Source organism: Melanotaenia boesemani, chromosome 1, assembly GCF_017639745.1.
Source record: "Melanotaenia boesemani isolate fMelBoe1 chromosome 1, fMelBoe1.pri, whole genome shotgun sequence".
Lineage (NCBI taxonomy): Eukaryota > Metazoa > Chordata > Actinopteri > Atheriniformes > Melanotaeniidae > Melanotaenia > Melanotaenia boesemani.
This window is the reverse complement of record NC_055682.1, coordinates 24,284,595-24,355,054: the sequence shown is the minus strand read 5'-3', so window position 1 is coordinate 24,355,054 and position 70,460 is coordinate 24,284,595. Positions and strand designations below refer to the sequence as shown.

General features: G+C 38.7%; 5 protein-coding genes across 10 annotated transcripts in view; 4 read left to right on the top strand and 1 right to left on the bottom strand.

The window, feature by feature from the left end:
• Positions 1-2,547: 2,547 nt before the first annotated feature.
• rcn1 (reticulocalbin 1, EF-hand calcium binding domain) lies at positions 2,548-11,827 on the top strand. The gene is made up of 7 exons (XM_041992546.1): positions 2,548-2,664; positions 2,793-3,074; positions 3,839-4,032; positions 4,126-4,304; positions 6,830-6,890; positions 8,090-8,289; positions 10,548-11,827. The coding sequence occupies exons 2-7, from the start codon at positions 2,851-2,853 to the stop codon at positions 10,653-10,655; spliced, it is 966 nt and encodes a 321-aa protein (XP_041848480.1). The 5' UTR covers positions 2,548-2,664; positions 2,793-2,850; the 3' UTR covers positions 10,656-11,827.
• An 8,238-nt stretch (positions 11,828-20,065) lies between these two features.
• Positions 20,066-51,375, bottom strand: wt1b (WT1 transcription factor b). Of its 5 annotated transcripts, XM_041985472.1 has the most exons (11): positions 51,364-51,375; positions 48,894-48,903; positions 27,316-28,069; positions 25,823-25,945; positions 24,905-25,004; positions 23,595-23,675; positions 22,781-22,886; positions 22,534-22,681; positions 22,358-22,447; positions 21,040-21,132; positions 20,067-20,890 (listed from the first exon to the last, which is right to left on the bottom strand). In XM_041985472.1, exons 3-11 carry the CDS (start codon positions 27,731-27,733, stop codon positions 20,769-20,771), a joined length of 1,281 nt encoding a protein of 426 aa, XP_041841406.1. In that variant the 5' UTR covers positions 27,734-28,069; positions 48,894-48,903; positions 51,364-51,375; the 3' UTR covers positions 20,067-20,768. The 5 variants fall into 5 exon arrangements, with proteins under 5 accessions (XP_041841414.1, XP_041841406.1, XP_041841397.1 ...); XM_041985480.1 differs by lacking the exons at positions 48,894-48,903; positions 51,364-51,375 and having other exon boundaries at positions 20,066-20,890; positions 21,049-21,132; positions 27,316-28,105; XM_041985463.1 differs by lacking the exons at positions 48,894-48,903; positions 51,364-51,375 and having other exon boundaries at positions 27,316-28,104.
• Positions 42,106-47,191, top strand: eif3m (eukaryotic translation initiation factor 3, subunit M). The gene is made up of 11 exons (XM_041985507.1): positions 42,106-42,240; positions 42,857-42,989; positions 43,254-43,392; positions 43,486-43,609; positions 43,777-43,871; positions 44,096-44,179; positions 44,270-44,369; positions 44,740-44,821; positions 45,229-45,372; positions 45,914-45,974; positions 46,956-47,191. The coding sequence occupies exons 1-11, from the start codon at positions 42,199-42,201 to the stop codon at positions 47,077-47,079; spliced, it is 1,128 nt and encodes a 375-aa protein (XP_041841441.1). The 5' UTR covers positions 42,106-42,198; the 3' UTR covers positions 47,080-47,191.
• A 646-nt stretch (positions 51,376-52,021) lies between the features above and the next one.
• prrg4 (proline rich Gla (G-carboxyglutamic acid) 4 (transmembrane)) lies at positions 52,022-57,539 on the top strand. Its single transcript, XM_041994595.1, has 6 exons — positions 52,022-52,504; positions 52,586-52,749; positions 52,838-52,865; positions 54,136-54,277; positions 55,296-55,466; positions 55,568-57,539. The coding sequence occupies exons 1-6, from the start codon at positions 52,387-52,389 to the stop codon at positions 55,593-55,595; spliced, it is 651 nt and encodes a 216-aa protein (XP_041850529.1). The 5' UTR covers positions 52,022-52,386; the 3' UTR covers positions 55,596-57,539.
• A 3,352-nt stretch (positions 57,540-60,891) lies between these two features.
• qser1 (glutamine and serine rich 1) overlaps positions 60,892-70,460 on the top strand; it is an 11,104-nt gene continuing 1,535 nt past the window's right edge. The window contains exons 1-11 of one of the 2 annotated variants that reach the window (XM_041994542.1): positions 60,892-61,355; positions 63,551-63,660; positions 63,793-63,930; positions 64,074-67,382; positions 67,954-68,258; positions 68,696-68,812; positions 68,900-69,033; positions 69,129-69,316; positions 69,421-69,552; positions 69,656-69,753; positions 69,905-70,051. In XM_041994542.1, the coding sequence (XP_041850476.1) occupies positions 61,246-61,355; positions 63,551-63,660; positions 63,793-63,930; positions 64,074-67,382; positions 67,954-68,258; positions 68,696-68,812; positions 68,900-69,033; positions 69,129-69,316; positions 69,421-69,552; positions 69,656-69,753; positions 69,905-70,051 (4,788 nt within the window). In that variant the 5' untranslated portion in view covers positions 60,892-61,245. The remainder of the gene's footprint in view (positions 61,356-63,550; positions 63,661-63,792; positions 63,931-64,073; positions 67,383-67,953; positions 68,259-68,695; positions 68,813-68,899; positions 69,034-69,128; positions 69,317-69,420; positions 69,553-69,655; positions 69,754-69,904; positions 70,052-70,460) is intronic. The other variant, XM_041994551.1, reaches the window with a different exon arrangement.

The window sequence follows — 70,460 nt, the reverse complement described above, 5'->3', positions numbered from 1 at the left end:
CCCCTCACATATGGAATATGGTGACAGCATAGGCTAGTTTTAAACTATCCTTGAGAGTGCACATTTCTGCAATGAAAGCATGCAGCTTATTTGAAAGGAAAACCATGCTTGCCTGCATAAACACACTGCTCAATACTCAATACTTCATGTACTTTTGGAGGTTAAACCAGCGACTGATGTCACTTATCTTTTTAGAGACCATTGCCACTTCATTCGGAGACTTGTCAGTGTTATGACTGCTGTGTCTGAGACTGCTTGACTTATTCAAATTGTAGTGTGCAGGTGTGATTGGGCAATTGGTCAGCAGCTCCAAGCAGAGTAGTTTGTGAAGCGAAACTTAAGTAAAGACCTGAAATGATGGCAGAAGAGTCACTCCTCTTCTTCTCCTAACAAACTACAAACTTTTCTTTTTATAAGATGCTTGATGTACCTTATTTATTGGTGACTTGGAGTTTTCAGTAGTGGGCTGCCAATTTTTTTTCATTCCCTTTTTGGTTAGACCAGGGAGTAAAATTTTTATATTTTCTTGTATTTTGTTTGGTATAGGTTATTTATTTCCTTGCTTAGAGTTTAGTTTTGTTTGTGATGTTAGCCCCAGGCCATCCTGAAGCTATCTAACTCAATGTAGACCTTGTGATCACTTTTTTTCTTGTAACTGCCAGTGGAGATTAAACTTTCACCAAATGTAGACATTTTTAAATCCAGGTTAAAAACATTTCTTTTCTCATGCGCCTATGCATGAAATCTGCACGGAAACTTTTTAACTTATCTTGCTTTTAATCATTTTAATGTAATTTATTATTTTATTGTCTTTCCCCACACTGAAATTTTATTTCTTGCATTTTATCTGTTTTATTTCATTAATTGCATTTCTTTTAATCTTTTAAATTTTTTTTTTTTTTTTTTTTATTATTATTATTATTGCTTTCTGCACCCTGCTGAAATGTTTTATGTAAAGCACTTTGAATTGTCTTGTACATGAAATGTGCTATACAAATAAATTTGCCTTGCCTTGCCTTGTAAATAAACTTTGATATTGTGTAATCTTAGCATCTCTGTGGCTGTTTGACACCTGGGGAAGATTAGTCCCTTTCATGTTGTGCCTTGGTCACCCCCAGGCAGGGCATAACACGCAGAATTAAACTAAAGAGAGACAACTAAATAGGCTGTTATTTATATGACAAAAAAATCTACTGAAATCATTATGACAGACCAAAATGCTAATACAGGTATTTGTATCATTTTATTTGATACTACTATTAGCAGTTACTACCAAAGCTTCTACTACTATTGCTATTGAGATCTGTGACAACTACGGTAGAAAATATTACAAGTTAAACTATGATTACTAAAACCTATATTACATCTTGTGGTACAACTAATATTCAATGATATCTAGGAAATATGATTAGAACAACTTGTTCAACAGCATGATTTACCTCAACCACTTCTCATGCTGTGGTCTGCATTTGGACCTGCAGTATTTTGTGTATCTTGTTTATCTTTGTATTTTCTATATCTATGACCAAGTTTAACTTTGCACTTGTGCATGCTGTGAAAAATTGTTGTCAACAATAATTCCTCAGAAATATTTCAGAGATTACGCTGAGTTTTTTATTACTGAGTTCTGCTTGCTTTCATTGCAGTGATCCCTGAGGACCTGTAGATCACAGCCATTCAATATTAGTTTTTGACTTTTCCCAACTGTGTGAAGAAATGTATGTGGATTTAAAAAAAATATTAATAAATTAAGCTGAGTCTCATACATAATGAAATCCTCATATTTCTTTGAACTGCACTGACACATACTGTTGAATCTCTTTAAGTCTTTATTCCTCACACCCAACATATTTCCAGATTTGTGTTGCTCCTGCACAGTCAAATCTTTTTTTTTTTTTCAAATAAAGTTTTGCTGCAAGCAAATTGAAAGTAGCCATAGAATTTATGTAAAAAACTACAATCCAACTTTGTTATAAATTAGAATGTGCATCAATAAAACAGCTGTTTGTTAGCAACCCAACATTATATTTCTCTGGTGCAAAGTGCTAGCTGTAGGATGCTGCTTCTCAATTGAAAGGAAACGGCAACTACACACATATGCAGCATTACTTAATTTTGTCTAAAATAATTCGTAGTTCATTACAAAATACCAGCCTCAAATATGATGCACTGGACATCTGCACAGACGTGGGGTTTAAGTGTGTCCTTATTTGGGGTCCAAGTTTGAACACAGTGTTCCACAGAATTTGGGGATTAGTGGGAAAGGGTGCATGGATCTTATATGGCCTATTTATTACAGGCTGCTTTGATTTACGTATCTTGATATCACGTATCACAGACGAGCGCATGTAGTTAAGACAGTGATTTTGAAAAATTCCCAATCAAATCATATTACTGTCTCTCTCTTCACTGTAATCCTTTTATAAGTCATCAGCTTGCAACGTGGCGCCTGATCCACTCTCCTGTAATGAACATCCTGCAGACAAATTGTACAAATTCAGTCATTGGACGAGGCTGCGCCCACCATGAAACGGACCCTGTGATTGGCTGTACGTAAGGCGACAGGAAATCCCGGCTCGGTCGCATCCCTTCCCTCAGGAAAGAGGGACAGGATTGCTTCAAACTGTGAATGTGAGGGTTTGAGGTTCTTCGGTGGACCTGTCGGTAAGAACAGGTGCTCTTTAAAGGTTTGGTTACTGGACACTGCTGTCAAACAGAAAGAGAGTTGTCGGTGTGTAGCGGGTTAAGTAATTAAAGTGGCTACACAGCCGCTTATCTGTTGTGCATTGTAGTGTAACAGGCCTGTTCAGGAACTGCTGTTTGGCCTCAGGAGTCATCCCTAGCCCAGAGATGTTGGCCGGATTCACCTTGGTGTGTGCTGTGGTTCTGTGCGCCGCAGTAGCCAATGCTAAACCCACGTTAAGAAAGGAGAGGGTTCTTCATGACCCAGAACTGAGCAGGCAAGCCCACGAAGACAATAAGAGCTTCCAGTACGACCACGAGGCCTTTCTGGGCAAAGAGGAGGCTAAAACGTTTGACCAGCTCACCCCTGAGGAAAGCAAGGACAAGCTTAGGTAAGAATAACACACCTCCTCTGGTCTGACAAGTGATATCTGTAAATACAGCCACTGATATTGTTGTTGCCGCGGGCTGTGTTGAGCTTTTGTGTTTGTAAATCACTTACTCTCCTGCTGGAGTGCGTGTTTCTGTCCAGGCTGAGGACATTAAAATGTAATAACATGAGCACATGTGCCTGAGAGAGATGTGCATGCCAGCAAATCTGTGAGGGTACATTAAACTGCATTAGACAGACTCCTGCAGGGTTAATTGCTTTGCATAATGATAAATGGTCGTTAAAAATGTTAAAAGTTGTATAAGTCTGTCACAATTTGCAGTGACACCCGATGTGCCACGTGGTTCTGTAAGTGGTCCACGTCTTTTACTGGGTTGTGTGTCTTTTTTTTCTTCTTCTTCTTCTTCTTCTTCTTCTTTGCTCTACTGCTTTGGTGACAAGTTGGCACCTTGTGGCACACGTTTAAGAAATCTTCCTGTGGTGTTGAGAGTGGGAGGATCCCTGTAACATCACAACGTGGCAGCCCAAGTCTAAGAATACACTTCAGTTGCACTACAGTTTTTGCTAAACTGGGTTTGCCAGCTCCTCCTACTAGAGTACTCTCACTAAAGCCACTTTCATTGCAGTAAAAGTACCAGAACACACATGGTTTTATTTTGAGTTTCTTTGTGGTCAGAGTTGAAACAGCCCATTTCCAGTTCTATATTAAATAGAATATTGTGTTTATATCTAATATGTTTATCTTTTTCTTTTTTTGCCTTCCAGTAAAATTGTGGACCGAATAGACAGCAATGCAGATGGCTACATTACCACAGCTGAACTCAAAGCTTGGATAAAACGAGTCCAGAAGCGTTACGTCTATGAGAATGTAGCAAAAGTATGGACAGATTATGATCTGAACAAAGACAACAAGATCTCATGGGATGAGTACAAGCAGGCCACTTATGGATACTATCTGGGTATGGATCTCATGTTGTGCACTGTCTTTTCTTTTTTTTTCCTTCTTCTTTGTTTAAGCCTGACAGTAACCTGATTTGAATTCACCTTTGCAGCCAACCCAGAGGAGTTTGAGGATTCTACAGACCAGTTCAGCTTCAAGAAGATGCTTCCTCGAGATGAGAGGAGGTTTAAAGCTGCTGATCTGAACGACGACCTTGCAGCCGACAGAGAAGAGTTCACAGCCTTCCTCCACCCTGAAGAATTTGAACATATGAAAGATACTGTGGTTCTGGTAAGCCCTCTGCAACCACCTGGTAATAAAGCATGATTAGGCATTAAGGGCAAAGTCTGTTTTCTTATTGAGATTTTAAAGAGGATGCATTAAAGATATAGTTAGGCTTGTAGTGAGTAATGTCCCCGAAGTTGCACTAATATAACACCTTATTTAGATACAGAAACAGATGAGTTTAATAGTTCCACTTAAATAATCTTGATACATTTGAATAGATCCCTGTTGAAATTTTAACTATTCTCGAAATGATTGAGTGTCTTTATTTTTTTGGAACAAGTCCGGTGGGATGAACGGGCTGTCCCATTTAGGATTCAATCTTTAAATATAAATTTGGCTTCGTGGAACTTTGGCATGGCATATGCTAGCAGTGATGCACTATGCTGCTGTGTTCATAAAAGTTGTACCACCCATTTGACAAAGTTAATTATTAATCTCTCATTTTTATGATGTCACCGAATGTTACCAAAGAACAGCTCAGCTAGTGGTGGTGTCTTCACTGATTGTGTCTTAAGCTAACACAATAGATGCATCAAATCTCACAGACACACACACACACACACATATATATATATATATATATATATATGTGTGTGTGTGTATATATATATAATTTTATTATTTTTTTTTTTTTCCTCAGTGAGGGATTTGAAGTTATAGGTATATGTATATATGTATAGAAAGGGGCTGGGCTATATATGGGGATTTTCAAAAAAAAAAAAAAATCAATTATCTAATTTTGAGTTAAACTGATCTTTTCTTGATGATCTTTTTTTTTTGCACAACTGTTTTTTATGGTAATTGATAATTATTTTTCATTCATTTTGTTTTAATATATTTTAATTTAATATACAGTTACTTTAATATTAGTCAGATGCTTTAATGCACATGTGGTGCTGAGCCTTAATAAAATGTATTTAGCACTCAAGGCTGTAAATTAGAACTGTCTCGTTGGTTCTTTGACCCAAAAAAAACATAGCTTCGTTAATGTGAAGTAGTTAAGTGTGTCTATGCTGTTGATCACTTTTCATTTTAGTAAATTTATATTTTACTTAAATTTGCATTCATTGCATATACTGATCATTTGTTGCAGGGATCACTAACTCCAGACGTCTTAGGTCACTGTCCTGCAGGTTTACCTACTGTAACACACCTCATTCAATCATGACATTGTTCTTTGCCAAGTTCTGCACAAGGCTCTTAATAATCCTTAATTTAAGTCAGGTGTGCTGCAGCAAGGAAACATCTAAAATCTACAGGACCCTCGCCCAAGAGATTCAGAGTTGGTGATCCATGATCTATGGTGTAGTGTTCCTTGTGCTATCAAAGCTCAGACCCATCGAGGCATGACTGATGGACCTTTGAGGGAGTCCTGTGTTGTCTAGCAGCATTGTTATTGGCTAAAGATCCTTTTGGTTACAGGGTTGGGCTTCTGTGGATCAGGTTTGTTTTGTGCATCTCAAGGTTTACTGAGTTGTATTAGAAGCTAAAGACTTATGAGGCTGTAGCCCTCCTGGATATTACTCGGCTGTTCCTCAGTAGTTTTTCTGGTGTGATGCAGTGTCCTCCTGAAAGAAACCACAGTAGCCCCTGTCAAGTTCTGCAGCCATGGGGAAGTGTTTGTTTTATGACACTTCTAAACATATTATGCATAGTTATTAATAAGTATATATATCCCTATGAAAAGTAGGAGCATGTTTTGACGCTGAACAGTGGACGCCATCATGCTCTCAGCCTTATACTACAAGTTTGGTACCCTGTGATAAATAGGTAGTGATGCTAAATGTTTACTTCTGGACCAGTAAGCAAAGCAGAAAAAGGGATTTTTTTTAATTAATTAATTTATTTTTTATTCATGTAAACTGTACAGTGAGATTGTAGGATTTAGAATTTTAAACATTGTCTCAGTTGTCACTTGTTGTCTTTGCTATGCATTAGTCAGTTATTTGTTCCACACAGCAATACGTTTAAGTTGGTTAGAAACTGAAATTATTAGTCCATTAATAAGTTGATCAACAAACGAAATGGACGCAGAAAATGGATGGATGGGTTTCCTTGGTTAATTATTGGTGAGTTATTAAGCTGCAGAAGTGTTATATCCATTAAAAAAAATCAGTAAGGTTGAGAATGAGTACTTCACCTGGAGAAAAAGATGATTACAGTAATGAGCATGAGCTATCCCAAATCACAATCAAGTTTGTGTCTAATTCTTAATGGCAACCTTGCACTTCAAACCAAATCAAATCCAGGATGCAAAACTGTCTCATATAATTTAAAAATGAGTATTTTACCAATTGTTTGGTAAAAAGTGTGAATCATGTCATAACCCAGAAAGCTAAGCTCTTATCGGTAACCCTGGAATTGTTGTGTCAGTCTGCCAGCTCGGCTGTAAGCTGACCCTCACACATTCATTCACTTGCACAGCTTGAGGCAACATGTTTCTCTTTCATTACTCACAAAGGAAGTTATACTGCACTTGATCCTTACAACTGTTTTTTAATGATTTCATTAACTTGTTGTGAATACAGGAAACGCTGGAGGACATTGACAAGAATGACGATGGATATGTGGATGAGGACGAGTACATTGGTGAGTTCAAGAATGAAAAGAAATTAAATCAAATTAATTTAAGTAAACAAGTAATGAAGAAGACAACAGTGCCACAGAAGGCATGTCCTTGCCTAGCAACTCACTGTTTCAAGAAATTAAACAGAAAAAACAGTAAGGAAACAACACCAAGGGGAAGAGTTGCAGATTACAAAGGTTTTAGGCTTGGAAATGGAGATTTTATCCATTTATAACAAAAATATGTACATGTTGATGTATTATGTAAAGTATGTCTATATGTATACATGTAAAGAATTTATAAAATATGGTTTTAATCATCAAAAGCTTATAAAAACAAAGACCTCTAAATTTTAATCAGTTATTTTAGGTCTAGTCAGGAAAGAATGATCAATCAAAACATTTATAGGCAAAAATATCTTCCCCCGGTATGTTTTAAATTAGCTTGACTTCTTGTAGTGGGATTGGCTCCTTTGGATTCAGGTGATTTTTACAGCTTCTCCCAAACAGAAAAAAAGCAGTATATAAAAATGTCAATTCAGGATAGATATAAAGAATTATATCTTGGAACAAAGACAGTAGTGCACCATTCTCTTTTAAGCATGTAGGTCTGAAGATGGGTTTGGAGAAGACCAAAAACAGTGTTATAAATTATGTTTTGAGTCTTGGGGAGGTTAAAGCAGACCTTCCACTCTCAGTGTGCAATGTCCCATGATATATTATACCCTAGTTATCCATGGTAATCTGTATGAAGGAAAAAATCAAATAACATCTCAGCTTCTGCACCAGCTGTTGAAAGCAAGTATCAAAGGAGAAAGAATCATTACTTCGATTTCTTAATTGTTTGTCAAGAGAAGATACAGAGGCTTTAGTTTAGCATTGGAGAACATCATGAGTTTTAAGTTTTAAATCATACAAGTGCTCTGGACAATATTAAAGTCATAACTAGCAGGGACAGTTTAGATGTAAACACAGAGCAATACATTAGTTTCATCAGCATAAAAGGGTAATGTGAATAGTGTTGATCCCAGGATTGAGCCTTGAGGAGTACCATTTTTTACACTTTAGTAGCTAAAAGTTATACATTCTACCTACACACATAGACCATTTTTATAAACCATCCCACACTGCGTTCAGTTGTCTGTTTTCTTCGGATTTCATCACAAGCATAATGAAACTGTGAAAATGTACAAGTTTTCATTTGAATGCTTTTTTTGTTGCAGCCGACATGTTTGCGCATGAGGATGGGGGTCCTGAACCGGACTGGGTGAAAACTGAGAGGGAACAATTCTCAGACTTCCGAGACTTGAACAAAGATGGAAAGATGGACCAGGATGAAATCCGTCACTGGATTATGCCACAAGACTATGACCATGCCCAGGCTGAGGCCAGGCATCTGGTGTATGAGTCCGACCAGGACAAGGTACGCTGTTTCAGCTTCAGTAACATGCTTTGGACCAGCAGTGGCTCAGGTGGTAGAGCAGGTTGTCCAATGACCGGAAGACTGGAGGGCTGAATACCGCTCCCCACGTCAATCTGTTGTTGTGTCCTTGTGTAAGACACTTCATCCCTCCTTTCCCCAGTGTCACTATTGCAGGTGTATGAATGTTTGGCAGGGTCAGGAGAGCCCATTGGTGTGTAATGGCTGCCACATTTCTGTCAGTGTGATCCAGGATAGCTGTGGCTACACATGTAGCTTACCTCCACCAAGGACGAATGTGGAGCAAATGAATAATGGATTCAGTGTAAAGTGCTTTGGGTGCTTTGAAAAGGGCTATATGAATCTAATTTCATATTATCCATCCATTGTCTGCCATTTATCCGAAGTCTGGACCCCTCCCAGATCACCGTGCTTCTCACCCTATCCCTAAGGGAGAGCCTGGCCACCCTGCGGAGAAAACCCATTTCGGCCGCTTGTATTCGTGATCTTGTTCTTTCGGTCACTACCCACAGCTCGTGACCATAGGTGAGGGTAAGTACGTAGATCGACTGGTAAATCGAGAGCTTTGCCTTTTGGTTCAGTTCCCTCTTCGCCACGGCAGACCGATTCAGAGTCCACATCACCGCAAATGCCGCACCGATCCACCTGTCGATCTCCTGCTCCGTCCTTCTCTCACTTGTGAACAAGACCCAGAGATATGTGAACTCCTCCACTTGGGGCAGGACCTCATTGCGGATCCGGAGAAAGCACTCCACCCTTTTCCGGCAGAGCACCATGGTCTCGGACTTGGAGGTGCTGATTCTCATCCCAGCCGCTTCACACTCGGCTGCGAATCGCTCCAGTGAGAGCTGAAGATCATGGCCCGATGAAGCCAACAGAACCACATCATCCGCAAAGAGCAGAGACCCAATCCTGAGGCCACCAAACCGGGTCCCCTCAACACCTCGATTGCGCCTAGAAATTCTGCCCATAAAAGTTATAAACAGAATCAGTGGCAAAGGGCAGCCTTGGCAGAGTCCAACTCTCACCGGAAACGATTCTGATTTACTGCCGGCAATGCAGACCAAGCTCTGACACCGGTCGTACAGGGACCAGACATCTCGTACAATGGGGTCCGGCACTCCATACTCCCGGAGTACCCCCCACAGGAGTCCCTGGGGGACACGGTCCAACTCCTTCTCCAAGTCCACAAAGCACATGTAGACTAGTTTAGTGAACTCCCATGCCCCCTCCAAGATCCTGATAAGAGTGTAGAGCTGGTCCACTGTTCCACGACCGGGACAAAAACCACACTGCTCCTCCTCGATCCGAGGTTCGACTATCCAACGGACCCTTCTCTCCAGCACCCCTGAATAGACCTTACCGGGGAGGCTGAGGAGTGTGATCCCCCTGTAATTGGAGCACACCCTCTGGTCCCCCTTTTTGAAGAGGGGGACCACCACCCCAGTCTGCCAGTCCAGGGGAACTGCACCAACAACCTTGCTGCCACAGCTGCAGCTCTCTGCCTCAACAATAGAGGTACGTAACACAGCCCACTTGGATTCAATGTCCCCCGCCTCACCCGGTGCATGGTTGAAGCTCTGCCAGAGATAGGAGTTGAAGCTCTTTCTGACAGGGGACTTCGCCAGACATTCCCAGCAGACCCTCACAAACGCTTGGGTCGGCCAGGCCTGACCGGCGTCCACCCACACCATCTGAGCCAACCCACCTCCAGGCGGTGATCAGTTTACAGCTCCGCCCATCTCTTCACTGAGTGTCCAAAACATGCGGCCGCAAGTCTGACGATATGACTACAAAATCGACCATCGAACTGTGGCCTAGAGTGTCCTGGTGCCAAATGCACATGTGGACACTCTTATCCCTGAACAAGGTGTTCGTTATAGACAATCCATGACGAGCACAGAAGTCCAACAACAAAACACCACTCGGACAGGGGAGCCATTCCTCCCAATCATGCCCCTCCAGGTCTCACTGTCATTGCCCACATGCTCCAACACCCCCTCCAATTTCTTCTTCTTCTCATTCTTCTTCTTTTTCTACTTCTACTTCTTCTTCTTCTACTTTTTATTATTATTACTATTGTTATCATTATTTTTACACTGCACATAATATTATAGAAAATAATTCAGATGGTTATTATTATTTGATTACTTTTACTATTTGTCACCATCTTTCATATGTTTTAAAATGTCTCAATATTAGACTTACTTATGTTGCCATTCTCTTGACGTGTTTTTCAGGATCAGATGCTGACTAAAGAGGAGATTCTCGAGAATTGGAACATGTTTGTTGGAAGTCAGGCCACCAACTACGGAGAGGACCTCACCAGGAACCATGACGAGCTTTGAGCTCTTCAGATATCTCTCTGTGTGTGTGCGCGTGTGTGTGTGTGTGTGTGTGTGTGCGTGTGTATTAGGAGGGTTGTTGAACATGTTTGTCTTCAAAGACAAAATTGCAAACATTGTCCTACCATCGCTGCCACCACTCCATCTTTTTCATGGAATAGTGGGACAGACTTCAGCATGTGGTATTTCAAACACTATAAATAAAAGGACATATGAGGTTCAGTCCTACCACTACCTCCAGGGGTCTGCTTAATACTTCATATTGATGGCTTTTGTTTCTGATATTCAGGAGCAGAGCCAGGCCCAGTGGACTTCCTCTCCATCAATTGGTGCCTTCCAGCCTTGCCACAGCAGTCTTCACTGCCTCAGAGATTTGTATAGAGAGTCTTGGAGAAAAAAACAGTCTTGTCAGATTTGGGAGCAGTTTGTGATAACAGTAGTAATGTGAAACCGCAGCTCAGAACATTTATTATGAATTTATTTATTTATCAAATTTCTTTGAAACTTAAAGATTGAGAGGAAAACTGTGTTTAATAAGATCATGTTTTTTTTTATATTCTTAGTGAAAACACAAATTTTCTTTGTTTACAATCTTCCTAGCCTGATTAGTAATGTAATGTTTTGTTTTTAATTAAGAGCTTTCATAAGTAAGTGATGTTAAGTGGCATGTTTTTTGCACGCATTTGGTTTTAGACTAGCCTGTGAACAACTTTTCTTTTCTACATTTTTAGTTTTAATTGTATTTATTGGTAAAGTTACACTAACACTTTGCTACAAGTTAACATTTTGACTTCAGCGATGTTACATTTCAGCTTTACCAGTTTACAATTTACAAAGTTTTTTGCTCTCTGTCAACACTGACTTGAATACACAAGAGCTAAATTCCTTGCTTTCTGTTACATCACTCCATTCTCTGTATTAACATGTACTGAATTTTTTCAGCCACACTGCACAATTTATGTTTTGCAAACTGATTAACTCATTTAATTTCCACATATTCTGTTTGAGCAATGCACCGAACAACACAGCAAAAGAACAAACACCAAGTTGCAGGATTTTGTCATTTTAATTAAAACATTGTCAGCTAAAACCCCTTTTTCTGTTGCATACAGCCTAAATATGTATGTCAAACTGCACAAACTGTCAAAAATGAAAAAATAAAAAATATCAAGTTTCCTTCCAAAGTCCAAAGATTTGCATGTGTAATGAATTGATTTTTCTTTCCAGTTTTTCCTTTGATTGTCTAGAATTGTAACTTATATGCATCAGAATCAGACTATATTTTATGGGTTATCATTAATGAACACTGATGACTCCACAGGACTTGCAAAGGTCATCATCATCAGTAATGGCTATAGTTAGGCAGTTGTGGCTCAGTGGGTAAAGTGTTCATCCTCAAACTGGAAATTTGAGGTCTCATTCTTCAGCTACTTGGCGTGTCAAAGTATCCTTGTGTAAGATACTGATACACATGCCCTGAGTGCATATATGTGTATTAAGAAGTGGCATATGAGTTATTGAATGGTAGTATGAAAAGTAAACTGTAAACTGTGTACATCAACAGCATTGCTTTCAATGTATCATAACTTCTGAATTCAAACTATCATTGTTTACAAAGTGCAAAACTACCAGGATTATCATATTATCTATGTTATTTCAGAAACCAGCTAAAACATTCCTCTGGTTGTGTGGTTCCTTTTTGTCTTAGTTTTCCTGTGCATGGCACAAATACTAGTTTTCAGTGACTGGATTCCAGCCTGCAGCTTGTAACCTTTTAAACACACTTTCAATCTTTCAAGTATCCTTATTGTCCACTATTTTGATTTATGTGTGTGATCCTAATATGTATATGCACTTGCAGTTTCACATGGGCATGCCTCAGACAACTAATATGGGCCTTTCAAACAGCAGTTTCCTCTTGCTTTTGAGTCATTGAACATAAGGAACAAGTGCATGCTGTGAACACTTCTCAAGACTAATTTCAGTTTACACACACTGCAGAGAGAGAGTTAAGCTGACTTGCTGTTGCTGCTGGCTGTTGCAGTAAAACTCTCGGCTGTAACTGAGAAAGCTGCTCTGCCACCCAGCCTGTCCCCTCTGCTTGCTCATGTGGAACATATGGATATATGTGTGCCAGTTAGCAAGACAAGTCAAGCGGGACCAATACGATAAAGCTCATTAGGGACAAGGGACAGGGCAATGTATGTATGTGTGGGCTGTGCTATTCTGTTCTAAAGTAGGACTGTCTTTAAATATAAACCCAGGCCAGAAGCCAAAAAGCCCTGAAAAGCTATACTATTTAAAATATATTTAAGTCAGGTTTGATGTTTTTTACCCTTATTTGAATTTCTTGACATTTCCATGTTTAGATGCTTTTGCAAAAGAGAGGCGTAACAATAGCTATGATTATTTAATACAACTTTCAGAAATGGGAGACCAAAGATGACACTTTTATAGTGTCATCCAAGAAAAATAAAATTTATTTTCAGATAAAGTCATTCTTTTTCCATCTGACAAAATGCGTTAGGTCTGAGGATCATACAGAGTGAAGGTGTTGCCTGTAGTGACACTAGTTATTTTTGGTCTTCATAAGATAATAGCTGCTTCATTGCATCTCATAAGCGTGCAGGGTCAGTCTTGTTTCATATATTTGAATAATTGGGAGGTCTAAAACAGTAAGTTGTTTAATGCACTTCCTCCCGACAGTATATGAGTTTTGTCATGTGTCATGGTGCATCTGTGTGTTGGACTCTGTGTGAGTGAAGGTGGATGACTATTAGTGGTGCACAGCAATGTAAACTAAGCAAAAGTGTGTTTGCCTTAAGAAGACGGGGGTACATGGACTAGCTGCCTCATGGCCATGTTTAACAGACTGCCCCTCCTGTTTATGCTGGAGTCCTAATCATTCACACTGGAGGAGTGAGGACACAGTAATACCTTCAGACGGCTCTCATATGAGTGTCTTTGTAGATCAACCCCCACTCCTCTGATAATAATGAGCCTCCCGGGTAAGGACTGACTAAAGTGGGAGAGAAGAGTCATAAAGTGCAGCACACAACAACCATCCAAAATCATTTTCGCTTTGTCTTGTCCACCAACAATCTCCTTTTCATTGTGCACTTCTATTTCCTTATCAGTAATTAACAGCAGCAAAGCCTAAATGTCTGCTACAATTAAACAGCATGCATTAAAAACTATACAGTCTACCCAATGCCCCCCTCAGTTCCTCTGCTTCCTCTCTGACTCCTACAATCATGATGCCCCATTATTCAACTGAATGTTTTTATATTCCCTCATCTTTGTCTTTTTATCTCTTCTATTTGTTCCTTCCACCCTGGGGATTTTTGCCACGGTGTTATTTATTTATTATCTTCAGGACATCTAGCCTACTCTGTACTTAGATTTTCATAATAAGCTTTCTGTCCATCATATAATAAAACCCAGAATGACAAAAAATATTTTTTATTAATTATTGAGCTACTTAGACTCATACTGTGCTTTAGCATGACAGCTCAAAGGGACAAACAATGGCTTTTCCTTATTTTTTGGAGGACAAAATAGTGAAATATTGCCATACTATAGTAAATAGTTTGAAAGAAATTTTGCTGCATATGGTAATCACTCATATATACTCATATAATAATCACATGTATATTCAGTTTTCTTTATTCATGTATTATTGTTAATCCATTCACTATTACGTGTTCATATTGTGTGTTCTCATTTTACAGAATACTGAAGTTACAGTTTTCATTGTGTATGCGTGTGTGAGGTCAGACTGACCACTTTCATCCCAGAGCTCTGATATGGCAGAGTTGAGACTGGTTTTCGCACCTGCTAGATAGCAATAGTTGTTTGGGATATCAGCTTGTTGTGGTGTGTGGGCTTTGTCTGAAAACTAAAAGAAAGTGGCGCCACTCAGTCTTCTATTCCTCATTTATTATTTTGCTGTTTGACCTTCAGCTGGGAACCAGCTGAATAAAACAGTTTTTCTCTGATGAATCCCCAGAGTCTCTCCCGACTTCACGCAAGTCGGGACGACCACTCTCATAACTTGCAAGTAATTCTTTATTCAATACTTCTCCTGTAAATAAACCTTATATACTTTTACTCATTCCAGACTCTTTGTAATTTTTCTACAACAATAGGCCAAAAATTGTAAGATAACATACTTTATCATTTTTTTCTTCACACTGCCTAGCATTCAAAGTAGTAACACCATCACTGTCATTATTATATTGCAATAGTCTGGCAATCACCTTTATTTCTCACCTACACAGAAGTTGTATATTCAACAAGGACAATGCAAACAGTCCCTAATACAAAGGACTTTGCAGTCGTATCTTGAAGGGAATATATAATATGCCATATTGTACTGTCACAAAATGCTCATGGTGGGTATCTTTTGGGCTTCTTGTGATAGGATTTATCTCATCATACACATACAAGTTCCCTAAGCCCACCTAGAGACCAAAAATATTGCTTTAGTGTTAACATATCCGTCAGATGGGAATCAAACCTTTAAATTCAAATTGCAATCAAAGATCTTTGTGTTTAATGGATGAATTTTCCAGTGTTTTCATGTGATCATCCATCTAGAAAAACTTATTAGAAGAGTGTGAAGTGTATCCATTCTCATTGCATAATGAGCACCTGAATGTCAAATCATTTCCAGTCTAGGTTGAATCACATAATTATCTCTTATATTTCACACTTGATTGTATATATTTTTGGCAAGTTAATAAAAACTTATTTGGGATCACTCCAGCTGACTTTTTTAAAAGAAGTGTGTTGTAAAATTTAAGTGGAGGAAGTGGAGTTCATTAAAAATACTGTTTGACAGTTAGGTGGGTAAATAAATGTGAGAAACTTTTCTACTGGTTATAAGCTATTTGAGGGCTTCATTTGGATGAAATTATCTTCTTTAATTCTAATATGCATCCTTAATACCAAAACCACCTTCTGTCTTCATGCTGGCCACGCGGTTGTAAATGTATGTCATGTGAATGTAGGCTAATTCAGTGCCTTGCATGTTTCTACTTCTGTACAATGAAGCTTGAAGCAATGCATCAATCTTTCATATAATGTCAGATAAAATGGTTTTCCTTCTTCTTTCTCATCAAAGGACTTTACACCTCCTAGTGGTGGAGATACAGAAGAGGACTCAACCTTGTACCCCCTTTTTTTATAAAAGAACTCCACTTTCTGCACATCTTTCATCATGAGTTTTTATGCGCCATCAACACTGTGTAGATAAGGAATCGTCCATTAATGACTACACAATTAGAGAGAAGACTTTAAAGAGCAGTAGATTTCAATTTAGGAACCATAAACCTAGTGAGTTGGTAACTAATTGTAACTGCCTCTTGAGAAATAGGAGCCCGAAGGCTGAGGTCAGGATGACTCAAAATCAATTTCAAACAGCTTTTATATGGCTGCATCAGTCACACACTCATTCTGACAGGCTGCTGCATATTTTATGTGATTTTCACAGCGAGAAACTTTTCAAGTTTTAATTAAGAGATGAGTTGCCCACAGTTAAGTTGTTTTGGAGTCCATGACACTTAGGGTGGAGACAGCGTTATCCCAGGGAGACATGATATCTTTGGACAAAACGGCTCTCTCGCTCCATTTGTCAGCGTTTGCCTCCATCTTTCCCGGGTTCTCTCTCCCCATATTTCAGCATCTGGACACCTTTGGGATAGCGGGGAGGAGTGGGGAGATGAGACCTTTCCCATCCCACTATTCCCCAGGGAGCTTGAGTTGGTTTGTGATCTTGTATCTCACATGATAGAGACACATCTAATCCTGTTAGGGATTAAAATCTTCTTGTGGAATTGAGGAGACAACAGGAATGGGAAAAGAGAAAAAGATTAAAGGCGCAATGTTTGAGAAGGGAGGGGAATATCGGTCCCTATTTGCAGGCCCACATATTGCTTTTGGGTTAGCGTATACATGTATGTGCGTTTGTATTTCTGTGCCTGTGTGTACTCTCATGGGATCATTCCGGCTGTTGCCTCCATATCTGACAGCCTCCTTTCAAGGTGTTTTCCCCTTGCTGTCTTTCTGTATCGGCTCCATCTCTGCTCCCTGAGTGAGAAAGTTTACCCTCTAGGCCCCATCTGAGCTCCAGGCCCCCAAGGCCTCTGCATTCCCAAAGTCCCTACACACTGGAGCCCCTCAGGCTCCCTGCTATACCATAGGGAATACCCCCAAGAACGCTAAGGCCCCTCAGACTGCAAAGCAGCAGCTCTGCACAAGAGAGCTAGCCCGAGGGAAGGGTGAATGCTGTCTGGGAATACAACTAAAACATGCTTCACCTAATACACGAACATTCCCTGATAGCGCCTCCTGTTGGTACAGCGTTGTTTTTACATCAGACCTCCTTGCAATTTTGTTAATTTTCCTCTCTGGGGCCTTGACCTTGTTAATAGGTCCCTGGGGTTCATAGAGGCCTGTGTACTACATGTGCACTGACCTTTTCAGTTCCTGGGGTCAAAGAATGTCTCCTTGGCCTAAAGAATCACCACAGGAGCTGGATACTGGATACACATGAGACTTAAACAAATGGCATAGGTAAGCAAAATGATTCCTTGTAAATATCACATGATAGAAAACGTTCATTATCAAACGTAACACAAAAAAACTGTTAAGTGTCAATGCTGATGCTGATATGAAATACACTAAGCTTGTTTTTTTTGTTTTTTTTTTTACCATGAATGTATATCACTCTTGTATTCAAAAAGAAATCTTTATGGGGCTGTGGCTTTGGAGGATGTGAAGCTAGCAGGCCTGCTGTCCTACAGATGTCTTGGGTAGTGCGTTACCAGGTGTACGTCACCTGAGATTACCCACGCTGACACCCCTTTAAGGCAAACAGCCAGCAGTACAGCTGAGGGGGCATCTGGTGGCGTGTGTGCATGCGAGAGTATGTGTGTTCATGCATTCAGATAGGCGATAAGATTTGATAGGATGGGATATTCTGTACAACACATTGATAGTGTTAGTGGATAATAACACATCTTCCTGCAATGTTCTCTTGGAAATGTTCTTATTCATAAGTAATTTAGTCAATCGAGGATCTCAATAGAGGCTTGAGGTCAGTCTCTTTTTTACATGTGCGTGATAATGATGGTAGTAATGACTGAGGACATTTAAAGCATCAGTTCTTCATACTCTTCACAGCCTTTGCAGTCTCTTATTAAGAGTGAACTGAAGTGAGTAAAATGTTCAACTCTGCTGTCCCTCTGATCTTCCTCTGCTTCCAATGCCCCTGCAGAGAGAGAACAAAGAGAAGCCTTTCCTAATCAAAGTGCATTGGATTAAGAAGCAGGAAAAAAAAACCTGAACATCACAGAGATAGTACCTCACAGCCATTATGTGAATTGGAAAACAACCTGAATCACTGCTTCCAATGAGCTGTCTGTGACCCTGAAATAGGAGAAAGGCATTTTAATCTTTGTTAGCTCGGCAAGTGTAAAGGAAAAGAAGTAGAGCAGGTGCAAATATGAGCACGTGTTGTACTGTAAGTGTGCTTCTCTTTACTGTCCAACAGCTACAGTGCTGTCAGAAGGTTTGACAGCCTTATAACCTTCATTTTCTGAATTTCTGTGTAAAACTGACACGAAACCTCACCAGCTTTAAATGGAAATCCTAAAAGTAGATGGCTACTTGGTCATTCTCTTAATTAGTAAAAGGATTTTAAACTATACATTGTGAGGGGCAAAAGTGTGTAAACCTTTAAGGACTGCTCTCCTTTAGCATCCACTAACTTGGAGAAATTTTAGATCAGAACTTTGACTTTGACTTTCTGGCCATTTCTAAACATTAATGGTACTGTTTAATCTTTCTGCTGCAGGACATCTTGTGTGTTTTGGGTCATTCTCTTACTGCATTATTCATTCTCAGGTCAGATTCATAGAAAGGTGCGGTATATTTTTCCTTTAGAATTCCTGCTATAATTCAGAATTGACTGTCCCAGTAATGTCAGCTAACTACCCTGGTCCAGATGTTGCAAAACAGGCCCAAAACACAGCACAAGTTTCACAAAACAAGATAACGCTGAAGTGCAATTATTTCCTTTCTCCAGAGATTGCACTTATCAACATGAAAATTCAGTTTTCGTTCTAATCTATTTTGTCCACAAGATGTTTTTCCAAAAGTCTTTTGGCCAATCCAGACAGTTTTTAATTATCTGCAGACTGATGTTCTTTTTGGAGAGCTTTGGCTTTTTACATTACCCGTTATGTTTTGTGTTCTTCTGATGCTGGACTCATGAACATTTCCCAATATGAAAGAGATCGTTAGTTATGTAGAAGTTATCATGGATTCTTTTGTTGGTCAGATAATCCTAGAAAGTGTAATAATTGTCTTATAATGTATTATATTCATATAGAGTGAGCCTGCTTGTTTAGAGATGGTTGTTCCATTTTTAATGTTTTATGATGCTTAGACTGATTGCCATCCTGTTATCTAAAAACACCTGACTCTTATTAAACCTCCAAATTTCATTATCATCCCATAGGTTAAATACATTTACAAATATTAAAAGCAGATGTTTTTATCAATAAATGGATTATCAAGTCCAGTATTTTTGCTTCATTTGTTTGATTTGGTTCTAGTTTTCTTTTTTTTAAGACTTGTGATGAAAATACAATGATATTTGAAGTAATATTTATTCATAAATGTTACAGTTCATGAACTTGAAAACACCACTATAGAGCTCCTAAGCTTGTATGTGCAGCTTTACATTGCTCTTCCAAATACATGATAAATTAGCCCACAGAGCTGTACAACAGCTCTTTCAGCCCACACTGAGTCATATTTTATTAACATACCTGCAGCAGCTGAATCATCTCATCTTTTATAGTCTTGTACACGAGTCAACACACAACTCCATCCACATCATGTATATTTGATGGACCCAGGTATAGTCTGAACATGCCCTCTTGTTTCTCACTTTCATATACATTACCATATATATTGTGGATGCTCAGTACCACTAAGGGCATGAGTAAAGTGAACATGAACTCTGAGGTGGTAAATCATGAGCAGCGTGAGTCACAGTCCAGCACACACCACAGCTCCAGTCTCGTGTGCTGATCCGAACAGGCTAACACTGCCACCATGTGGCTCAAACATGTAAAGTGCCATTCAAACTGGAGGCTTTGATTTATAATAGGAACGTGCGTGTGTGCATGTGTGAATTTTGGGCCCCACCCTTTGCAAAAAGGGGCAGCCAGTGGAGTACAGCCTGCTGACACTGAGGTATGTGTATTTTTTTAATAAGATTTATTAGGCTCCAGATGTTCCTGGTTATGAAGATGTGTGTTCAAGATTTAGAAAGGTGAGACCTGCACCCTGTCACAGTTACAGAGGGGTGCTGTTTTACTGTCTGTCATCCCCCTCATACACCACCACATCTTATAGGTGGCCTCTTAACCTGACAACACCCACACCTCTTTTGTCTCTCAGCCACAAAAGTACAAACTTTCACCATTTTTTAATTGTATGAATTAACATGAAAATAACATAAAATAGCAAAGGAATGTCTTTAATGGGAAGCAAACAGACCACATATATACAAAGCAGTTTGATGAGTATTGTGTACTTTGAGAATATAGAAATGTTGACATTCCTCAAAACAAAATAAATTCTCAACTTAGTGGGAAAAAGCTACATATTGTCAATTTCCTTAATCCAGTTGGCAAAGTCCAGCACATTTTCATAGTGAGGCAATGTTAACAATCAAAAAAGAAGCCAGTGCACGTGTACAAAAATATCTAAAATAGTGAATCAACGCTTTCTTCTTCTTGCATAAAAAATCTATTCTTGGCTCAGAATCGCTGTGGTATTCTACCCTCTAAAAGTCTGAGGTCTAATGTCACAAAACCATGTCAAGTAATGGTTGAAGTGCATCTTAAAAATCTCGTGGGTCCTCAGTGAGTCTCTTTTCCTGACATCATCTGTCTGACTGAGGCAGGCATCAGCTGTGTTCACCACTTCAGCGAGTCTGGCAAGGCACCATAACTGCTGACCAGGCTCCAGGCGTCTTTCGCTACTAGCTGGCACAACATATTGTCACCTTCCTCTTCATCCTCCTCCTCCTCTCTCTGCTCAGATGGCAGGCTGCAGCTTTGTCAGGTTCCTTTGGTGCATGCTGTGGTGGCGTACCAGCTCGTCAGAGCGGGCAAACTTCTTTTGACAGTTGGACCAGTGGCAGGTAAAAGGCTTCTCACCTGACAAAGAGGGGAGAAACAAAGAAAAACAAGGGGAAACATTGCTTTAGAAGAACAGCTTATGTCATGCTATGAAAAAACTAAAGTCAATTTTAAAACAATCCCCTGGGGAAAAAGATGGAAAGGAAGAAAATAAAAGGTATACGCACTTGTTTTACCTGTATGAGTCCGGGTGTGTGTCTTCAGATGATCTGACCGTGAGAACTTTCTCTGGCAGGTCTCACACTGAAAGGGCTTCACTCCTACACGTAGATGACCGTGGTTGTTGGAGACATGGATGAAAAAAAGTGAGCAGAGAGGATAAACTTTTTAAATGTATGATTATAAAGACTGGCGCTTTAAAAACTTAAATATTTTTACAGCTTCATAACATGGATATGTCTAATTAGACAGTACAGTCATATACACTATTGTTTTAGTTTTGTGATTTAAATTTTTTTAAAGATATGTTCTTTCAGATTAGTTGAAAGTGTACAAAAATGACATTTTAATGTGAAAATTACACAACATATTTTAAAGGTGCGTAGATTCTGGGGCCTGCTAGTGCAGCTTGCAGCTGACTGAATATCCTCTTCCTCATTTTCTATACAGTTTTAAAGAACAGTAGAATAATGTGAAAAGCTTGCAATCAGATGTAGTAGTGTGTTAGTTCCAAGCTACTTTAGAAACACAGCATCAAAATTCCCATTAAAAAAAAAACTATTAGAGGCATATATTATTCAGTCTGCATGATTGTCACGTTCATGGGCGTCATTTAGCTGGTGACCTTGGTTACATGTAAACACATCATGTTATGCAAAATGTTGTCCTTTCCTGGTTGAGTTTATACAATAAAAACCATTGGTTAGGGTTAGAAATCTAAAGCACTTATTCACTGTCGGGAAAACAAACATGGTCAGGCCTAAAACATACAACACATAAAACACATACTGTATTTTCCGGGCTATAAGTCGCACTTTCCTTCATAGTCTGGCTGGCCCTGCTACTTATAGTCAGGTGCTACTAGTAATTTAGCAGAATTTGGTGGAGTTGTTCAGAAATTGACACCGGATACCTTTTCAGCCTGTTGTAGTTTATTCACTTGCCCTTTCAGAATAAATGTTTGTTCTTGGTCATAGATTTTGTGAAATACATTTTCTGAATAAGTGTGACTTATATGTATGTTTTTTCCTCTTCATGATGCATTTTATGACTGATGCTCAGAATCACTGTGGTCTTCTACAGTTTAAAGTCTGATGTCTAATGTCACAAAACCATACCAAGTAAGGTTGTAACTATTACAATGTCAATGTCACCCTTGTGAAAAGCATTTATATTCACATTTTAAAGGCAGGTCTTCTCACAACCGCTAGAGGCTGCATATTTTTCAAAGATAATAATAGATGGTTTCTTTCTACATGAACTATGACCAATGGACGCATTTCAGAAAAGACTGGCTCCCTACGCAAATACAATTACTAAGTGTACCTGTGTGCCTCCGCTGGTGTCGCTTTAACTGGTCTGAGCGAGAGAATCTGCGTCCACATTCTGTGACATCACACTGGTAAGGCTTCTCTCCTGCAAAATAATACCCCATACCATGTCTTCATCATTACAATTAGGTCTGAAAAGAAGAAAGTAGGAAATCTTCTTATTTTTCTCACCTGTGTGTTTCCGACCATGCATCTGCAGATGTGACAGTTTAAAGTATCTCTTGCTGCAGCCGGGATACATACACATGAAAGGACGCTTCTCGCCAGGCTCTGAGGACCTTGCAACTGGAGGAGCTACAGTAGGTACCCGTCTGACATCCTTTGGTAAAGACAAGAACAGAGCAGAGCATAGTCAAAATTTTCATTTACATACTAATTTATTACACATGCATTACTGATTTTGAATTATCTGACTGACCTGAAGTCCTCTGAAGACACCGTGAGTGTGTATGTGGTACTGAGCGCTGACAAGCATAGGTGTGGTAGTGGCTGCAGGGTCACTGTCATAACTGGTTGCATGGCCACTAGTGAAATAATTACATGATAATAAAAACACAGGTTAAGTGAATCTGTACCACAGGCAAAAAAGGTGCACGTTTTCAAGCGGATTTGATCTATTATATAAAACTAAAGCAGTATTTCTGACTTAAATTCAACATAACCTCAAATAAAACATGTTCCTCACTCAGCTTCCCATTTGCAGTTATGGCCTACATGAGCGGTCTTTGCTAAAAACATAACTGTTGTTATTTTATGTAAGAGATTCTCCCACTCATGCAGAAAGGACTAAGAAACAGGAGTAAGGAAAAGGCCATGTTACATGTGATAGCTGCCAAACAGAATTTAAGCACATCTGAGACAGAAAATGATGATTGTTCATGTGTTGCTTGGTCAGTATTAAAAGATGTTACCAAACCACGGCAACAATTCTGCATCCAGTAAAAAAAAAAAAAAAAGAACTTGTTATTGTTATGAAAAATCTCAAAGAAGCAATACTTCTTCAAGAGGTGAGCCTAAAACCTTATAGCATACAGTGGAAGTACAAAACATGATTGAGCTGTTCTTCTTGCCCTGTTTTCCCTAGGCAGTAGGCCAACAGCCATCTGGTCTAATCCTCCTCCTTTTCCTCCTCCCCATGCTCAGCACAACCACACAAACACTTGTCAAAACTGAAAAATACAGCATGTTATTTAAAAAAACTGAAAATTAAATAGAGGGAAAAAAAGGTTCACCTCTTCACAGAAGACGCCAGGGTATTCATTTGGTTCCATGTGACGCATTCCAGCTGAGATGCCATTTGGTACAGGTTATCGCTGAGTAAAACATAAAATAAGATGTTTTTCTGTTTCAGTTGGATTGTGACTTTTTAAGGGGGAAAAACATAATGAACTAATGTAAAGAAGGTTCATGAACCTGATCAATTTTTTTTGGTTTTATTATTTGGGAATCTTACAATCAAAAAATGAGAGGTAACATTTAGGTTCCTCTTCCCATTTCTCTTCCCTTGTAGGGAAAATGAAGATGTTGCATTTAGGGGAAATCCACATGGTTGGCTTATTAACACATCCTATCCACCCACCAGTCTCCTCTCTGGCCTCATTAAAAACACAGGCACTGAGCCAGTCTTTACCTTGGCACACTTACACACAAACACAGAAACGCATACACTTAAGGATGTGGTTCTGTGATCTGTGGGGGTGAGTGTCTCCGTGCCTAGTACACCCTGGAGCAGAGCATGACATCACTCTGTCCTCGGCATCATTAATGGCGGGAAACAGTTTTGGGGGAATTCTGGACGGCATTCCTTGAGAAGTCCTTGAGGGAAGGCTCGTGATGGTTCGCTAATCAGCTCTGAACAATGTTAAACTGTGGAAAGGCTCACTGATATCTGACATATATACACTGTGTGTATCAGCATGTACGTGCGTGTGCATGTTTCTGTTTGTTTGAGTGTTTCCAGTTCATGCCATGAGCTCCAACACCAGCACAGTCTTCCCTCCGCTTATCAGCTGCTGTCCCAGTATTTGGGTTGCACATGTTCCTTTTCTCCAACAACATCTCAAGCCGGCATTTAAAGAATTTCATCCTAATTTACTGTTTGAGATGTTTTACATCAAAATGAAAACAAGTTGAAGGCACATTTGGATGTTCAAATAAGCAGATTTCCAGCTTCCTCTCCCATCGCACAGTCCTCACTTTCACTGAACATGTCTCTTTTACTTGTCTCCTCATTTTTCCTCGGGGTGGACTCAGATACATCAGCAGTACATCACTCTGTGTTTGTTTTGGCCTGCTGAGCACCAGTGGGCAGCACTTAACCTCAGAACAAACGAGTATTCACAAACCAGACAGTGTCGATGAGAATGCAAAGCTAAACGTGGGATCAGAGAGAGTTCACACTTCTAAGAATTACCAGCAAGTGGTGTAAGTGGAAAGCATCTGACAAACTTTGAGGCAGAGTGGAATTGTGTGGAAGGGGGATTCAAGGTGGAGTGTGTCAAATATAGGAGAATTAAATGCATGCAAGGAGAAGTGATTATACCTGTTGTAGTTTCTCAGCAGCAGAGCTTGGCTGCTTGGACAAGATTCTGAAGGATTGTGACAACCAAACATGGGATTAGGCGCTGGGTATTGCTGGTCAACTAAGCAGAAGAAAATATAAAAATTGTCAAAATAAGGCCACAATTGTTAGTTATTTACATAATCAGCTTGTATGTAAGCATTTTCTCTTAATCAAAACAGAAAGATGGGAAAGCTGACACATTCACAATGCCTTATTTGTCTACCTTATTGTATGAAACATTGATTCTCAGTTAGTTTATGTAAACACAAAAAATACAAGAAGTAGTTCATCTAAAGCACTTTTGGTTAGAGAGACTGCTTCTGCAAAAACTCAGTTATAAAATCATTGCTCATTGATTTTCTGTGCTGCACATTATCCCACAACAGCTTAATAACTAAATTTTTTTATTTATTAAAAATAAGACCATCTTTTTGGGCATATAATAGATTTAAAAAATATTCATTTATATTTTAGGTTTGCTTTTCTTGGGACACACATATACAGTGAAATATTTATGTACAATGAATGAATTAATTAGTTAATTTCAGTGGCACACATAGCTCCTCTTCGCATGGAGGTCAATGAGAAATACTGGTGCTTTTCTGGTTCATATAGTTTACTGGTCCCTAGACAGTTTTTGACATTCCAACAGAGTCACATAAAGCTATTTCCTCAAGTTGTAATTTCCAAAGTCATTAAGGAAGACTTTGTTTATGTGTGCCTGCGGATATGAATGTGTGTGCAGACAGATATGAAGAGAAATGAAGGAAAATGGATGTTAGCGATAGTGTTTTGATATGAAAAATGATGGGTTACTTATATAACCTTGCTAAGACACAACAGTTTTCCAGTCTGTGAATCAATTTAGTGAAAACACGTCAGGGTGCAGACAGTTACCTATGTTGTTTGGCGGTGACAGCGTGTCCTCGTGCCTGAAGGACAGACTGGAGAGCTGAGGGGTGTGGTGAGATGGTGTGTGACCATAACTGGGATTGCTGTCTAAACCCACTGCTCCATAACCTGAGAGAAAAACACCAGACATAAAGTTATGTTATTTTACCTTATTCACCCTCTTATGACTGTATTATCACAGTTAAAGTTTTTTTGCAGCTGATCAGTAATCAATTTCCCCCCAGTAGTTGCTCTTAGTGCCATGTGGAGACATTCATCACAACATAAAATATTCTTCCCTTGTAACATGTTCCTTTTCCCCTATCTATCCTTGGCCTTGCGGTTGCAATATTTATGGCAGGTGGAAAAAGAAATTTGGCAAACTGACGGCAGACAGACTGAAAATGAGCTACTGCAGAATATGTTTAGTTAAAAAAACAAAGAAGATTTAGGGGTTATGATTTACATTTAACAAAACTAAAATACGGTTGTTGCTAAACTAATTCCAATTATTTCTGAGCAGTCTATAGCAACACACATGACAGGTTTGAAAAGAAGCTGTTTATTTTATATGCACACAAATAGTGTGCCATATCCAGAGTCAGGCCCAAGTGGTATGTTACAAAGTTTCTTAGAAAAATTACTCATCAACTCAAATTCCTGCAGCTTGCAGAACGCTATATTTTCTATTTTATCACTTCACCAGAAACAACTTTCCACTGAGCAAACAGATCACTTCTGCACACGCTGGCAGTCACATTAGTAGACCCACAGGCTTAAACCCAAGCAATGGAGGTAGCAGTAAGGCAGACACTTCATCTTAATGAAGAAAATGTCATGCCAAAGTCTGGGACTTTACATAATAACAGCTGAAGTACACTTTATAAATTTAGATTACATTAAGTCTTGTTGCTTTTCGAATAAAGAAAAAAAATGTTTTTCCCTTCTCATTTTAACAGAGAAAGTTGTTTTGTAGCTTAACTCAGGAGTTGAGGTGAAAAGGTTCTTTTTGACTCACACTCAATGAGTGAGAGGCTTTTTTAAGTTACTTGTAAAATATAAAACAACACTAACCTCAAAACTAAGAAATTTTAACATTGTAGATCATTTAATGATGGCTGCTTTTAGCTGGTTACTTTTAATTCATCCGTTAAATTAAAATATGTTCCCAGCTTTTCATGCAGTAATAATATACTTCATATGTGCATTTTCTAAGTCATTTTTTTGTAATATGACTACAGTGTAAATTGAACCCCGGAATAGATGCTGTGACATTTGTTGTAATCCAGAATGACCTAGTTCAGCACATAACATCCTGCTCAGACACAGTATTGACAGCATGGAGCTACAACAAGAAAACTTTCAACAGGAAGTGTAGAAATCTTGGCTTGATATTATTGGTGAATGATAATAGCTGTTCACAAAAGCTTTCATGTTTAACAACTCCAGCATGAAGCTTATGAGAGAAGACAGAGGTGGGACTGGTAATACATGCTTACCCTGGTTCCTGGGAGCAGGGGGGCTGTCCACACAGGAGGGCAGGTAGGCTCCGTTGGGAAACATCCTTGTTTGACTTGCAGTTGGCTCTCCAAAGGTGCCGACCCGACAAGGGCCGGGTCCTGTGAACTGGCCAGAGAAATGCACAGTGAAGGCCCCGAGTCCACAGTGAGGGTCATCTACTGGGTCAGCGGTTCCCCAGCCTGGCTCCTGCTTGATGAGGGAGGGGTGAGAGTTCAGGGAGTTATAGGGTGAGCCAGGATGGAGGTCCAGCAACTGAGTCCATTGGCCACCACCAACAGACATCCCACATCCACCACCTGCTCCTGGTAAGGATGGCACAGGAGGTACTGGTGATAAGAGGGTCAGATCGCGAACATCTGACCCCACTGACATGGCTCCACACGTCTCAGTCAGCATTAGTGAATACACTTTAAGACAGTCCAAACAAAAATTATTGTACTCCAGTAAAACACACAGCTGGAAAATTAAAACGTCAGACAGTAATAAACTCCTAAGACGGCTTTAAAAAGAAAAAGAAAAAAAAAAGTATACTATCTGAGGATACAAGTAGCATGAAGCCAAGTCTCCTGCAAAAACAAACATGAATGCTCACACTACAGGAGCCATCTTCCCTGCTTTATGTGATGGAGAGAACAATGAAATTAACTGATGACCAAAATCTGGATGCCAAGTGTGAAGTTCCGGGGGTACCTGTCGAAAATTTAGGATGAGAATCTGTGAGGTTCACTGTGCCTGGTTGCTCTTTCTCTATAATGTCTGACTCCCCTTATTCTCCAGAAGGCTGAAATACTGCATAACTCAGAGCAGGGGGAGGAGCAAGACATGCTGAGAAGAGGATGACTCTTTTGCTTTGCAACAGCCAGTACAAGCTGCACATCTGAGTGATTCTGACTAATGTTAAAGTTGCATTAGAGTGTGTTGTTTGTTTGGGTTGAAGTGTTGCTCCTCTTGAGCAAGTAAGTGTACATGAGTAATTCTGTAAATGAGGGACATCATAACACAGTATAAACAGTGTTTTTATTCTTATTAATCGTGTTATCTATGTTTTCACACATAATTTAGTCATAAAATGTTTTAGGTCAATTCAAAGTCTCCAGTATGTATAGAGAAAAGTTTTGAAATGTGAACGAACTGTTTAATGGAAATCAAACATGTAATTCAAACTTAACAAAATCCTTTAAACATGCACTTCAAAAACTAAAAACTTGGGTTATCTTTACACTTCTGACATGAGCCCCTCTGTCATGGTTTTATCATCAGACATAATTTTCAGACTCCTCTGACTAATCTCTTCTCGGAAACGTGTTTTTAAAATAAGTTACTAACTGGGAAAAGTGACAATCTGGAAGAAAGAAAAGAGAAGAATAAAAAAATCTGTCAGAAGCTAAAAAAGAAGCCCATTGCATTGTTTACTAGTGAAGCATTTCTGCAGGTGCATGGGTTTGTTTTTTTATTTTACCCCAGCTATTCTGAGGATTTTTTTCTTCTGTTGATGCTCAGCAAACAACACTGCTGGTTTTATTATACACATTAGAGAACAATTGTGACTTGAAATGTAAAAATGTAAATAATAATAATGATAATATGCTCTTTATTTTCCCATTTAGGACTGCTTTGCTAAAGGTAGCTCCCACAAAGCGCACAGCTTTGGAGCACAGCCACATCACACAAAAGGATAATTATTTATCAGTAGAGGAGTTTGTGTGTGTGTGTGTGTGTGTGTGTGTGTGTGTGTGTGTGTGTGTGTGTGTGTGTGTGTGTGTGTGTGTGTGTGTGTGTGTGTGTGTGTGTGTGTGTGTGTGTGTGTGTGTGTGAATCATTAAGACACAGGGGTTTTGACCTTAACTTGAGCACAGCTCAAAGTGAAACTACATAGGAATGCAGCAGCTTCAATAAGCTCATAAAATCAGGACAGCTGTTGTGGATCTTTTCACAATATATTTGTCAGATCAACACTCCACTTCCCCTTTTTTATAAAAATATGCTTGAAAGATTATATTATGTTACAAATAAATGTTCTTTTCCAGAGCAAAATATAACATTGCTTATTTTGATGTGTAATGTTCAGTTACAGCCTTGGATGAGGCCACTGTAACCCTGAAACTTTGGTACTTCATATGAGGCTTTTCAGTGTTATTTTATTTATAATTTTAGGGAACATGGATTTAAGTTAATGTGTTATTGCCTTTCAACTTAATAATGCACTTCCCTTTACAGTTTACAAATATAATCTGGATTATTTAACTCCCTGAAATATATGGAGATACTTTAGAATACCATTTAAAATATAACATGCAAACTTATCCAACAGTGAAAGCAAAAATGTATTCATATAATGTAATAAGAAATATGAACATTAATTCATCCTGTACACAATTACAATTAAATTTATGCTGCAAACAGATTAAACCAAGAAATTGACTCTGCATATATTGTTTATTTTGGGAAAACTTAGGTTAAAATTAAGCTTGATGACTTTCAGGACCTAATTTCTAAGATGATTGCATTTACTTTCATGGAATAAAGTCCTCCCACTTTGGTTCCAGTTAAATTGGTGTGAACGCTGACTGGTTTGCCAGAAAGCACCAAAGTTCTGAGACTCCAGAAAGGAAATGGAGCTGAAACCAGAACCGACAGACAGTGTCTGTCTGAAAGTGTATACAGTGCACACACTCTGAACCAAGAGGAGCTTCATAAGTGGAAGCCATGGAAGACACCCCTACTGAAAGAAAAGTATAAAGTATTTTTGTTAAAATGTTCAGAGGCCAGAGAAAACTGAGGAAGACCTGTTTGGGAATGTAGTGCATGATTGGCATTTAATGGTATGATATGACTCCCATAAGAAAAAAAAGAGATCAGTATGGTGCTGTTGGACTGCTTTGTCGCCTCTGCTAAAGTACACAACAATTTCATGGAAAGTGCAAGAAAATGCTCATGCTGCTGATAGTATTATTGAGAGGGACAGTGTGTGAGAAACTGCCAATTGCTTAATATTCAGTGGACATGAACAAGAACAAATGTAACAGGAACAAAAGCCTCATGCTCTTTGTTGTTTCAAAGAATTTTCTCAACTCTTCTTTTGGATGAGCTTTGACACTGAGATTTAATACATTTATGGACAAATTTCCAACTGCTGTTAAAATTTCACCACAAATTTATACACGTATAAGGCTGGGGATGGTGTTGAGCAGATGAAGAGTATAAACAGTGTCTGTCATCACCATCTGGAATATAGTTTAGGATTCTGCTGAACACTGCTGACCCCTAAATCAACTTAAAAAGAAGTGGTGTCTAGGGGGAGGGGCACTTGTAGCGGACAATGAAAAAAAAAGAAGCGACACAGCTAGGGAAGTCACTGTAAGAGTGATGAAATCAGCTGGCAAAGTGCTGAAGTGGCTCGACACAGATCGTTGTTGACTGTCACTGTTGCTAAATTTCAAACACAAGTTCTTCAAAACACACTTAATATGTGTTGTGTTATCAGACAGTTTTGTACAGCGAAAGGGATTGTCTGAGCAGTTCTGATGGCATCCATTACAGTGGTCATAACCTTACAAACTCCCCTAAAAGTTACACACAGATCTTTCTGGGAGGTTTGTGACTACAGAGACGATTAAGTGCAGTCTAACTGATTCTATTCCTGGAAATAAACAAGTGCAAAGGCAGTCTCATCCCTGAGGAACATCCTAACATTCACAGGATGTCCACGTAGCCGATTTGAAAATAGTTACGAGTAAAATTAATTTCTCCCAAAACAACTCTAAAAATCCTCTGTGGTCCACCCATCACAAACAAATACAAACTAAACTAATGTACTTCATGGACAAAAGGTTGTGGCACAGTTAAAAGTATCTTTCCAAAAAAACAGAGGGAGAAAAAAGGAAATGCAGCGCCTCTGAGCCAAGGCAAATGCTGGCCGTGCCTTCCACAGAGGAGTCTTTAGCGGGGATTCATCAAAGGTGACAGGGCCGGGAGAAAACAACCCCTTCAGGGCCTAAGACGAATGGCAGCCCCCAAATACACTCATTCTTTAGATCAATCTCTGGTTAACTCAGAGTTTAAAACAACATCACTTTGCAGAAAAAGGGAAATGGTCAATACTGCCTCTGACCCTTAACAAGAAATACACAAGTCTGACATTTCTGCAGCATAGTGACTAAGAGGGAATTTGAGAAGGGTATGTTTTGGCCAGGAAAATTCATGATAAAATACCCAGAACTTTTGAGAAATAAGCTATTTTATTTTATTTATTTATTTCCTATTTTAATAAACATCTGTATTTATGCAATTGCATGAAGATAGACGGGTTGCACATCAGTTTTTATTTTGAGTCATGAAATTGCTGATTTAAAGTAACATGATTTGTTTGCATTTCTAAACAAATTGATAGTCAGTATTAAAACGGCTGTGAAATGATTATCAAAACAGTCTGCAGGAGACCAGAGAGCAACAGGTGGTGTTTGGATGTGCTGACAGGAGCACAAAAAAAGCCTGTTCCTTCACTTTTCTAAAGTGGGCATAAAAACAAGATGATAACAAACCCAACAGCAATGTGGTGTCACGTTTAATCATTTCCCTTATTTGTCTGCGGACTTTTGGATACTGATACAACTGACAATATAACTCAGGCAAAACTATATTCTTCTGTCTTCCTGTGTTGATTTCAGTAACCTTCGCAAGTGCACTGTGAGATGAACATGTTGGCCATCATTGGGTGTTGCTAATTTAAACATAAAAGAAACTCTTAAAAACAAACTGCTATAAACAACACATTCCTCTTGGGATAAGGATTCAGAAAGAAAATAACAGTTGCCAGTTTTTTAATAATCCCATATCAACTCAGCGCTCTTCAAAGTGTGGCATATCAGAGGGCGATAAGAAGCAGAGCACAGAGAGAACGATAAGTCCGTGGCTTTTGTGTCAGGCTCAACACTGCTCCTGTGATGTTCCACACACACACAAACACACACACACACACACACACACACACACACACACACACACACACACACACACACACACACACACACACACACAGTCCACTTCTTGTTGATTTTATTCTCTACCCTCCATCAGCAAACCCACAATATCCATTGCTTGGGTATTAATTTAAGTCAGTAAATGCTCCTGGATCGCATGTGAGAATATGTGTAAACAGAGCATGTAAAAAATTATCACATGCAGAAAATCTTCTTAAAAAATGTAAATAAAAAGAAAACAGGAATGTTATTGACGTCAACAAAAAGTCTGCATTACTTGCTTGTGATTCAGTCTGATGGATTTTTTTCCCCCCATTGAAGCCATCACTGATTTGCTTGTCAATATCATGGCTGCACCCATCTAAAGATAATTTAAGGTTATATATAATATCAGGACAAACCATACTGAAATGACTTGTGCAACAAATTTTACATGCATTAATACAGAAAATAAAAATTACCTTAAAAATTATATGCTACGATCAATCCATCAATTTTCTATATCTTCAATCAAATCAAAGTCTGGTCCAAAGGGGGCTGGAACCTATCCCAACTGCTATCAGGCAAGAGGCAGGGTTCGCCCTGGACAGGTCACTAATCCAAAACAGGACCTGATGTGCCGGGATTCTTTTTTGGAAATTATGTGTGCCACATCGTCTAAAGTAAAGAGAGATCTCTGCTGTTAGGGGTGAATTACTGCCTGTCAAACTAGAAAGATGCAAAGGTATCATCAATACTGATTTATACAGGTTTTAGAACAAAATATGCTTATCTTTTTTAGGGAAGGCCTTGTATATTCCAAGCTGGACCTGCAGTCCAGACTTCTTACCAACTAAAAACATGTGGTGTCTCATGAAACATCAAGATAGACAAAGAAGACCCAGAACTGTTGAGCAACTAGAATCCTTTATCACATAAGAATTGGATCGCATTCCTCTCCAGAAGGGTCCAGAAACTGGTCTGCTTAGTTCCCGGATTATTAGAAATTAATAAAAACATTTCTACAGCTGAGTGATGTTGGGGCTGCTACACATAAAACTGAATCTGTCCCGATTGTTTTGAGATGCTGTTACACCATCAAATTCAACATGAAGTCTCACTTTCAGTGTTTGATACAACATGTTTTGCTGTTCTGTTGGGAGGTTTATGAGTTTTTAAAATGACTGCATTTTTTTTTATTTCTATTTTATACAGCATCCCAACTTCTTTTTTTTCAAACTGGGAATTTTCTAAACTTTAACTATGTCATCATGTTGCATATGATAAGGAGACCTGAGAAGGCTGAATGCCACCACCAAGTTCTTGAATTAAAGAGCATCCTAAGTAGAAGTATCACAACTGGCCTGAGACGTGGAAGACTGGAAGCTCTGCAATGGGTTGTTAGGACTACCCAGAACATCATAGGAACCAAACCTATCTATGTTAAATAATATCAGTGAGGTGAGGAGCCAAAAATGTTTAGACATTCTATATGTTATTTGTCCAAAATTGCTATTGTTATCCATAAATTATCCATAAAAGAAAGACTAAAAGCCTTGTGTTTACATACCTGGATGTTTTCTGCTAGTCTTTAGTGTTAAGGATGATAGTAATATGGAATTTTTCCACATTGAAGACATAATCATAACAATATTATCTAAATCAGGGGTATTAGGTGCTCCATGTACATGTTCATATCACTGGCGACTCAGATATATATAATAATATAATTGTATAATTATATATATAAACTCAGACTATATAATTGTTGAATATTGAATGACTGGGAATGTATGCACAAGCCATCTTTTTTTACAAGCTTTGATACATTGTCATCAGAAAACTAAAGCACTTGCTGGAATCAGATGACACTGCGATGCCTGCAAGCAGTCTTGTAAACTCAAACTCAGACTTCTGAAGAACTTATTTAGAATGTTGTATTTCTTTTTAATCAAACACATTTTATATATTTGTGGTATGTTGAATTTGCTGAATAACCTCTGTCTCATCCCAGCAGGTGCCTTTGTGTCAGGATCAAGGCCAGGCTTTATCAGTCCTTTACAGTAAACCACAGCCTCTTCCCTGCCGTCACACCCTAGCAGCTGTGGCTGAGGCGTAAGCAGTCATCAGAAAACATTTCAGATATCTCTCTGGTGGTTACTGTCTGTTGTCATACCCTTGAGCCATATTCTGATGCTAGTCAAGCAAAAGTTTACGGGATGACTCAAAGGTATGTGCAGTGTGATGGGAAAACTAAAAATGATCATATTCAGCATAGTATTGTAACATCTGACACTTAGGGGAATGCCATTTTACTGCAACTCAGTCCCACAAGATTACATAGGAGATTCAATGTTTAAAATGCTGTTAATTTGCTTGTTTGCAAAATAGTTATCCTGCAACATTCTGGCATGCTAATTGGCAATAGTCAGAAATAATTCATTTGAAAAAATGCACATATTTTCTGAGCAATTAAAGTCATCACTGAGAAAGCTTTGATGGTTGACTGTTCTCTGCCGTCACCATTATATTTATCAGCACAGATAAAACACTAAACAGAATCTCAAAGTTACACTGACACAATTTAACATGCCCCTAATTAGTATTTCTGGGATCTAGTATCTATCTATCTAGTATCTAAGCCAAACATTGCACATCGTGTCCTTGGAACTAATTTGATTCTTTGTTTGGCCATGCCTTGCAAACTCTTATTGCCCCCGCTGGCCTGTGAGTGTGTGTAATATAAACACTCTCTGATGACAAAAGGCCACTCCATCACTGACCGAGGCTTATTCCCACTGCAGTGACTCAATTTATCCAGGCAGGATCTAAAGAATTCCTTGAAGACTGTAACTTTTATTTTTGCTGCTGTCATTAGGCTTAAACGGAGCATTCCAAGTTGGGAGGAGTGAGGCTTTGGTTAGCTCAAAACCACAAACTCACACTGATTGATTGCTGCAGTCTTTGGTGAGAGATGAAACTGGTCACTAACTGATCTGGACGAATAACATTAATGTTTAATCTAGCAATCTTATTTATTTATTTATTTATTTATTTGTCTATTTATTTATTTAATCTTAGGAGAGCTTTCACCATGGATGCCTTGTACCACACAGCTGGGTAAATGTCCAGCTGATAGATCAATGGACAATGCAATCATTTTTGAATGGACAAAGGTAATATTTTGTTCATTCCCCTGAGTCAAAGGTCTGACTGTAGCTGCCTTGTGTGATTGATCATTGACTGGAAGAGGTGATCACAGGGACTGAGCAGCTATCAGGATAGTCGACAGGCGGACAGTTTGACGAATTATGTGCAAACACTAACTCACACACCCTGCTACTGCAGCTACAGAGCTTTTGTTTTTTTTTCAATAAACACGTGGTGTTGGTTTAGATTTATTAAAGCTGCAAAATGTAAATTATGGCCTGTAGAGGGCAGAAAATCAAAGCTCACTTATGGTTTGTACAGTGATAAATAAATGGTGAAATAAGGAAAACAAAAAATGAAAATAAACTCAGAAAGCCTGTGGCAATGCAAGCAAATTCCCTTAAGCTCCAAGAACATAGTTTGACATTTTAAATTAATATCAAATCATGTAAACTGAAGTAAAAACCCAGAGGCATATAAAGAACTGATTTATCTCTATAGCTGTGGACAATAGAAGTCAATCAGTAGGGCCCAGTGGGATTTTGCATGCCTTGAACCGCTGTGGACTCACCCCTGCTGGCTTTATTTGTTTATTTGTTAGTTGTATTTGTGTGTACAGTTTGAGGGAGGTTGAGTGAACATATTAGTAATTAACAAGCAATTTGCTCCACCTAGAGAAATAGGGAAGTTACTCATGCGATGCTCCCTGACAAGGTCAGTGGCTGATAGATGAGCTTGAGCAAGGGGATTTTTCTGAGATTGTGAAGGAAGACAGAACTGTGGGAACCAGACAATTAGTCGGTGGAAGGGTAGGGAGCCATGCTGGATGATGACCATGAGACTGGTTTACATGAATACTCACTACTTGGCCAGCTGACAGGGAGAGAGCCGACACCTGGGCTCAACCAGCTATTAACACACAGTCATTTATCTTTGAGGAGGCTGATCAGGCAATTTGCCAGCACTTTAGGAAGAGCATTCCTACCAAACAAACATGCATGAGGTCAGTACAGATGAACTGACTGCAAACCTACTCATGTACTTTAATAAAAAAAAAAAGACATCAATTTTGTGATGAGCTATAACATAAACATTGAGAGATCAGATCATATTACACAGACAAAATTTTGTTTGGGTTAATCAAATTATTTTAGGTCTTTTTGAGAATCAGCAGCTTTTCAGTTGTTTCCCCAGGTTTCTGATAATAATATAACAAATGCAACTAGTATTGCAGCATTTACACATAACAGAAAATGCATTGTATGGGACGTTATGACAATTTGTTGCAAAGGGAAAACTGGATTTGACAGTTTTATGTTTGATGTCTAAACCTGGTAAATTTAGATTATATGAATTCTTTCTTTGAAGACGGTGTTATTATTTCACAACCTAAAGGGAACATTGAGAAAGGAACTTTAAAAAGCAACGTTCTTGACAAAAGCACAGTTAGCACCAATTCTGCACACATACACCCAGACAAAAATAACACCCTATCAAATATCAGTGCAACTACTTTAGCAAAATGAGAAATTTTATACATGCAAATATATCTTTTGAATACAATTTAGCCAGGTGTGACTTAGAATGATATAAACTAAATTGATTTCTATTAAGCAGATAACACTTTGTGGCATTTTGAAGGCCTTTTATAGAAGACAAAAGACAATGTCTTACTAGCACCTGAACCTTCAAAGCCCACAAAACTCTATATTCTGGAGTTGAAATACACCAGGGCACTTGACAACAGTTGTTAATCAGATAACAAGAGCCTCAGTTACACAAGCACACTTGTGGAGAAATGGCTATAAATTCTTTGCAAAGACAGCATACAAGGGCAGGGGGAGAGTGAAGGTGGGATTTCGTACCAGGCGCTTGACTTCCCAACAGAATGACGCATAAAATGAAACCTGTGATGAAACACTACATCAGCCATTTCCCCTCAGCACAATGTTCAGAGGTAGTGTGCATCCTGATGAATGTAACAAAGTTAAGTTCCCTTTCTGTAACTGCTTGGAGAAATACATGACAAGCAGACTTTCAAGAAATTGTCACGGGGCATGCTATGTCTCCACAGTCTATATAGCCTCAAATTACAGATATTTCCCTAGCGGAACTGTAAGCAGCGTAGCTATGAGATTGAAAAAATAAATAAAACTTAACAGTATCCTCACCCTGTAACACAGCCTGTTCCACACTCTAACTTTGGTAACCCGACTCCATAGTTTTAAGATGACCTCTTGCACTGCCTGCCCTGCTCACCTCAATCATTAAGTGACGTACCAGAGTAACAATACACAGGATCCCATTTTGGTACAGGGGCCCAGCACGTGCATCCACAGGTCAGTAGGGATTTGGTGAAGAGGTGCCCTCTGACACTGGCAGTATCTCCATGTTGGAAAGCTTTGGGTCAGGACTTCCATGGTGGTCCACATAGATGGACTGCAGCTCAATCAGATAACCTTCTCAGAGGATCACCCCAGTAACCCTAATTCAAGACATTTGCTGTTAATCCTCCAAAGAGGATGCTGACACTTAGATGAAAAAGAATGAAAGCAGGGGGAAGGTGAAATGGTTTAGGAGGTTGTCTGGCATCCAAAGAAATGCAATAACTGAAACAATGCAGAATATATTGGACTTTCCAAACACATCTGGACAGTCTGTATTGTTTGTATTCATTTGACCTTATTTGCCAATATGCTATAACGTGTCCTGTCTTATTTGTATGTTTTTGCATGAAATTTAAGGAAAGAAAGAATTGGTTTGAAGCTGACCTAGAGATCCAGCAGATGTACTCGTGGTCCTCATTCTGCACCCTACTGAAACCACCACTGAAGAGGGCATGAGCAGCAATAACACTGAAATCTAAGAGGCTATCCAGGAAAAAAAAAAAAAAACATGACAACTTCACAGGAAAATTCACGCAAGGAAAAAATAGCCAAGGCAATATCTAAACAGGTGAAGAAGCTTTAATCAATTGTGCAACAACTCATATTGGAAGTGGACCAGCAGAAGCAAGTGAAAACAAGACTGCCAACCTCACAGCTGAAAATAAAACTGTCAGCATTGTTTAATGTCAGCTATAGAGCAGAAGATGGTCACTCAAGAATCCCAGCATATGGAAGGAAGACAGAGGAGATATCAGATGCAAGGCCACACATCCTGGGAGAGGTGGCTCCTGACATTCAAGACATTTAACACAGGCGTCAACATAGTGCACCTCATCGGACAACAAAGACCAAGCAGTTTGTGCAGATCTAGCATCATCCTTTTTGTATTAACATGTATTAGAGACTTGGTATTAAGGAAGACCAAAAAATCTAAGTTCCTTCACAGCATGTTCATACCTCAGAGGAAAAAACATTGTGAGAGAAGCTTTGGACATTAGGCAAGAAGGCAAGGGAAAGTAGAAGATGGCTTCTTTCCAAGACATTCTTGCATTCTTTGATGGTAAAATGGTAAATTGTCCTGACAAAACAAAATTCAAATACACTGTCATAACTGCTGTTCCCTACAAGGCAGCTCCTCCCTTAGAAAAGGATTAGTTTTCACTAAGCTTATATGATATTTAACTAAACATCTAAATGACTTTGCTTTAATTTATGTTTGATTAATCAAACAATTGCTTCCGATGGCTCTCAAAATTAATCTGAAACTGCTGATAACCACTTCTGAATTTAAATTTATCTCTCAAATTCATGAGAATATACCTAATTTATTTTCCTTGTTAAGTTTTATTAATCACTTATATTCATCCCAGTTATAAATTAAACATTTTTCTCTCAACTTTTGTCTCTTTTGTCATTGAATGTCAGTTGTGTTAGGGATATTCAAATAAGAAAGCTCTTAAGGGGTTCTAATGCTGGTTTTATTTTACAACAGGAAACACTTTATACTGACAGAAATCAAATTCTGGAGAGTCTGATGGGTTAACACAATCCACTTTAGTCAATCAACAAACCATTCAGCTCAGTTATTAATTCTTCTCCAAAAATTTAAAGGTGACATTCTTAACTCTCTACTAATGGCTACTAGTTTATTATTGTAGGTAAACAATAAAATGTAGTTTTTATTGTCTGTAATGTGCAACTCTCATCCTTCCAGCAAAACCTGATTTAACCTTCCAGCGAAATTAAAACCTTTTCATGATAAATAACAAGACACTTACATTAACAAATACCCCGACAACAAGGTTGACCGATACCCCCAAAGACAAATTTTAGCTACTTTGAATCATAACTTTATTTTGGAGTTATGTATTAAATAACTTCTGATGAATTATTAGGTTTTTTTCCATCCAAATGCCATTAATTTTACATAGTCTAATAGAAATTTATCTCTAAATTATAGGATTGATCTTTATTTAGTTTCTTATTCGCCTCTTCAATTTTTAAAAGATGGCATTCATACACTCCTTTATCTGAGCATAAACAAAAACTGCTGAAACAGAGCTCTTCTCAAAGCAGTGCAGGGATAGTATCTCTCCTTAAAGACAACATATTTATGGATGTTATTAAGAATTCTTTGTTTAATAGTGTTAATAACGACCCTATGAATAAACTTAACCATCTACTTAAGAATATACATATATATATATATATATATATATATATATATATAGACGTAGTCAGATGAAATGCATTTGGTAAAGTTGCTTTTATGTGCAAATGACTTGAGAATAGACAGAGAACTAACATGTTTTGCTTTGGAAAAAACTCATTTTGGAAAGATGAAATCCTTAACTATAATAAATTTGCCACTCTTACCAAAAATCAAAAACTAATCTCAAAGTTTCTGATCAATAGAATTTAAACTGGAAATAATTGGCCAACTTTAAAGAAAAAAACTGATACATTTTTTCCAACAGCTAACTAATGAACAACTCAAAACTTCATGACACACAAATCTGGATATCATCCAAGAACCAATAACTGACATTTTCAATTAATATCAAATCAAACGCATAACTGTACAACAATTGGGGAAATTATTCCTACAAGAAACATAGCTTCTTTTATTCTAGAAACTGACAATGACCAGATTGTAGAAATTCATTCTGGCTTTATAAAAAAAATAGACACAATAGCTGCAGTTTTACTCTTTAGACATAAGTTTGTCAAAGAAAATGTTAAATTCTGATAAGAAGGATTCAATAGGCTATAGCTTGGAAGTGGTTAGACATAAAGGCATATAGTAAATGAGAAAGATGCTGAATATGAACCTGTGTTTATGATGGTAAATGTACTCATCTCTTTTGCATATTGAACAAGAATCTGCAAATAGCTGAGAGTACTTCATCAACAGTGAAAGTGTTGTATGCTTGCTCTGTAATCTGCTCTGTATCACTGTGTAACAATGGCGGTGGAAGTGAGGACCCAAGTGCAGCTCAGGCAGGAGGCAGGTTGGTGCAGGTAAAATGGTTTATTTGTCACAAACTCAGGAGCAGGGAAACACACAATTCTGGGGATCAAGACACAACATGGTGGAGTGGGGCCTTGAAGTCTTGGATTTTACAGATACGGTTAACATTTGCAGAAATAATTGATTAAAAAGAAGTTTTAGTAACCCAGAATCTGTTTCACGCATCATTCCAAATCACATCCTTAACCAAACTGAACTGCTTACTTTCATGTCTGTTATCATGCAGTTTATTGCCAAGCAATCAGTTAAGCCTTCAAAGTTCCATTAACAGACTTTCTTTCCTGAACCGTGGCTTTTGTTTAGGACTTCTCTCTGCACAAATCTCTTTTTTTAGAATAACTGATATAAATTCTGTATGAATCACTCTTTCTTCAAACTTGGTTTCATTTAGGTATACCCCATGTACTTCAACTCTTTAATGGCTCAAGCAACATGTAGAATTGTAGAACATGTAGAACATGAAGAATTCTTGGCAGAATACAATTTTCTAGTCCCATTTTAAGAATTTAACCTTGTAAGACATGTAAAGAATTACTTAAAATGGTTGAGAATCATCTTTATCATCTCTAATGAGATCCTGACACAATCTTTTCTGATTCTAATTTACCCCAAATATAGCCCAACAACAAACACATCTGAGGAAAAGAAAAGGATCACTTCAAAAGCTAAATTTATCTGGAGATCATCTGCTGAAAATATTAACTAGGAAAAAAAGCATTTTCCTTTGCTCTTCGAGTACTGTATATCTAACTGAAAAACACATTTTAAAATTCTCCATATATCCTGTTAAGAGTTTTATTGCCAGACTTACTGAAACTGATATATGTACATTTTGTAAACATCATACTGAAACAATCTCACACCCTCACTTTAAAATGGGAGGTCTTGAACAGATTCTGGGCAGGCTTAAGTTGCATTTCTCAATTAAAGATGAGAGTGCATCTATATGCTAGCTTTATGTGCCATTTCAAATACCCCCAGGAGAACAAATTTCAATTTGTATTCAACTGTACTATATTATATGGAAAAATCTACATTCACAAACAAAGATGTGCTGAATGGTCACTGTCCAGGTTTCCAGGAGTTTATTATTTTAAACCCGTGCATTTTTTTTTTTTTTTTTTTTTTATTGCTACGCGATTGTTCTTCTCATTGGATTGCAGAAATTGTACAAATTAAAAGAAAAATAAGAAGAAAAAGAAAACAACAAACTTTTGACACCATGACCCGGAAGAGCAACTGTGTCACCGGCACTACTGTCTTTCTTTTTCCGCTCCGATCTCAGCGCTGGTGGGAGCGTGGATTTCATCGTCTGAGTTCACAAAATCACCCAAAATGAGCGTACCAGCATTTATTGATATTACTGAAGAAGACCAGGTATGATACATAATTTGAACATGTTTAAGCTTCGGTTTTACCTACAAATGAGACGTTAAATGAAAATACCTACGACATAAGTTAGCATGCTAGCTAGCCGACATGCTAATGTTCTTAGCATTTGACAGCGACTGTACGAGCTGTTGGCTGTGTAAGTGACAGCAAATAATGAGTAACTATATCATTTAACTTACGGCTTATATTAATTTTGCGTAATTTTGTTGATAATTGTTACTGTTGACTTTTTTTGCTTAAAATATTTGTGGTCAAAGTAGTTTCTGTCACAATGCCGACGTAGCAACGAATGCTAGCAGCTTCGCCATTTATTCGGTAAAATCCCACAAACAACAAGCCACATAAAGCATTTTAGTAGGCTAAACATATTGGCTACGTATTTTCCTATCGTTAATGTCACAGATCTCTCATAGCCTCCTGTAACTTACTACGGTACAATGTTTTGTGTTGGAAAACAACAGGTCGTGAATGTATGTTTTGAATAAGTAATGCTTCAGATCTTCTCCCACAGTCAGTTTCACGGTTATAACCGGTAACCGTATGAGTTGTTAGGTTATATTTAACCACAATTATGATATATTTCCACTATCTAACATCTCAGGCTTCAGAGCTGAGAGCCTACATCAAGTCTAAAGGAGCTGATATCTCAGAGGAGAATGCAGAAGGTGGACTTCATGTTGATCTGGCTCAGATCATCGAGGCATGTGATGTGTGCCTCAAAGATGATGATAAAGGTAAGTGACAAACCACACACACATCTTATTAACTGTTTTATTTACTAGACGGGTAATTTCTAATTTGTGTGAACAAAAAAGCCACAGGTGTAACTACTAACATTTAGTTTAGTTTACTGAGCACATTATCACTTCTGTTAAATTTTCTCAGTAAAATGTTATAATGCTTGTGAGTTTGTAAAATGTATTAAAAATAAGGCCCAGTTTTATGAAACTCAGTGAAGCTACCCCAGATGAAAAGCTATTTTCATTACTTCTTTGCAGATGTCGAGAGTGTAATGAACAGCATTGTGTCTTTGCTGTTGATTCTGGAGCCAGAGAAGCAGGAGGCTCTCATTGAAAGTCTGTGTGAGAAACTGGTGAAATTTCGTGAAGGAGAGAGACCCTCACTCAGAATGCAACTGTGAGTCTTTCGTGGAGCTTCTTTGTAAGTCTGTCAGAGTGAGCACTTAACCTGTGAATATATAATTTTCTTTTTTATGTTGTTGTATTGCAGGCTGAGTAACCTGTTTCATGGCATGGATGAGAACACTCCAGTGAGATACACTGTCTTCTGTAGTCTCATCAAGGTGGCTGCCACCTGTAATGCCATTTCTTTCATCCCCACTGACCTTGATCAGGTACATCCATTTATTCCGATTAAAAACACTGCCAGTCTCAGTGTGTTTTGTTTGCTTGTTTGGTTTTTTTTAGGAAGGGTTTGAGCTGGAGTGGCAAATCAGAATTCCTATAGTTGCATTATTGTCTATACAGCCAAAGTCTGACACTTGTTTGTGTCACTAATCAGGTGCGCAAGTGGATAATTGACTGGAACTTGAACACAGAGAAGAAACATACACTTTTGAGGCTGGTGTATGAAGCACTGGTTGACTGCAAAAAGAGGTAACTGCATTCAGGATAAGATGTTTACAGTGGATATCTGAGCTGAAACAGCAATGCAAATACAGTGTAATGTCTGCACTCTTGTGTATATAGTTGACATGTGAAATGCTATTTCTGTTACTCTGTTCATGACGTACAGTATGTGTTTTTGACAAAGTACATTATTTTTATAAATGCACATACATCTGACATTTACAACACTTGCTTAACTGTCTTTTTCACAGCGAGCCTGCAGCAAAAGTGATGGTTGAGCTACTGGGGAGTTACACAGAAGACAATGCTTCACAAGCACGTGTTGATGCCCACAGGTAAACTTGTCAAGCTCATCCAACATTTGTTGCTAAGTCTTGAAAATGCGACCCTCCTTTTAAAAGATTTGCATCTGTGTCCCTTTTTAGATGTATTGTCCGTGCTCTCAAAGACCCCAACACCTTCCTTTTTGACCACCTGCTCACCCTGAAACCTGTTCGCTTCCTGGAGGGAGAGCTCATTCATGATGTGAGTACTGAAGGATGTACAGACGAGACATAGTCCAATGGAAGTTTAACATGTTGTCTCAGTAACTGTGTAAATAAACTCCAACAAAGTGATGGCAGGTTTATAGGCTTGAATGTCTTATCAACACGATTATATGCACATTATCAGTTTAACAGGTTAAGATAAAGAGAAATGTTTTTGCTGTGTGTCTATACACATTCTTTTTGAGAAGTCGGGAATGTAGACTCTTATACAAACTGAGGACGAGAAAGTGGGTATGGACTCCATGTTTGCTTCATAAGTACAGTTGATAATAACCTGCTTGATGCCAACCGCCCATAACTTGTTGTGCTGTCCTATAATGGTGTTTTTCTCTTTCCTTCATTTTCAGCTATTAACCATCTTTGTGAGCGCAAAACTAGCAGCATATGTCAAATTTTACCAGAGTAACAAAGACTTTATTGACTCTCTTGGTAAGTAGTCATGTGGTACCACTTTTATCAAAGCATAGAGAAAATTGTGTACAGGCTAACAAATGAGAGAATTACTATTTGTGCTATGAATGTGTAGTAGGTGTGTTTTGTCTTTGTAGTAAAGAATTTTCAGTCTTACCTACTTTGTGTTTACTTGTACTGTGTTGACTCACAAGAATGTGGGGTGTCAGCTGTTTGGTTTCTTTTTTGTCACCATTAAAATGTAAGACTAATTAAAGCATGTGTAGGATGGGTTCTCAAAACAGGTAATATGTAGTCATGTTTGTGTTAAGTAGATTCCCTGAGTGCTCCTAAATGTAGAATCCATTATTACAGGGAACCTCCCTGAGTACAGAGTAATTGACTGTGACCGATGTGCTTAATGATCCCTGTGTATGGCTCCTCAGGCCTCTCTCATGAACAAAATATGGCCAAGATGCGTCTGCTGACATTCATGGGCATGGCTGTGGAATTTAAGGAGATCTCCTTTGACACTATGCAACAGGAGCTGCAGATTGGAGCTGATGACGTCGAAGCCTTTGTTATTGACGGTAAAAACTAAAATAAGTATTTGCCGTTTCCATTCCTCACAGTTTGGCAGCTTGCACAATTTTAAAAAAAAATTCAGTTCTGCAGTAAACTCTGGTCCTATCACTCGCTAGCAAAGACAAAAGACAACTTTTCTATTGCAAATGAAGAAAATTGGATTGTATCTAGTCATTTATATACAGCAGATCATATTAAAGTTTTTGATAACTCACTATTTACCGCACATTGTAAAATCCAATAAGCAGAAAATAAAGATTCTGTTAGTTGCTGAGGCAAATAATCAGATCTCTTGGTTTATTAGACTGCCCAGAGTTTTTCATATCATACCCTAAATTCTTACAGTTAGTGAAGATCAACTGCAGCATCTTACTTCTAAAACTGCAGCAGCCTAGATTTTTGTGAGATTGCCGTTGCTTATATTCTCAGATCATGTCAGGCAGAAATCAAAGCAACATTTCTTGTGCAGCAGCTTTCAGCCAGTTGAAACAAGCATTTTCTTTGTGTTAGTGATTGCTTGCTTTTTATTTTTATTCTGTTTCATAGCTGTCCGGACCAAAATGGTGTACTGCAAGATTGACCAGACACAGCGAAAGGTTGTTGTGAGGTAAGCAATTTCTACTGTGTTACCTCTTGTAGTTTAGTGGGAAGGAGATAAACTGATCTTAATGTTCAAAAACATTTTTTAATTTTTTTTTTTTTTAAAGATTAAAATTTTTTGTGCTATTTAATAGTGCTGGAAAGAAAGGGGATTGTCATGTAAGTTCAGGCACTTTGGGAGATTTGAGCTTTCAGAAACTTTATGAAGATGTCAGGCTGTACTAATCTTGTTATGGCTGTCTGACCAGAGAGCAGATTTTAAAGGCAAATAAATCTGAACGTTGTCTGCATAACAATGAAATGACACGTTTTTTAAAAATGGACCCCAGAGGACGTAAATAAAGTGAAAATAAAATAGGGCCTAAGATGGAGCCTGGAGGTACCCCGTAATTAGGTGAGCCCTCTGAGATGCCCAAGATGTACAGAAAAACTCCTTTTTCTCAAACAGGACTCCAACCATTTGAGTACTGTGCTGTTAACTTTAACACTGTTGCAAACGTAATAAAATGTCATGATCCATCATAACGAAAGCAGCAGTGAGATCAAGGAGAATTAAAACAGCAGAGGCTCCAGAATCAACAGCTAAAAGTCTTAGTTTGAGTTTGTCAGTAAAATCAAAAGAGGTGAAATTCCAAAGCTGTAACAACAAGAAGAAGGCTTTTTCCTTTTTCTCTGTGTTGTTTGTTTTGATTCTTTACAATGCCAATAATAGGCTGATTAGTGACAAAAATTAGTGTTGGTTGTTAATCTGGAACATTTAATCTGCTCCCACTGGTCAAGAAGAGTATTTTGGGGGTCTGTTCTCCATGAAATTGCTGAATATTTAATGTTAGTAAATGTTCTTCAAATGGCTATTTTCTGTTTAATTTTCATGATTTTTGTCTTGAATCTATATGAACAGTATTTGAGCAGACTGGGAAGCGCTGTTGCATTCAGTGTTACTGTGAGGTGTGACCTTGGCCTTGCTTTTCTGTCTCTGTTCACACAGCCACAGCACACACCGCACCTTTGGCAAGCAGCAGTGGCAGCAGCTGCACGACAAGCTCAGCTCCTGGAAGGCAAATCTAGCAGCCGTCAAGACCAGTCTTCAAGCCCTGTCACCTTCTGCATAATTCCACTTTCTAGACTTAGACTCAACCCTCAATTCTTCGCTGCTTTCAAGATTCTCAGACTGAAATAATCAGTTTTTATATTAAATAAAAAATAAAAGAATGGTGAAGATAACTTCTGAATGCCTGTTTTTCTGATTGTAAGAAATTAAGGTGTAGTTGGAAATGAGCTGCGCAGTAAACACAAATTACATTTTATTTGTATTACAGACTGTATTATGATGTTAATAGAAAATCAACATAGTTTAATGGATCTTTAACAAAATGGTGGCCTAATCTTATCAAGAAGCCATACAGTAACTAATTGGGGACCATCCTCCAGCAGCTCCCTACATCTGGTTTTAGTCAAAGGGCAATATGTCAGTATTCTAGATGAGCTGTGACTCGGAGTGAGAAATAACCGTCAATAGGCGGGTCACTTTGTCTGGGAACACGAGATCTGACGACAGTAATGTGAACCTTAGATGACTCTCCATGCTGAGATCAGAGCTGTTTTACTGTAGTATCAACACTTGTGGTGAAGGCTGATATATTACCTCTGCAAATTTGAGACAGTCAGGTGGGTTAGATGCTGCTGGGCTGTAGTCAGCATGACTCAGTCTTAATATGGCTGAAAGGTTGAAAACAAGTACTTCTGAATAACATTTCAGTTTACCCACACTATAAAATGTCAAAAGAAAAAGTAACTTCTGTAGTTGGTTGCATAAACATACAGCTAACAACTTCAACTTAACTGCAAATCTGAGGTTATATTTGGCCCTCTTACTCGACTTAAAAACTCATTTGGGGCCCTTGTCACTTACTCTAACGCTACAAATTTTAAGGTTCATTTTTGATAAACTAAAACTTAAACCATTAAAGAATGGATTACTGTAACTTCCTGTATTATGATGTCACCCAGGCTCTTTAATCCCATCTGCAGCTGGTTCACAACTAAGCTGCCAGACTTTTAACTGGTACCAAAAGAGGACAAAATATAACCTCTGTTCTTGCATTGCTCCACTGGCTTCCAGTCAAATTTGAAATTGATTTTTAAATTCTTTTGTATGTTTTTAAGGCTCTGAATGCTTTGGGTCTGAGTACATTTCTGACCTGCTCTCTTACACCAGTGGTTCTCTTTTTTTTTTTTCTTTTTTTTTTTTTGTTTCCAAACATTAATTTTACATCAGCCACGCCGCAGTATTTTTCCTTACTTATTTATGTTATATTTGTTTTATTTTGTTTGGGTTTATGCTGATTTGATAAGTGAGATTACTTGAAAGCTCGCTCTAGATACAGGGACTGTGGACCAAATAGATCTGCAATAAAAATAACAATTAAAAAAATAAAAATAACTACCTATTTTAGATTCAGATAGATCAGCTGAAAATAATCTGCTTTACTGACAGACACCTCACAGACTCTGAGACTTGCTGTCAGTAGTTATGATGCAGACTAATAATCATTTACTGGCAGTATTCAGTCACTGCAGTCACACTGACGTGAGAAACATGACAACAATGTTGCCCTCTGATGGTGTTGTGAAAAGACATTGAACAGCACTTCATGACACTGATTATGTGTATTTTTTCTTTTTTAGCCCACAATAGTTTCTTTTTTTTTTTTTTTTTAAAAAGTGAAAACAGCAAATATCCTTTTCAGTTTTGCTGTTGCCTTATAATCCAACTTCATTGGCAATTTCCTCAACCTAAACATCTGTTTTGAGGCAGCGATTAAAGCTAATGATATTTGGTCGGAGTATTAGGTGTAACGGTAGTGTGTTGGAGTAGTTTCCCTCCTGGACTGGGATGAATCAGTACTGACAATAAACAGAGTACTGACACTACACTTTGTGTATGCCCAGTCCTTAATGATAACTAAAGCTTTGTTTTAGGGGTTTCATGCCAGACCATTGTTGATTCTGTGCAGTTTTGTCATTTGATCATTTCAGTCCTGCCAGTGAGATTTAAAATGGGCATTAAAGAAAAGCATTCACTGCTACAGTGTGTTATTTTTCCTATCATAGCGCAGGTCTGCTCAGGCTCACAGCTCACTTCTGTCCAGTTGGCCACAGAGAGCAGCATCTCCGGTTCTTATCAGGGGGCATAAATCACAAGACAATCTCAGGAGCGCAACCTCGTCACAGCCACCTGCAAGGTGGAGAGCAGGGCTGATAGAAAAGAATGAGGCCTGAGCAGTTTCTGGCTTTCAGCATGTGCTGACAGTAGTGGTTTTTCAGCTACTTTACATCAAAGTTGATTCTTTCCTCTTCTGGTTGATTTGTCTGACTGTTTTCTTTTAAAGTAGCAGATTTATGTGACTCAGATTTAAACAGCCTGACGCTGTAGGTTTATCTAGTGAAAGTAACATGATCCTGTCTTATCATAGTCAGATAGGGAACGTTCTGCTTAATTTCCGCTCTTTCTGCATGCAACTCAGGTTATCCACGATTTTAAAAAATAAATATTGTGTATTTATAATAATGTCTTTACAGTTTTATTTATGATAATGTATTCTTTCAGTCCACTACATATTGGGTCGCACTACATTTATTTTTTAATGTTATAGTTAATTGTTACTTTCAAATTATGATTTTACATCAGATATATTTAATGAGCATAAAGTTCACACCAGTAGGCATCCATTTCCTGACCCATTATAAAATATATTCAGAAAGCTGCGATTATCTAGCAGACATTAGAGGCTGTTGTGGGCAATTACAACAAAGTAAGACTTTACCTTTTAACTTCCCAGCTGATTTTTATTGAATGTGGTGTTCAAAAACCGAAAGCATCCTACGTTTAAAAAAGAAAAAAAAAAAAGGTATTTTAATGGGGCCTGAATCTTGTAAATACCTGCAACAATAAATCAACAGATAGCAATCCACTTTAAAAGGCTACGAGAGAAACATATTTTCTACCAAATTAACATGCATTTATTGGTAGTTAATACAACAATTAGTTATTTATAATGTAGTATAAGAAGTATAACAGATGGGGATTAAATCAGTCCTGCATGTATATGTGCTCAGCTAGATTTAAATGGGTCTAGGCGAATTGCACGAGTCCAAAGTTCCAGAATTTTCCGTCTTTTTGTCAAAACAGTAGAGCTAAATGTAAAATAACACAGCTAAATAAAGGTGCTGTCATTCATATATTTTTCTTTTCTTTCTTTTTTATTGTCAGATGAGAAACTGAGACAAAAAAGCAGGCCATTAGGACGATCAACTAGTGGTTGCTCAAAGCATTTCCATACTATCGTTCAGCTCTAATAAAATCCAGATTTTGTAATTGTAGCATCATCTGAAAAGATCACCATTCAAGTGACCTAAAGACAACATCTGTGCAGTGAGTTCAGGTATAGACTTGTACAGAGAAAATAAAAAAAAATGGCAGAATGTCTTCTTTTTTTCCCCCCCACAGTCCACAGCGTCATGGTGAAGAACTTACTTTGTTGGATAACTTGATTCTCCTCCCATGAATGTCTTCTCTTCTCTTTCCTTTCAGGTCAAAGGTTTATAGTATGTCTATGTTGCATTTTCATGGACACATCTTTACAGTGTGTTCATGATTTTGATACAGTCTAAGATGGAACAGTGATATTTTTAATTCCTTTCTTTATGATGTAGATGTTTGTTATTGTGTTTGGAATTTATCCATAAAATACAAACATTCTGCATTAAGCATGTAATATTGTCCATGTTCTTTTTTCCTGGTTAAATAAATAGGATAAACACAATGTATGGAATTCCTTTTCCTTCACCACTTTTTATTGATATCAACATTCCTCTGAGTGAATATAATAGTTTGACAGTAACCAGAGATGGAGTCAAGTACAAGAGAAGGGCTTTCACTGTTCTTCAGTTAGCACCATCCCATAAGTAAGATAATGTTCATTTGCATCCTATCAGCTTCTTTATGTAAACACAGACCAAAAGGCCCACATGCTGTGAAACGCTCCATATAAATAGATTGTTTGAAACATAAACATTAATATTGAAGATGATTTTCCAACCGAAATGGAAAACATTGTTACACTAGTTTTATCCATTCTCACTGGTACTGCATGCTTTATAGGTTGTCTCTAATGTTGCTACAGAAACTATTATTAGCACTGGTCAAGCAGAATCTGTTGTAAATAATTTAACTGCATATGAAATTGTGAAAATGACTCTCAAGTCTATTGCACAACGTTTTTCAAATACAAGGCCTATGCATGGTGGTGCAGTCACAAGCTTTTATGAGACCTAATGCAGAGATCCCACACGATAGCATTGTGTTACAACATTACAAACATGGAAAAAGACACGGAGCCATGTTCAGGCAAAGTTAATGCATTTGTTCTTTTAAAGGGTCACAAATCAAGGCAACATTTAAATCCCACTAACTCTTAATTTCCAGCTAAACCCCCATCTCATGTGACAAAACACAGACCATGGCACTTGGCAATTACTTCTGAAATGGAAGTAAGTGTCATCGATTTCAGCCTGTGGAGCTCTTTCTTAAAGTTATTCCTTCATTTGATGTTTTTAAGATGTAAATAGACAGCGCTATCAACCAACAATGTCAAAAACCTACCAAAGGATTTCAACTGGGTTTTGGGTTGTTTACTGGTGAAAGCCACATCATCATATGTGATGAAAAAAATGAAAAAGAAAAGAAATACAGACCATGTCAGTTTTTGTTAGTCAGACAAGTGACAGTAGTGAACTGCGCGTTTTTTATGTTTTTTTGTCCCCTTTTTCATTGTCTTTGCCTCACGCAAACTTTCGAGATCAACAAATTTCTTATAAGGATCCTCATTTTATGTAATCAGTCTCAGGGTCAAAGGTGACAAGAAGGCTATTTAACACATCAGTATGACTCACTGTGTCTTCAGCCGCCATCTAGCGTCCAATTTATTTAAAGTCTATTTAAACGTAATCCAGGTGAATGTGTTCGATTGATCTAGTCTTGGAGGTAGGCTAGGCGGAGCTTGGGTTTTACCTGTAAACAAAAGTTTCTTTTTATAGCTACCGTAGCTGTCTTACTGGACGTAGAGACGACTTCCGCTTAAATCGTATTTTTTTTAATACAAATGTGGAGCTGTATAAAACTTATGACAGGAGATTCACACATTTGTGAGTAAAGTTGGACGTTTGCCGACCTACCTTATCAGCTTCGGGAAACACACCTGCCGCTCCTTCTGATAAATTTCAATTTGCTGGTGTTGAACTCTGCCCATCATTATGCGAGACGTTTCTAAATAGATCATGTAAACTAGAAGATCCTAACTCGCTAAAGGAGCAGAGTGGGCTCTAAATGGTTCTCTGTTCTGTCAGTTAATGTACTGATGGTCGTTTCCAGGTGCATTATGTTGTTTCACCTGTTAATACTCCTTCAACTTTTGAGCTGTGGACATCTGGCCTGTATGAGGAGGTTACTTTCGAAACATGAAGGAGACCAAGAAGGTGGGATATTCTTCAGAATTAATTAAAATGAATTCGCTAGATCCATCCGGATATTTACATGTCTCATCTCTTCGTTTATAGTGTTTGTAAGTGACGGGGAAGCAAACTCGTTCCTGGGTCGCCACCTGCTGTTCAACCGGTTTGACTTTGAAATGTTCGTTCCTGGGAATCTGGAGAGGGAGTGTTACGAGGAAGTCTGCAATTACGAGGAGGCCAGAGAGGTCTTTGAAAACACCCCTGATACAGTTAAGTCATACCGTTCAGTGTCATTTAAGTTAACAAATACATCTCACCAGATTAACCGTGGTAATTACTTCTTCTTCATTTTTGTAGAATGACTTCTGGAAGAAATACACAGAAGGTAAGCAACAGATTATATATTTGAAAACTAAATAGAGAACTTTTTGCACTAGTTGCCTTGGTGTGCCTGACTTTTTCATTTAGGTGCACCCCAACTTTTACAGCATCACTCTCACCAACCCATTTTAATACAGTTTAAGGATTGTCTTTTAGTCATTACACATAAACATGGATGGTTATTGTGAACAATAATGAGGTTTAGAAAAACATCTTTATTTGAAACATGAACGCTAAGTAGAAAAAAGTGCTAGCTTCATAATACTAAATGAAACTAAAACTTTGCAAGGTTGTGCTGCCTTTGGTAAACTTCCCTCCTCTGGAATTAACGTTTTTCATGATAATTAACTACTTGGACCTAATTTTTTGTGAATGGCAACTCCTCTTCGGCTATATTATATACCTTTCTGCTAAAACAGCCTGAAACATCCAGGGTTTTGGTTGGTTTTGTTTAATGCACAGCAGCCATGATTAATATTTATTTTCTACGGATCTTCTCCCGGACAGCCTCCAGGTGCAGCTTAAACACAGAGTGAGTTTGATAGAGGCTGTCTGCGTTTGCTAGCAAGACTTATCTGCTAGTATATTCTCACTGGTGCTACCAAGGAAAAAGTCACACTTAATGAATTTTTGGCCATACATGCATGCTAGTACATTACCCTAGAATACATAAATTTTTACCAAGGATGTGTAGGATGGTACCACACAATGTGTGAAATATTACCACAGGATGCATAGCCCAGTACCACAAAATGTAGGACATATAGTACTGCCCCAGGATTTTAAGTACATTATCAGAAAATGTATAGTAAAGCAGAATCAGAGATACAATACTGCGGTAATCCGGAGGTCCTGAAATACCATACACAGCTTTGAGTATCACAGGAATATCCTTCAGGAGTATGTGGTGCAGTACCATGAAACATTAGTTATCAGTTTTAGTGTAACTAAAAGAGTATAGAGTATTTTACTAAGTGGATTCTTTCATAGTTAATTGTCTTTGTATATGACAGATCATTTTTATACTGTGTCATCAAGAATATTGTTTGTAGGCACAAGTAATTAGTGCTTGTATAACTTGTTTTACCACTTGTTCAGTATGGTTCAGTTGCTTTGAAAATACAGTATATGTTACATCTTTTATCCAAGGTGTTGAGCAAGTTTATTATTATTATTATTAGTAGTAGTAGTAGTAGTAGTAGTAGTATTTCTTGTTATCATGAGACAAGTTGGAAACAATCCAGTGACTTTCTTTGGCTTGTGATGACCCACAGATCAAGGCCAGCGCCCTTCTCGGATCGATGTTGTTTCTCTTCTGGTGGGAATTATTTCCGCTGCAGTGGCCGCTGTTCTCATTGGTATCTTGATATGGTATTTCTGTCGAGGCAAATGCAAAAGTGACTTAAGCCATCAGAGGTGAGTCAGAGGAAATATGTTATACCTGCACCTTTGGACTTCCGTATAGAGCCATAGCACCTCTGAAGGGCCACCGACACTTTAACAAATTGACCACTGAACATTTTAGCACCTTTTTGTGTAAAAGCACAGATCCAGTCCCATGTCACACCTTTTAAAGGCTTAATCAACCACTTGACAACAAACATCATGGGCCTAATACATAAATGATCAGATAAAAACATGTACATCTTTTGCTACTCACACAAAATTGTCCTTGAGAATGTGCTAACCTGTCACATTCTTCAGACCATGCCTACAGTTTTTAGAGCAAATTAAGCATCATATCATGGGGTGGGAATGAAACAAGAGGTGACATTTTATAGGTTTTATAGGTCTGTTCTTCTTGAGTGGACATAAATGCACACACCTCTGTTAAATTAACAGGTTGTTGTAATGTTACAAAAGAGATCTATAACTTGTACAGGTTATACAAGGTGAAAACATACAAATTTGTTAAAGAATACAATTATCTTTTAAATTGAAGTTTTATCTGAACCATGTATTTCAATATTAGACATTTTAGGAACAAAAGCTCGACTTGAAACTGCAGTCTTTCCAGAATTTTTGCCACTATTTTTAGTGCAACTTTCTCGAAAGCGAGCCAAACCATAATGCATTTTAATTCTCTGTAATAAAATCAACAGGCATATATAACATTTGCATTTGGAAATTTATCTAAATAAAAAAAAAAAAAAAACCTTGTTTCTCTTCATCAGACTTGACCCATAAAGACCCACCAACCTCTGATTTTTGCAATTTATATCCCAACATTACATATTTAACTAGCTTAAATATCCAAACTTTTACCTTTTTTTAAAAAAAAATAAAAATGACTTGTACAAATAAAAGAACAGCCTTAAATAATCTGTTGTGGTCAGAATTGTCCTTGTAAATAGTGGTGAAAAATGAACACTCATTTTATGAATGTACATTACAAGTGAACAACGTAATGCTAACACTTGCACTTCACTCACAGCTCCGTTCGAGCACGGCCTCAGAGGAGTAATGCTTCCATAATAATGCAAAGGTTTGAAGAAGTCTCCCTACATCCCATGCTTCCTCCAGCAGAGTCCCCTGATCTACCCTCCTATGAACAGGCAATATCAAGAGGTGGACAGCATGACGCTCCACCTCCTCCCTATCCTGGGTAACGTAGCGTATTCTTCATTTGTTGTATTAAAATATTACACACAGATAATGCACATTACTTTATGATATATGATTTTTTTCTTATCTTTTTAATTTTAGCTCAAGACCAGGGAGTGTTCGGCAGTAGTATCCTCAGGACGACGTATGTAACTGACAACATAAAATGGACGGTATACAGCTAGCATCTATACTGTTATTATTAGATTTATTGTTATTGTTAGATTTTTTTTTTTTTTTTTACAAATATGATCCCTCTGGCTAAAAATGTCAAAAATAAGAAACAAATTGTGGCAAGAAATTAGGTTAGATGTGTTAACGATAATTTTTTCATGTATTTATTAGTAGTTTTTTTTTCCTTGTAACATTTTAATGAAGAAAAATCCCATGTCCAGAGTTTTTAATACACTCTCATTAATTAGTTATGACTGTACATCACTTCAGCAACCAGCCTGTTATCATACTTCTTTCTTTCTCTCTCCTCATGTCTCTTAATGTTTCTCCTGTCTTTTGCTGAAATGCACATATTTTCAGATCAATCAACCACAATATTGATTAGCACAAGGTTTTGTTTTCCCCAGGTGGCAAGCTAGTTTTGGATCTTTTTTTGTGTTCTTTTTCAGCCTTTTTTCATCTGTGCAATTGCATTTGTGTGCAGCTTGAAGAGACCTCCCTACAGTGACATACTTATGTGGATTTTTTTTTTAATTTATTCTGGTATTATCTGTTGATATTTGCATATTTTCTCTTTTAATTTATATATTATTCTGGAGTGTCCAGTGGACAGGCTGCCTTGAGTAGTTGGTACAAGATTCTCCACGGTTCTTAATGATGCTTTTTGGAAAAGAGAACACATTAAAATCCAAGAGAAAAACATCAGGTTGTCTGCTGAAAAATGTAAACAGCTGTGGACCTTCCAACAAGACGGTGATCTAAAAAGCAGAACCAAAGTTGTCATGATATGGTAAAGTATGGTAATTTTAGCAATTCAGAGTGGCCAGCCTACAGTCCACACATGAATCTGTGACAAAGAAGCCTTCTGACCTTAGACATGGTGATTGTTGCCTATTGTCAACTGGTTGGAGGAATGATTATTGAGTTTACAGAAATGTGAATTTGATGTTTTCTTTTAAAAAGTGGAAGAGGGAAACAATGACAAATAATTCTCATTGGCATCTCTGATTCAACATCTGGTCATAGTTTGTCACTAGCATATAACCAGAAGAAAGTTAATGGTATAATAAAAACCATGCCTCAAAATCTGGAACTAAATTGTTGTGAACTGAACTTCCGTCTTTTCTTTTTGTGTTTGTGTCTTTATGGGACTTTTTATCACAACTATATGTTCATTTTTAACACTCCTGAAATGTATTGGTGTGTCTTTCTCTGTTAAGTTTGTACTTAGACAGGATTACAACTCATGGCACAGGAGAGAAGGATTTTAACGTTGTCATACAGCTTTTCCTACAGGAGGAAAACCTGTAGTTAATACTCCCATAAAGAAAATGCTACAAGTCTCTTTGATGTACTTTTTGCTTTATTAGGATTATTATATTGTAGTCTTATACCTTTTTTTTTTTCATTGCTTTACAATGTGTGAGTAATGTATGTATGCTTCAGCAACTGAAGAGTTCCTCTTATGTGAGGTTGTTGTTTTCACTTCAGCATCTTTGCTGTGATAGATGAAGAAATTTAAGCTTGAACGGAGGGAGGCAAAAGTTTAACTTAAACGGTTTTCCAATATTTTAATTTGTGCTAAATGTTTTGTTGTTTTTTTTGCTGAATTGCAACTAGTTATAGCAACGTTAAACTAGAATTAAAATGATCCCAATCGCTGTAAATGGTGCAGCACTGTAGTTTGAACCTAAAACTGTGATTTGGATGAGCATTTCATTTAACTTAAGGAATTAGAAGAGTTGATAATTTATGACGTCTCTGTGTGTGATTTGCAATTTCATAATGCTTTCTTGTAGCCAGAGTGCACTACAGAACTGAATTTTGAAGCTGATCTGAAACAGCATTACTTGATTTTAAAATCTTTTAAAAGTTTTAAATAAAGTTTATATTTTACTTATTTTTTTCATCCTTTTTTAATCTGTGTAATTGCATTTGTGTGCAGCTTGAAGAGATATCCCTACAATTACATACTTATGTGGATTTTTTTTTTTATTTATTCTGGTATTATCTATTGATATTTGCATATTTTCTGTTTTAATTTATATATTATTCTGGAGGTAAGAAAACAGGCCCAACGGTGTTTCTAAATATCACCAGTTGATATAATGAATTTGTTCCATCATTATTACACTTTGCTCTTTGTTCAGATTGTTTATTTAAAATATACCAAATAAATTTTATAGTTGCTGTTGGATGGATTATATTACAGATAAACAGGAAATGTGTCCATGTCCTGTATTTCCTATAAAAGCAGTTATTGCAGTTCATGTAACACTGTTAATTATCGCTCTAGATATTAAAGGTATTTGTGTATTTTAATATGACTACAGTCATACTTTCAATGTACCAGACATAATAAACATAGTGGACCTGTTATTGGGCCAACATCTGTTGCTTACCATGGTGTTCTCTGACCTAATACACTGTTTCCTCACTTTCCTGATAAACAGCACAGTATTCCTGAAACTAGACTTGCTTTTATATAAACCATTCTAAATGCAGTTTTTAATTAAGGGCTATGCTAGATGTTGGCATGTATGCAGTTCCAGAAATGAAGGAAGGGAAGGGATGGTATCAGCACCTGTTGTCACAATAGAGATAATCTTGGTGTGCTAAAGCATGTTCCTAAAGGGAGTTCTTTCATTTTATTAATGTTCCTGTTTACTGGAAATCCTTCTATACAGGTGCTTGTCATAAAATTAGAATATCATGAAAAAGTTTATTTCAGTAATTCCATTAAAAAGTGAAACTTGTATAATGTAAACATTCACTCCTCACAGACTGACATATTTCAAATGTTTCTTTTAATATTGATTATAACTGACAACTAATAAAAACCCCAAATTCTCAGAAAATTAGAATATTAAGACCGATACAAAAAAGGATTTCTAAAAATGTTGGCCAACTGAAAAGTATGAGCATGTACAGCATTCAGTACTTAGTTGGGGCTCCTTTAACCTAAATTACTACAGCAATGTGGCGTGGCATGGAGTCCATCAGTCTGTGGCACTGCTCAGGTGTTGAGAGCCCAAGTTGCTCTGATAATGGCCTTCAGCTCTTCACCATTGTTGGGTCTGGCGTATCACATCTTCCTCTTCACAATACCCATAGATTTTCTACGGGGTTAAGGTCAGGCCAGTTTGCTGGCCTGTTAAGAACAGGGATACCATGGTCCTTAAAACAGGTACTGGTAGCTTTCACACTGTGTGCAGATGCCAAGTCCTGTTGGAAAATTAAATCTGCATCTCCATAAAGTTGGTCAGCGGCATGAAGGATGAAGTGCTCTAAAACTTCCTGGTAGACGGCTGCGTTGACCGTGGACCTAAGAAAACACAGTGGACCAACACCAGCAGATGACATGCCACCCAAACCATCACTGACTGTGGAAACTTTACACTCCACCTTAAGCAACATGGATTCTGTGCCTCTCCTCTCTTCCTCCAGACTCTGGGACCTTAATTTCCAAAGGACATGCAACATTTCCTTTCATCAGAGAACATAACTTTGGACCACTCAGCAGGCTGAAACCCATGTCTTGCATACGTCTGTGTGTGGTGGTTCCTGAAGCACTGACTCCAGCTGCAGTCCACTCTTTGTGAATCTCCCCCACATTTTTTAATGGGTTTCGTTTCACAATCCTCTCCAGTGTGCTTGGACACAGAGCTCTGTGAACAGCCAGCCTCTTTAGCAATGACCTTTTGTGTCTTGTCCTGCTTGTTCAAGGTGTCAGTGGTCGTCTGTTGGACAACTGTCAGGTCAGCAGTCTTCCCCATGATGGTGTAGCCAACAGAACTAGACTGAGAGACCATTTAAAGGCCTTTGCAGGTGTTTTGAGTTAATTAGCTGATTAGAATGTGGCACCAGATGTTTTCAATAGTGAACCTTTCCACAATATTCTAATTTTCTGAGATACTCAATTTGGGGTTTTCATTAGTTGTCAGTTATAATCATCAATATTAAAAGAAACATTTGAAATATGTCAGTCTGTGAGGAATGAATGTCTACATTATACAAGTTTCACTTTTTGAATGGAATTACTGAAATAAATCAACCTTTTAATGATATTCTAATTTTATGATGAGCACCTGTAAGCTACCAAAGCCTTCCACAAATGTGATCTTTGAGAAATGAAAATAAAATTGGCATTATTGATGTTTGCATTGCAAACTGTGGAATCCTAAATTCTGCTTTGAATTGTTGTATTGATTTGAAATCATTCACTACTGTCTGATAAACATTAGGTTATTTATAGTAAAAAGTTGATTTTGATTTTGAACAATGTTATCATCCTGGCTGGGGTTTGTTGTAGCTCAAGAGGTAAAATGGTCATTACTAGTTGTAAGAATATTTGACCCCATTTTCACTAGAACATGTTGCTGAATCCCACATTTCCCCTGATGTGTTGTGCATGTGTTGCTGGGGGGATGGGGGGAAAGCTTAAATGAATAAAAGTAAAATTGGTCTTGCATACCTGCTCCATCCTTTTCAGGGTCATGGAAAGTTGTTTGAGCCTACATCAGCTGTCATTAAGTGATATGAACCGTAACTGAGTGACAACCTATTTGCAAAGCATTTGGATTTGCCCTGACCAATCTATGATTACCTACTGATCATTTGTATGTTCTAGTATTATTCATGGGTTAAGAATATACAGTAAACCTGTTTGTGGCACTGTGGAATATTTCTTTTAATGGTGAAAAAACTAGGTTCTGTCAAGTAATTTATTCACTGTCCCTTGTGGGAAATTTGGTTTACAGACAGGTCCTCATAGAAAACATTACCACATCAAACAATAAAATCTCCACTCACTCCACTGTTATCCAAATATTTAAATAATAGAATTAAGGCTGAAATGACAGTTAAGTTAATTTTAGGAAATCAAAGTAGACCAGTGTTTTCTGTATTCTGGTTTTGAACGTTTATATGGTGTGAGAGATGTTTGCAACAGTAAAATTGGAAAAATAAAATAAAAACTATGTTGACTCCCCATATTTTATGTCAACTGCTTTGTTTAGGTGAGAAACAACATTCAGGATAATATCAATTGAGAAATAACAGGAAATTTTGAAAGATGATGATTTTTACATGGGAGGGACAAAAACCGCAACAACTTTATACCCAATTTATTGCATACAGGAGAACGTTAATCATTCAAAATCAGCGCCACACCCTAAAGCAGCGTGGGGTTGCTTTGCGGTGGTCACGTGATTGATTCCGCGTGGCGAATCAACCACTGGATCAACCTTACCTCGATACTTGGTTTTAGAAGTCGATTATGTGAGTTGTCCCTCTGTAGTGACACTTTCCGTTCTGTGGGAAGTTTGAGTTAGCCCGCTAGCAGTAGCCAAGTGTCCCAGCCTCACACACAGAAGTCTCCCAGCAGACTCACGCCTATGACGGGAAATGCACGAAAAATAACCAAATCACGCAGAGGGAGAAGTGATACTTTACCCGGGACATAGCAACTTGGTGTCGGTTTTTGCGGACAGCACAGTGCTTTGACTGGACACCCGACACGGCTGTTCGCTGGGTCCGACCCGGGCTGCTACGATGTGTGTCCGCTGCTCCACGAAGCTCTGTTGGGGAAGTGAATCTTTCACGGGATGATGGACAGGACCTATCCGAGCTCCAGCTTTGCGGACGCGCTGGCTCCACCAGCGCAGACCGTAGCTTCGTGGGCCTATGACCGCGGCTCGGCTAGTATCAAACCAAGGTAAAAGATGAAGGAGAAGGCGGGTCACCTTTCGAAGGAAATTTCGGTGATGGAGGGCCTAGTTGTGGTTTTGGAAAGTAGTTTTGTGGTCCTTGTGGTTGTCAGGAATTCTGCGGGAGTTGGATATATGTTGGAATATGTTCAACGTTGTGGAGAGTGACTTGTCAGTGTGTTGAGCCGTATGTTATTACCTCCCACCTCGCTAGTTTTGGCTAGCACACCGTCTCATCAGCACGGCTATGGACACTTAACTGAAGTAACAAGGCTATCTCCTTTCTGTATTTTCAATTGACCAGCTTTGTAGTTTTCTGTCATTTTATCAGCTTCCTGAGTTACATCATACTTGTTTACTAAAACCAAAACAAGATGGGTAACTAGCAAATAGTGCTAGCAATTACTGTATGACAGCTATGACATGCCAAATAAGTGGTGTTTCTTAAGACGACGTGTTAGGATCTGTATGTATTTGTGCCAGTGCTGCAGGTATGACAGTTCCGTCCCTTTATTACAACTTAACTTACAAGCATCTGATGAAATGTAACAGCAAAAGTTTCCAAAGCTGTATACATCAGGCTTAATAAGTTAATGAGGTGTTAAACAAAACTGTTGAATCTGTTACAAATAAATCAGAAAGAATTTTAGAACAGATCAAGCCAGACAACATATGTTGCATGAAAACAGAAAAAGTTAATCATTAGAGAGAGTTTACCATAATGATCAATGAATTAAGTCATTCCATGAATGTGCTGGAAAAGTGAATGGACCTTGATTTTTTTTTTTTATCTTGGCCTTATACGTTTTAGGTCTGAGGCTGCTGGTGAGCATGTGTTTAGATTTGTTTTGTTATTCATTCATTTTCCCCACCTCTTTAGCCAGTTATGAAAAATACCTGGATCTGAAGAAATTGCGTGGTGTTTGTCTCTCAGAGGGTCCAGTAAATAAACAAAGTGACTCCGATTCAGCTCTTCATCCTCTGGCAGTCTCTGAAAGTTCAGTATGCTGGAGGTCACTACTGTAGGTCAGCCTGGTGATTACACCTGAGTATGTTTAAGTTTCCTACAAATTTTAATTTAAGTGGGAATACAACATCATTTGTCAAATTAAAAGATAAGCAATTAACTGTACTTTTTATATTAGTTTTCATGATATTTGCCTTAGAATACAGATTCAAATGTCATCTAATGTTTACCATGTAAGTCGGGTTACAAAATGCTTTACACAAAGACAAAAAGAACAAACAGCAATATTTAAAGTAGTTTCCATTAACAGTATTAATAAAACAACACAAATCAGGAATATTTGCCATTGCAAGTCAGGTTCTTTTTCTAGACAAATGCATTTTTTTTTGTTTTTGTTTTTTACATGAATGTTTTTAAAATTTAGGGAGACTTTTTGAATGGTTGGGAAATAGTTTAAACCATTTCCAGCACATGGAATGAAAATTGTGATGCTTATGCTGTTATGAGTTAAAGATGAAATGTTCAGTGTTTCATGGAGCTGTTCTTGCTTTGTTCTGCAAACAGGGTGTGGCCCTCGAGTGTCTTTTTTTTCTTCTTCTTTTTTTTTATTTCAGGTGTTCACACTGAATACTTAAAAGAATAGTGGCATTTCTGTGTGTAAACAGACATTTTCAGAGGTAATGGTGCATTGGTAACCAATTTTTGGAGCGCTAGATGATCACAGGAACCTTATTCTATACTTGTTCTATAATTATTCTCTCTCACAATGAGAATGTGTTTACTGGAACAATTGGCCATCAAGTAAAAGGTTTTTTTTTCTTTTGTTATTATATAGAAAGGCTTTGGTCTGTTTAGGTGACCAGGAACCAGGGCCAGACTGGGAAATGATTTTTGCTGTGCACAGGTGTCAGTGCCAGGCAAACCAATCGGTCACGCGGACATAATGCACCAGGATGTTTTAGTTAGTTAGTTACTTAGTTTGTTAGTTAGTTGACAAGCAGGCCAGTCAGGCCATTTTCGGGTCCATGCCACTGGAAAAGGTCCCACTTCTCCCATGGGCCAGTCCGGCCCTGCCAAGAGCCCAGTCACTCCAACAGAGTTGGGATTAGGGAAAGTACATTTTCAGTTGATTGGATATCTCTGAAGTGGATATCTCTACTGTATTTTGTTAGCTGTTACTGTTGCTCCTGAATATTAAAGCTCGTATGAAAATATTCTCTATGTTTGTGTACACAGTCCCAGTTATGGTGCAGCACACCTTGACGGCGAGCTCCTCCAGCAGCAAAGCTACACTTCAGCACACCAGCTTCCCAGCTACACAGCAACACACTTAAATGCTGCAGCAGGTGAGTTATTGTTGCACTGAAATGTATTTTTAAGGGACCGGTTTAGCTGAATAAAAGACCCTTCTAGTGCAGATAGTTTGGGTTTTAAATGCCAAGGCGCTCTGTGATCATCTTTCCTATTTTGACTGTCAGGAACACTTGAGTCAAGCAGTAATACCCCTGTGACTTCAATTATGAGCTTCCTGTCAGCCATGGAGTCAAAAACTCTTCAGGCTGGTCCTGTTAGTGCCTCATTGCTTCCTCCTTTTAGACCTCCATCTTGGCCTACTGGTGAGAATACATCAATTTATACATGTGTTATACCCAAATGATTTTGCCATTTTAGTTTTCAAGTTTTATCATAAGCTGCATCTTGCTTTGTATACATTTAATGTAAAATTCTGTGTTTATACCATTTAATCTGTTCCTTGCAGGCTCTAGCACGTCCACCACTGAGCTGTATTTGACTGGCGCACTGCCTTCCACAGCCACTTTCCCCTCTCCTGCTGCTCTGCCATCCTATCAGCACACTGGTGCCTACCCTTCCAGGAGTTACGCTACCAACTCTTGCCTGACTTTCCAGGATCCTGCCTTCACCACATCCACCAATGGCCTGTTTTCTCACCATGATCCTCTTCTACATCTCAAATCTAGCCAAGCTGTGCTTCCTACTGCCCTGGCCTTCAATCACCTTTCTGTCCCAACTCTGGGCTCGGCTCTGCCTGTGCAGTCCTCCACTTATCGCTCAGCCCAAGAGTCAGCCCCGCACCTCCTGCAACCCCAGTTCAGCCTTCTTCCCTCTGCCCTTCCTGCGCCTCATGCTGCACCACAGCCCTATGGGGCTACAATTTTCTCTGGCTCTATTGAAAGAGCTCTTCAGCGTGAATGTAGTGTTATTAAACACCACCAAAGGCCTTCAAGTAGCCACATGGGCTCAGAACAGTTGCCCAATTCAGAGCACTCTTTACAGGGGTACTTTGGCTCTGGCAGCGAAGAAGATGTATCCTACCATCAGGACCCATCCCGTCATACCCCAGTGTCCTGCAGTCCCTCTACAAGAGTAGACTCCAGCCAAGGGGTTAACAGTTCCCCTCAACCCAAAACGGACAGTGTAACACAAGTTTATTCATCTACTTTGTTGCTGAAAGCTAAAGACTTTGCTTCCAAACTTGCTTCCCACTCTGCAGGGGATGAAGAGATTCACTCTCAGAACCTGACTAAAGAGTCTCCTGAACACTATTCCACCTCAGCTCAGAAGCATAACTCGGTGATCTCTAATCAGCAGGCAGTCCAGCTATCCAGTCCAATGTCCAACAGTCTGCCCCGAACCTATATCACATCACTCTCACAGTCTCAGACCTCCCATTCCACCTCAGACAAACTCTCTTCACTCTACACAACTCTTCCTTCCCTCCCAAGCCACTCTGACAACGTGGCATCTGTCAGCCAAACTCTTGTTTACTCATCCACCCCAGGGCTGAGCCAAGAGCAAGAGATCCAATATGGAGCACAGGTCCAGAGCTTGTGCCGAGGAAATCTCTCTGAGAGCTACCCCACGTCCCACTCTCAGGGTGCCTCAACTCTAACTTTTACATCTCAGTCACAAGAGCAAGCTTCTGCAACTCAGTCTCAAAGCTACGACTCGGGGCAATCTCTAAACTCCTCTTACCCACCCACATGTGTACAAAGTCTTCCCACATCAAGCTCTACAGTGGACTACACTCACATACAGGATTCAGTGGGAGGTAAAGCACATAACACACTATCACAGGAGGAGACACAGCCCCACAATGTTTTGTCTGTACTATTGCCTTCATACTCTTCAACTCCTCAAGCCTTACAAAATAATGTCAGGTCCTCAGTACAGGACATAAAGCCAACATATGGCAAACAGAAACTTGAAGAGCTTCCTCTTCAGGTCATAGAGGCTCTACAGCAGGCATCCATGGTCTCGGCTGCTGAAAACAGTATGAACTCTCATAACAACGTCATCTATGTTATGTCAAAAATGGATGATCACAAAATGCAAAGTGTTATTCGAAGCAATTCTCATACTGATGAACAACTCATGGGTGTAGGTCATAGAAATGCAGCCCAGGTAAAAGATGAACAGATGGGTTCTGGGAACCAACAGCCCATTCATTTAAGCAGTGCCAGTGGTGCTGAATCTACCAGTACGAGAACTACAAACTCCATTATTGTCCCCTCTCATGTATCCCTGTGTTCAGAGCAGCTTGAACATCACCATCTTCAGCTCAGATCTCATGAGCCGCATCAACAAAACCAGCAGACCCAAATTCAATCCCAAAGTCAAACTTCAGCATCCCACACTCAGTTTATCACAGTCCCCAGCACTCAGGTTCTCCTTGAGCCCAGTCAAATGATTCTGGTACAGCAGCCCCTTGTACATCCTCAACAGAACACTTCAAAGTTGGTATCGGTGCAAGGTGTCCAACCAGCCCAGGGAATGGGCCAAGTTCAAGTCCAGTACCTTCAAATGGATCAAGACCTGCTGGGTTCCAGTGTCACTGAAACCCATAGTCAGCAGGGCACTGCAGCGTCTGAGCCGAGTTCAGAATGCTCCTCTTCCTCTAAGCACCACTACAGTCAGGCAGCAAATCAACAGCCAAATGAAGCCAAGAACCACTTTGCTCTTAACTCAATTTGTTTCCCAGACTCGATGCTACTGGCAGATGAGCGAAATATTTTGTCAAATGTTGACGACATCCTGGCTGCCACTGTGGCAGCTTGTGGTGTCACACCGCAAGACTTTGCTAAAGCTGCATCCTCTGCTGAGGCTGAAATGGTAGGGATGGCAAGGCCTGTTGGTTCCAAAGGACACCTCCAGACTGTGGATTTAAGACACATGTCACCAAGTTTCTCCTCAGCACAACATCCAATTATGACCAACACTAACTGTCACACCATCAGCATGACACTAAATGGAGCTCAGGTGACTAGAGACTGTCAGGGTCAAACTGTTCACCACAACAGTACTTCTGAGCTTGACACAAATGGGGATGGAAGGGGCTCAGAAAATGGCTATCACTCATCTGGGCAGGTCTTTGATTCCTCAGGTGTTCAGAACACAGTCAATGCAAAATGTGTTGATACAGATGACAGCCTTGTTGAATATCCAGGTGGTGAAGACTCTCCCAAAAAGAAGACTCGCTCCAAGTCTTTAACCAAACCAGGAGTTCCTGAGGATGATGGCGGACTAGCAAGACCAGCCAAGCGCAGCTTACCAGCGAAGCGGCAAAATTCAAAGAGTAGTGATGTCAGCTCTCCATCTGCCTCACACAATACATATGATGGTTGTCCACAACAAGAGAGAATCAGGCAGAAGATTCGTGAAGTGGAAGAGAAACAGCCAGAAGTCAAAACTGGCTTCATTGGCTCCTTCCTTGACTTTATCAAATCTGGCCCCAAACAGCAGTACTCTCAAAGTCCTACACGAACAATTAGTCGCCCGAGAAAACCCTCTACATCGTCTAAAATGAGCACTTTGCCCACTTTGCCTCCCAAAGTTCAGACTCAGCCGGGGCCCTTGCTTCCCCAGGAGAGTCCAGGAATGAGCTCTCAGCAGAAACGTCTGGATGAAGATCTGCAAAAGAACTTGGAGACTCTGCCAACCTTCAGCTCAGATGAAGAAGACAGCACTGGGAAGAACCAAGCTCTGAGGAACAGCATCAGCTCAGCACTGTCAGCCCTGGATGAATCTTCAGATCAGAAGACAAGAACAGGTAATAAAATTGTGCCTAAGCTGATCAGGATGTTTGTTGTCAGAGCAACCTACCGTCTTAGCATGAGTAGCTTTACGAGAACATCGTCTGTATGTGAATCACTGCAAACTATCTACTCAAACAGCAGGTGGGATATGGGAGGCGTTCATCATCAGTTGTTGCCATCAGTTATTTTTCTTCAGCATTACAGATGCATTGCTGGGACTGGATACCCAGCTCTGTCAGCGAATAGTGGATGCACAGGAATCAAGTTTGTAAAGAGATTGTGCAGGATTCTGTTGTATTATGTATTTTAATTTTTGGAGAAAAGTTTAGGCTATAACAGCAAATAAACAGATTATTTTTTTTATTATTTATTAATTATTTTGATTATTTTCAGCTTGAAGTGAAAGCCTCACGTTTTAACCACAGTTAGATTTTCTTTTTTGCTGTGATGTTCCTCTTTGTGCTGAACAGTGAAACTTGCCCTTTGCTTGCTAAACTAAGATAAACTGCATTAGATATAGTCATTTTTATAATTCTTTAAATGGTTTTTCTTCAAGTTTTTCTTATATTTTCAACCCTTCTCCAGATAACCAAATCCAAGGTTCAATCATAAAGCCAGACCAAGTTCCCACCATGTCACACACTGTCACACAGGCCTGCTTGCCACAGGCAGCCACTCCAGCACCACCAGCAAAAACACTCCCTGGAGGGACGACGTTTGTGACCAAAGAGGATTTTAGAGAGACTCCATCGGGCGAGCTGGCTGTACAGTTGATGAGTGTGGCCATGGAGGGACTAACGGATGAAGAGTTGTCTGACAGCGGGGGAGAGGGAATGTATCGCGAGAGAGATGAGTTTGTTGTCAGGAATGAGGATATCGAAATTTTGAAGGTAACCGCTCAGCGACTTGAATTTTGGGTGTTGAGTTCTGTTGTCGAAGTTCACAATTCTCAAGAGATGCCATAACCTAGAAAAGAACCAGCTCACCTGTGCTGTTCACAATATAGAACTAAGTTCACAGTCTCAAAAATGAGCTGTTTTTTTTTTTAGTTATTCAGCTTCATATTGGTGAAAGTTGTGTATATGGGGATGCTTGTTATAAATGTTGAATGTGTCATGTCAGAGGTTCATTGTTAATGAAGCATCTTTTGCTGACGTTTGTTAGATGTGACTAAAATCTAACATTGTTGCTTGAAGAGCAAAAAAAAAGCCCTCATATTTCTTGCATATACTTATATTTTAACATGTATTTCTTACTAATTCCTTATATTTGCAGCGCTAGCACACATTGAAGCATGATCTATGCTGTGTTTCCCTCATGTGTCCAGGTGACAATGAGAGCTGGAAGTGAACCTCCAGCAATCTGGAAAGTCCAGAAAGCTTTGCTGCAGAAATTTGTGCCTGAACTTAGAGATGGAAAGAGAGTCTTCTCTGCCACAAACAGTGTAAGTTAAACATGTTTAAAGTTTTGATCATTCAAATTACATGTGTTTTTTCTGCAGAGAGTAACATTGTTTTCTTTGTGTATGTAGTACCTTGGATATTTTGGTGATGCTAAGACCATGTACCAGAGAGTGTATGTTAAGTTTTTGGACACGGTTAACAAAAGGGAGTATGTGAGAGTTTGTAGTCGGAAGCCACGCTGCAAGCCAATGAACTCCCTAAGGTACACGTCAAAAACTAGCTGATGGAGTTTTAGAGGTTTTTGTTGTTGTTGAAATGGCTCCTTTGTGTTTTAACTGCTCTTGTTCTGCCTCACAGGGGTGTTCAGGTAAAAACCTTGCTGGGCTTGACGGCTTCGCCTTCTGCAGTTTTTCAGAGCCAAAAGCCACGGCCTAAACTAGTAAAGTCAAGGGCAGAGCCCCCACCTAAGAAGAGGCGGAAGTGGAAGGAGGAGTTTTCACCCACTGCTTCGGGATCATCGGCAGAAGAAGGTGGAGAAGACGATGGTAAAGAGGCCTTTTAACTTTTTTATGAAGGCTGGTTTGGAAACAAGTTTTTATGGCTTTGATCTTAAGCTGTTCATTCTCTCACCTCTGATTCACACTCTCAGAGTTAAACCCTCCAAGTTCTTCACGGCCCCTCAACACTCGAACCATGAAGGAGACATTCAGGAGCTTTGTGGAGCTGCTCATCAGCATAGCCTTAGACGAAGATGTCTTGACGGCACTTGAGAGAGCCAAAGGTGAGTAGTCCACTTTTTGGATATTGAGAGCTATTGTTGTGAGTTAGGTCGACTTTAACAGTTCAGGATTCATCTTATTACTGGTAAATATGTCTTGTTTCAGATGAGCTGCTGCTGCCACATATGAAGAGAGTTGATGGTATGATCACTGACAACAGGAAACGCCTGCTTCACAAACTGCACATAGGGCAGGTCTTAAAGGTGAGCTTGTGTATGAAAATGAAAATTGACTGGAAGTTGTCTGTACTGTGGGACTAATTTGGAAACATTAAATTTACAGAAACTCCCTGTGATTCTACATTGACGGCAAAGTTGAAAATGACAGTGAACCTAACTATTTTGTGTTTTTCAGACAGCTCTAGACAGCTTCCCAGAGATTTCAGTGGTGACTGAACTGAAGACGGATGGGGAAACTCCAGCCTTTAAAGTTCGTCTCAGTGGAAAGGCCTACAACAAGAAGACTCTAAAGCCCTGCAAGATGCCAAGCAAAGTGCCTCAGGTGAGACAAGACCACTGGTATGATCAATTAATCAGAAAAAAATCCCCCTGTTGTCTTTGCTTAAAACCCTTTATTGGGATGTTGTTGAAAAACATCTTGAATAAAAAAAATAGCTGAAATAATACTTAACAGCCTAGGAAAAGGTAACCAGGCTACAAAGAATCCAGTCTCAAATTTTCAACTTTCTTTCATAAAGGATGTGTTTTCCAGTCTATTTTGTGCTAAAAGAGATAATGAAGAAAGCCCTGATGCTCTATTCTATATTATTATACACAATTTAAACAATTCACATTAGGACTGCCCCTTAAATACAATCTGTTCATTTCACTCAGAAACCTTCATGAGCAAGAAGGCTTCTTTGAGCAGATCCTATGTTTATTAAGAGTAATTTTGCTGTCATTATTTGTCC

What these genes read in the sequence shown, in the direction of transcription:
- rcn1 (XM_041992546.1), top strand. Translation starts at nt 2,851, where the DNA reads ATGTTGGCCGGATTCACCTTGGTGTGTGCTGTGGTTCTGTGCGCCGCA. An exon ending in TGAAAGATACTGTGGTTCTG is followed by an intron (nt 4,305 to 6,829) that starts GTAAGCCCTCTG and finishes TTGTGAATACAG; the next exon opens with GAAACGCTGGAGGACATTGA. An exon ending in GGATGAGGACGAGTACATTG is followed by an intron (nt 6,891 to 8,089) that starts GTGAGTTCAAGA and finishes TTTTTGTTGCAG; the next exon opens with CCGACATGTTTGCGCATGAG.
- eif3m (XM_041985507.1), top strand. Translation starts at nt 42,199, where the DNA reads ATGAGCGTACCAGCATTTATTGATATTACTGAAGAAGACCAG. An exon ending in GCACGTGTTGATGCCCACAG is followed by an intron (nt 44,180 to 44,269) that starts GTAAACTTGTCA and finishes GTCCCTTTTTAG; the next exon opens with ATGTATTGTCCGTGCTCTCA. An exon ending in CGAAGCCTTTGTTATTGACG is followed by an intron (nt 45,373 to 45,913) that starts GTAAAAACTAAA and finishes TCTGTTTCATAG; the next exon opens with CTGTCCGGACCAAAATGGTG.
- prrg4 (XM_041994595.1), top strand. Translation starts at nt 52,387, where the DNA reads ATGGTCGTTTCCAGGTGCATTATGTTGTTTCACCTGTTAATACTCCTT. An exon ending in ACATGAAGGAGACCAAGAAG is followed by an intron (nt 52,505 to 52,585) that starts GTGGGATATTCT and finishes CTTCGTTTATAG; the next exon opens with TGTTTGTAAGTGACGGGGAA. An exon ending in AGTGACTTAAGCCATCAGAG is followed by an intron (nt 54,278 to 55,295) that starts GTGAGTCAGAGG and finishes CTTCACTCACAG; the next exon opens with CTCCGTTCGAGCACGGCCTC.
- wt1b (XM_041985472.1), bottom strand. Translation starts at nt 27,733, where the DNA reads ATGCTGACTGAGACGTGTGGAGCCATGTCAGTGGGGTCAGATGTTCGC. An exon ending in GTCACCGCCAAACAACATAG is followed by an intron (nt 25,005 to 25,822) that starts GTAACTGTCTGC and finishes TCTTCTGCTTAG; the next exon opens with TTGACCAGCAATACCCAGCG. An exon ending in GTGTCTTCAGAGGACTTCAG is followed by an intron (nt 22,682 to 22,780) that starts GTCAGTCAGATA and finishes TCTTTACCAAAG; the next exon opens with GATGTCAGACGGGTACCTAC.